Consider the following 55,647-nt stretch of genomic DNA (forward strand, 5'->3'; position numbering starts at 1 on the left):
TGGAGGGAGCCTCTAAACAGCCCAGTTTGGGCAAATTCATGGTGGAGGGAGCCTCTAACCAGCCCAGTTTGGACCAATTAATGGTGGAGGGAGCCTCTAACCAGCCCAGTTTGGACCAATTAATGGTGGAGGGAGCCTCTAACCAGCCCAGTTTGGACCAATTAATGGTGGAGGGAGCCTCTAACCACCCCAGTTTGGACCAATTCATGGTGGAGGGAGCCTCTAACCAGCCCAGTTTGGGCAAATTCATGGTGGAGGGAGCCTCTAACCAGCCCAGTTTGGACCAATTAATGGTGGAGGGAGCCTCTAACCAGCCCAGTTTGGACCAATTAATGGTGGAGGGAGCCTCTAACCACCCCAGTTTGGACCAATTCATGGTGGAGGGAGCCTCTAAACAGCCAAGTTTGGACCAATTCATGGTGGAGGGAGCCTCTAAAAACCCCAGTTTGGACCAATTCATGGTGGAGGGAGCCTCTAACCAGCCCAGTTTGGGCAAATTCATGGTGGAGGGAGCCTCTAAACAGCCCAGTTTGGGCAAATTCATGGTGGAGGGAGCCTCTAAAAAACCCAGTTTGGACCAATTCATGGTGGAGGGAGCCTCTAAACAGCCAAGTTTGGACCAATTCATGGTGGAGGGAGCCTCTAAACAGCCAAGTTTGGACCAATTCATGGTGAAGGGAGCCTCTAAAAACCCGTTTGGACCAATTCATGGTGGAGGGAGCCTCTAACCAGCCCAGTTTGGACCAATTAATGGTGGAGGGAGCCTCTAACCACCCCAGTTTGGACCAATTCATGGTGGAGGGAGCCTCTAACCAGCCCAGTTTGGACCAATTCATGGTGGAGGGAGCCTCTAAAAAACCCAGTTTGGACCAATTCATGGTGGAGGGAGCCTCTAAACAGCCCAGTTTGGGCAAATTCATGGTGGAGGGAGCCTCTAAACAGCCCAGTTTGGGCAAATTCATGGTGGAGGGAGCCTCTAACCAGCCCAGTTTGGACCAATTAATGGTGGAGGGAGCCTCTAACCAGCCCAGTTTGGACCAATTAATGGTGGAGGGAGCCTCTAACCACCCCAGTTTGGACCAATTCATGGTGGAGGGAGCCTCTAAACAGCCAAGTTTGGACCAATTCATGGTGGAGGGAGCCTCTAAAAACCCCAGTTTGGACCAATTCATGGTGGAGGGAGCCTCTAACCAGCCCAGTTTGGGCAAATTCATGGTGGAGGGAGCCTCTAACCAGCCCAGTTTGGGCAAATTCATGGTGGAGGGAGCCTCTAAACAGCCCAGTTTGGGCAAATTCATGGTGGAGGGAGCCTCTAACCAGCCCAGTTTGGACCAATTAATGGTGGAGGGAGCCTCTAACCAGCCCAGTTTGGACCAATTAATGGTGGAGGGAGCCTTTAACCAGCCCAGTTTGGACCAATTAATGGTGGAGGGAGCCTCTAACCACCCCAGTTTGGACCAATTCATGGTGGAGGGAGCCTCTAACCAGCCCAGTTTGGGCAAATTCATGGTGGAGGGAGCCTCTAACCAGCCCAGTTTGGACCAATTAATGGTGGAGGGAGCCTCTAACCAGCCCAGTTTGGACCAATTAATGGTGGAGGGAGCCTCTAACCACCCCAGTTTGGACCAATTCATGGTGGAGGGAGCCTCTAAACAGCCAAGTTTGGACCAATTCATGGTGGAGGGAGCCTCTAAAAACCCCAGTTTGGACCAATTCATGGTGGAGGGAGCCTCTAACCAGCCCAGTTTGGGCAAATTCATGGTGGAGGGAGCCTCTAAACAGCCCAGTTTGGGCAAATTCATGGTGGAGGGAGCCTCTAACCAGCCCAGTTTGGACCAATTAATGGTGGAGGGAGCCTCTAACCAGCCCAGTTTGGACCAATTAATGGTGGAGGGAGCCTCTAACCACCCCAGTTTGGACCAATTCATGGTGGAGGGAGCCTCTAACCACCCCAGTTTGGACCAATTCATGGTGGAGGGAGCCTCTAAAAAACCCAGTTTGGACCAATTCATGGTGGAGGGAGCCTCTAAACAGCCCAGTTTGGGCAAATTCATGGTGGAGGGAGCCTCTAAACAGCCAAGTTTGGACCAATTCATGGTGAAGGGAGCCTCTAAAAACCCGTTTGGACCAATTCATGGTGGAGGGAGCCTCTAACCAGCCCAGTTTGGGCAAATTCATGGTGGAGGGAGCCTCTAAACAGCCCAGTTTGGGCAAATTCATGGTGGAGGGAGCCTCTAACCAGCCCAGTTTGGACCAATTAATGGTGGAGGGAGCCTCTAACCAGCCCAGTTTGGACCAATTAATGGTGGAGGGAGCCTCTAACCAGCCCAGTTTGGACCAATTAATGGTGGAGGGAGCCTCTAACCACCCCAGTTTGGACCAATTCATGGTGGAGGGAGCCTCTAACCAGCCCAGTTTGGGCAAATTCATGGTGGAGGGAGCCTCTAACCAGCCCAGTTTGGACCAATTAATGGTGGAGGGAGCCTCTAACCAGCCCAGTTTGGACCAATTAATGGTGGAGGGAGCCTCTAACCACCCCAGTTTGGACCAATTCATGGTGGAGGGAGCCTCTAAACAGCCAAGTTTGGACCAATTCATGGTGGAGGGAGCCTCTAAAAACCCCAGTTTGGACCAATTCATGGTGGAGGGAGCCTCTAACCAGCCCAGTTTGGGCAAATTCATGGTGGAGGGAGCCTCTAAACAGCCCAGTTTGGGCAAATTCATGGTGGAGGGAGCCTCTAACCAGCCCAGTTTGCACCAATTAATGGTGGAGGGAGCCTCTAACCAGCCCAGTTTGGACCAATTAATGGTGGAGGGAGCCTCTAACCACCCCAGTTTGGACCAATTCATGGTGGAGGGAGCCTCTAACCAGCCCAGTTTGGACCAATTCATGGTGGAGGGAGCCTCTAAAAAACCCAGTTTGGACCAATTCATGGTGGAGGGAGCCTCTAAACAGCCCAGTTTGGGCAAATTCATGGTGGAGGGAGCCTCTAAACAGCCCAGTTTGGGCAAATTCATGGTGGAGGGAGCCTCTAACCAGCCCAGTTTGGACCAATTAATGGTGAAGGGAGCCTCTAACCAGCCCAGTTTGGACCAATTAATGGTGGAGGGAGCCTCTAACCACCCCAGTTTGGACCAATTCATGGTGGAGGGAGCCTCTAAACAGCCAAGTTTGGACCAATTCATGGTGGAGGGAGCCTCTAAAAACCCCAGTTTGGACCAATTCATGGTGGAGGGAGCCTCTAACCAGCCCAGTTTGGGCAAATTCATGGTGGAGGGAGCCTCTAACCAGCCCAGTTTGGGCAAATTCATGGTGGAGGGAGCCTCTAAACAGCCCAGTTTGGGCAAATTCATGGTGGAGGGAGCCTCTAACCAGCCCAGTTTGGACCAATTAATGGTGGAGGGAGCCTCTAACCAGCCCAGTTTGGACCAATTAATGGTGGAGGGAGCCTCTAACCAGCCCAGTTTGGACCAATTCATGGTGGAGGGAGCCTCTAACCACCCCAGTTTGGACCAATTCATGGTGGAGGGAGCCTCTAACCAGCCCAGTTTGGGCAAATTCATGGTGGAGGGAGCCTCTAACCAGCCCAGTTTGGACCAATTAATGGTGGAGGGAGCCTCTAACCAGCCCAGTTTGGACCAATTAATGGTGGAGGGAGCCTCTAACCACCCCAGTTTGGACCAATTCATGGTGGAGGGAGCCTCTAAACAGCCAAGTTTGGACCAATTCATGGTGGAGGGAGCCTCTAAAAACCCCAGTTTGGACCAATTCATGGTGGAGGGAGCCTCTAACCAGCCCAGTTTGGGCAAATTCATGGTGGAGGGAGCCTCTAAACAGCCCAGTTTGGGCAAATTCATGGTGGAGGGAGCCTCTAACCAGCCCAGTTTGGACCAATTAATGGTGGAGGGAGCCTCTAACCAGCCCAGTTTGGACCAATTAATGGTGGAGGGAGCCTCTAACCACCCCAGTTTGGACCAATTCATGGTGGAGGGAGCCTCTAACCAGCCCAGTTTGGACCAATTCATGGTGGAGGGAGCCTCTAAAAAACCCAGTTTGGACCAATTCATGGTGGAGGGAGCCTCTAAACAGCCCAGTTTGGGCAAATTCATGGTGGAGGGAGCCTCTAAACAGCCCAGTTTGGGCAAATTCATGGTGGAGGGAGCCTCTAACCAGCCCAGTTTGGACCAATTAATGGTGGAGGGAGCCTCTAACCAGCCCAGTTTGGACCAATTAATGGTGGAGGGAGCCTCTAACCACCCCAGTTTGGACCAATTCATGGTGGAGGGAGCCTCTAAACAGCCAAGTTTGGACCAATTCATGGTGGAGGGAGCCTCTAAAAACCCCAGTTTGGACCAATTCATGGTGGAGGGAGCCTCTAACCAGCCCAGTTTGGGCAAATTCATGGTGGAGGGAGCCTCTAAACAGCCCAGTTTGGGCAAATTCATGGTGGAGGGAGCCTCTAAAAAACCCAGTTTGGACCAATTCATGGTGGAGGGAGCCTCTAAACAGCCAAGTTTGGACCAATTCATGGTGGAGGGAGCCTCTAAACAGCCAAGTTTGGACCAATTCATGGTGAAGGGAGCCTCTAAAAACCCGTTTGGACCAATTCATGGTGGAGGGAGCCTCTAACCAGCCCAGTTTGGGCAAATTCATGGTGGAGGGAGCCTCTAAACAGCCCAGTTTGGGCAAATTCATGGTGGAGGGAGCCTCTAACCAGCCCAGTTTGGACCAATTAATGGTGGAGGGAGCCTCTAACCAGCCCAGTTTGGACCAATTAATGGTGGAGGGAGCCTCTAACCAGCCCAGTTTGGACCAATTAATGGTGGAGGGAGCCTCTAACCACCCCAGTTTGGACCAATTCATGGTGGAGGGAGCCTCTAACCAGCCCAGTTTGGGCAAATTCATGGTGGAGGGAGCCTCTAACCAGCCCAGTTTGGACCAATTAATGGTGGAGGGAGCCTCTAACCAGCCCAGTTTGGACCAATTAATGGTGGAGGGAGCCTCTAACCACCCCAGTTTGGACCAATTCATGGTGGAGGGAGCCTCTAAACAGCCAAGTTTGGACCAATTCATGGTGGAGGGAGCCTCTAAAAACCCCAGTTTGGACCAATTCATGGTGGAGGGAGCCTCTAACCAGCCCAGTTTGGGCAAATTCATGGTGGAGGGAGCCTCTAAACAGCCCAGTTTGGGCAAATTCATGGTGGAGGGAGCCTCTAAAAAACCCAGTTTGGACCAATTCATGGTGGAGGGAGCCTCTAAACAGCCAAGTTTGGACCAATTCATGGTGGAGGGAGCCTCTAAACAGCCAAGTTTGGACCAATTCATGGTGAAGGGAGCCTCTAAAAACCCGTTTGGACCAATTCATGGTGGAGGGAGCCTCTAACCAGCCCAGTTTGGACCAATTAATGGTGGAGGGAGCCTCTAACCACCCCAGTTTGGACCAATTCATGGTGGAGGGAGCCTCTAACCAGCCCAGTTTGGACCAATTCATGGTGGAGGGAGCCTCTAAAAAACCCAGTTTGGACCAATTCATGGTGGAGGGAGCCTCTAAACAGCCCAGTTTGGGCAAATTCATGGTGGAGGGAGCCTCTAAACAGCCCAGTTTGGGCAAATTCATGGTGGAGGGAGCCTCTAACCAGCCCAGTTTGGACCAATTAATGGTGGAGGGAGCCTCTAACCAGCCCAGTTTGGACCAATTAATGGTGGAGGGAGCCTCTAACCACCCCAGTTTGGACCAATTCATGGTGGAGGGAGCCTCTAAACAGCCAAGTTTGGACCAATTCATGGTGGAGGGAGCCTCTAAAAACCCCAGTTTGGACCAATTCATGGTGGAGGGAGCCTCTAACCAGCCCAGTTTGGGCAAATTCATGGTGGAGGGAGCCTCTAACCAGCCCAGTTTGGGCAAATTCATGGTGGAGGGAGCCTCTAAACAGCCCAGTTTGGGCAAATTCATGGTGGAGGGAGCCTCTAACCAGCCCAGTTTGGACCAATTAATGGTGGAGGGAGCCTCTAACCAGCCCAGTTTGGACCAATTAATGGTGGAGGGAGCCTTTAACCAGCCCAGTTTGGACCAATTAATGGTGGAGGGAGCCTCTAACCACCCCAGTTTGGACCAATTCATGGTGGAGGGAGCCTCTAACCAGCCCAGTTTGGGCAAATTCATGGTGGAGGGAGCCTCTAACCAGCCCAGTTTGGACCAATTAATGGTGGAGGGAGCCTCTAACCAGCCCAGTTTGGACCAATTAATGGTGGAGGGAGCCTCTAACCACCCCAGTTTGGACCAATTCATGGTGGAGGGAGCCTCTAAACAGCCAAGTTTGGACCAATTCATGGTGGAGGGAGCCTCTAAAAACCCCAGTTTGGACCAATTCATGGTGGAGGGAGCCTCTAACCAGCCCAGTTTGGGCAAATTCATGGTGGAGGGAGCCTCTAAACAGCCCAGTTTGGGCAAATTCATGGTGGATGGAGCCTCTAACCAGCCCAGTTTGGACCAATTAATGGTGGAGGGAGCCTCTAACCAGCCCAGTTTGGACCAATTAATGGTGGAGGGAGCCTCTAACCACCCCAGTTTGGACCAATTCATGGTGGAGGGAGCCTCTAACCACCCCAGTTTGGACCAATTCATGGTGGAGGGAGCCTCTAAAAAACCCAGTTTGGACCAATTCATGGTGGAGGGAGCCTCTAAACAGCCCAGTTTGGGCAAATTCATGGTGGAGGGAGCCTCTAAACAGCCCAGTTTGGGCAAATTCATGGTGGAGGGAGCCTCTAACCAGCCCAGTTTGGACCAATTAATGGTGGAGGGAGCCTCTAACCAGCCCAGTTTGGACCAATTAATGGTGGAGGGAGCCTCTAACCACCCCAGTTTGGACCAATTCATGGTGGAGGGAGCCTCTAAACAGCCAAGTTTGGACCAATTCATGGTGGAGGGAGCCTCTAAAAACCCCAGTTTGGACCAATTCATGGTGGAGGGAGCCTCTAACCAGCCCAGTTTGGGCAAATTCATGGTGGAGGGAGCCTCTAAACAGCCCAGTTTGGGCAAATTCATGGTGGAGGGAGCCTCTAACCAGCCCAGTTTGGACCAATTAATGGTGGAGGGAGCCTCTAAAAAACCCAGTTTGGACCAATTCATGGTGGAGGGAGCCTCTAACCAGCCCAGTTTGGGCAAATTCATGGTGGAGGGAGCCTCTAAACAGCCCAGTTTGGGCAAATTCATGGTGGAGGGAGCCTCTAACCAGCCCAGTTTGGACCAATTAATGGTGGAGGGAGCCTCTAAAAACCCAGTTTGGACCAATTCATGGTGGAGGGAGCCTCTAAACAGCCCAGTTTGGGCAAATTCATGGTGGAGGGAGCCTCTAAACAGCCCAGTTTGGACCAATTCATGGTGGAGGGAGCCTCTAAACAGCCCAGTTTGGGCAAATTCATGGTGGAAGGAGCCTCTAACCAGCAGAGTTGTGGGAAAGCAGGGTGGAGGGAGCCTCTAACCAGCAGAGTTGGTGGAAATCAGGGTGGAGGGAGCCTCTAACCAGCAGAGTTGGGGGAAATCATGTTGGAGGGAGCCTAGTATTAGCAGAATTGTGCAACGCTTATGGTGGATGAGTATGAGGATGCGGAGGAATTGGAGAGGTTGAGTACAGACATGGAGTTTCATGTTGGGGTGCTTTACACAGGTGGGCACAAAAATGACGGCTCTACCCAGTGGTGGTTCATTTTTATCAAAGTGAGCCGGTCGGCACTCTCAGCTGACAGACGGGTGCGCTTGTCAGTGATGATGCCACCGGCTGCACTGAACACCCTCTCAGATAGGACGCTGGCGGCAGGACAGGACAGCACCTCCAAGGCATATAGGGCAAGTTCAAGCCACAGGTCCAACTTCGACACCCAATACGTGTAGGGCGCAGAGGGGTCGGAGAGGACAGGGCTGTGGTCGGAAAGGTATTCCCGCAACATGCGCCTATACTTCTCACGCCTGGTGACACTAGGACCCTCCGTGGCGGCACTTTGGCGAGGGGGTGCCATCAAGGTGTCCCAGACCTTAGACAGTGTGCCCCTCGTTTGTGTGGACCGGTGAGAACTTGGTTGCCTACTGGAGGAACTGCCCTCCCTGCCGCCAACGTCACATGCTGGAAACATCTCCATCATATTCTGCACCAATTGCCTGTGGCAAGCATTGATGCGATTGGCCCTCCCCTCTACCGGAATAAAAGACGAGATGTTGTTTTTATACCGGGGGTCAAGGATAGCAAAGATCCAGTACTGGTTGTCCTCCATGATTTTGACAATACGCTTGTCGGTTGTAAAGCACCCCAACATGAACTCAGCCATGTCTGCCACAGTGTTAGTTGGCATGACTCCTCTGGCCCCACCGGAAAGTTCAATCTCCATTTCCTCCTCATCCTCCATGTCTACCCATCCGCGCTGCAACAATGGGACGATTCGAAGTTGCCCGGAAGCCTCCTGTATCACCATCACATCATCGGACAACTCTTCTTCCTCCTCCTCCTCCTCCTCCTCCTCCATTAAACGCAGTGAAGCGGACAGATGTGTGGACCTACTCTCCAGCTGTGACGGATCGGATGCTATCCCTAACTCCTCTGTGTGATCTGAGTTATCCCTGATGTCAATCAGGGATTCTCTCAGAACACACAAGAGCGGGATTGTAAGGCTCACCATCGCATCCTCAGAGCTCACCCTCCTTGTGGACTCCTCAAAGACCCGTAGGATGTCACAAAGGTCTCTCATCCATGGCCACTCATGGATGTGAAACTGAGGCAGCTGACTTTGTGGCACCCTAGGGTTTTGTAGCTGGTATTCCATCAAAGGTCTCTGCTGCTCAACCACTCTATTCAACATCTGAAACGTTGAGTTCCAGCGTGTGGGGACGTCGCACAAAAGCCGGTGTTGTGGCACATGCAGGCGTTGCTGGAGAGATTTTAAGCTAGCAGCGGCTACTGTCGACTTGCGAAAGTGGGCGCACATGCGCCGCACTTTCACCAGTAGCTCTGGAACATTGGGGTAGCTCTTTAGGAAACGTTGCACCACTAGGTTGAAGACGTGGGCCAGGCATGGAACATGTTGGAGTCCGGCAAGCTCCAGAGCTGCTACCAGGTTCCGGCCGTTATCACAAACGACCATGCCTGGGCCCAGGTGCAGCGGCTCAAACCATATTGCCGTCTCATCGAGGAGGGCATCCCTCACCTCGGAGGCAGTGTGCTGTCTGTCCCCCAAGCTGATCAGCTTCAGCACAGCCTGCTGACGTCTACCAACGCCAGTGCTGCAACGTTTCCAACTCGTAGCTGGGGTCAATCTAACAGCGGAGGAGGAGGCGGTGGCGGAGGAGGAGGCGGTGGCGGAGGAGGAGGCGGTAGAGGAGGAGGGGGGTGTTCTTCTCGTGTCCCTGCCAGGAATGTTAGGCGGGGAGACGAGGTACACCGGGCCAGTTTGGGAAGCAGTCCCAGCCTCAACTACATTCACCCAGTGTGCCGTCAGTGAAATGTAGCGTCCCTGTCCGCATGCACTTGTCCACGCGTCGGTGGTCAAGTGGACCTTTGTGCAAAGCGCGGAACTAAGGGCCCGCCTGATGTTGAGTGACACGTGCTGGTGCAAGGCGGGGACGGCACACCGGGAGAAGTAGTGACGGCTAGGGACGGCATAGCGAGGTGCCGCAGTTGCCATCAGGTCCAGGAAGGCGGGAGTTTCAACAAGCCGGAACGCCAACATCTCCTGGGCCAGCAGTTTAGCGATGTTGGCGTTCAAGGCTTGCGCGTGTGGGTGGTTAGCAGTGTATTTCTGCCGCCGCTCCAATGTCTGAGAGATGGTGGGTTGTTGTAAAGAAACGCCTGATGGTGCCTTTGATGGTGCAGGAGAAGGAGATAAGACAGGACCAGGGGAGGATGAGGTAGAAGTCAACAAAGTGGCGGAGGCAGATGAAGTGGTGTCCTGGCTCGTCCTCTGGAGTGCATCGCCAGCACAGTCAGCAGTGGCAGTGGCAGAGGCAGAGGCAGTGGCAGAGGCAGTGGCAGTGGCGTGAACGGCAGGCGGCCTTTGTCCTGCCGTTGCTGCCTGCCACTGATTCCAGTGCTTGGATTCCAAATGACGGCGCATTGAAGTGGTGGACAGGTTGCTCTTCTCAGAGCCCCTAATCAATTTCGAGAGGCAAATTGTGCAGACAACACTATATCTGTCCTCGGCGCATTCCTTGAAAAAACTCCACACCTTCGAGAAACGTGCCCTCGAGGTGGGAGTTTTTCGGGGCTGGGTACGAACTGGAACATCTTGGGAGATTCCGGGTGTGGCCTGGCTTCGCCTAAGCTGCTGACCTCTGCCTCTGCCTCTAGCTACCCTTTTTGGTGCTGCACCTGCCTCAACATCCACACTACTTTCCCCGCTTGACATCCCCCCTGTCCAGGTCGGGTCAGTGTCCTCATCATCCACCACTTCCTCTTCCAACTCCTGTCTCATCTCCTCCTCCCGCACAATGCGCCGGTCAACTGGATGCCCTGACGGCAACTGCGTCACATCATCGTCGATGAGGGTGGGTTGCTGGTCATCCACCACCAAATCGAACGGAGATGGAGGAGACTCTAGTGTTTGAGCATCTGGACACAGATGCTCCTCTGTTAGGTTCGTGGAATCGTGACATGGAGAGGCAGGTTGAGGGACAATGAAAGGAGCGGAGAACAGCTCTGGGGAGCAGGGACAGTTTGGGTTATTGTTCTGTAAAGCTTCGGAATTTTGGGAGGAAGGAAGACAAGACTGTTGGGTAATAGGAGGAGAGGAGGCAGAGTCTGACTGGCTGCTGGACAATGTGCTGTAAGCGTTCTCTGACAGCCATTGCAAGACCTGTTCCTGGTTCTCGGGCCTACTAAGGTTTGTACCCTGCAGTTTAGTTAATGTGGCAAGCAACCCTGGCACTGTGGAGTGGCGCAATGCTTGCTGCCCCACAGGAGTAGGCACGGGACGCCCTGTGGCTTCACTGCTACCTTGCTCCCCAGAACCATTCCCCCGACCTCGCCCACGGCCTCGTCCACGTCCCTTTCCGGGAGCCTTGCGCATTTTGAATTCCTAGTTAGAAATTGGCACTGTATACCAGTAGTAAAAATTGTGGGTGCACGTAACCCCAATATATTCTTTGAATTCCCAGTCAGACACTGGCACTATATGGCAGTAGCAAGAAATGAGGGTATTTGTATTCCCAATATACTCTTTGAATTCCCAGTCAGACAATGGCACTGTATACCAGTAGTAAAAATTGTGGGTGCACGTAACCCCAATATATTCTTTGAATTACCAGTCAGAAACTGGCACTATATGGCAGTAGCAAGAAATGAGGGTATTTATAACCCCAATATATTCTTTGAATTCCCAGTCAGACAATGGCACTGTATACCAGTAGTAAAAATTGTGGGTGCACGTAACCCCAATATATTCTTTGAATTACCAGTCAGAAACTGGCACTATATGGCAGTAGCAAGAAATGAGGGTATTTGTATTCCCAATATACTCTTTGAATTCCCAGTCAGACAATGGCACTGTATACCAGTAGTAAAAATTGTGGGTGCACGTAACCCCAATATATTCTTTGAATTACCAGTCAGAAACTGGCACTATATGGCAGTAGCAAGAAATGAGGGTATTTATAACCCCAATATATTCTTTGAATTCCCAGTCAGACAATGGCACTGTATACCAGTAGTAAAAATTGTGGGTGCACGTAACCCCAATATATTCTTTGAATTACCAGTCAGAAACTGGCACTATATGGCAGTAGCAAGAAATGAGGGTATTTGTATTCCCAATATACTCTTTGAATTCCCAGTCAGACAATGGCACTGTATACCAGTAGTAAAAATTGTGGGTGCACGTAACCCCAATATATTCTTTGAATTACCAGTCAGAAACTGGCACTATATGGCAGTAGCAAGAAATGAGGGTATTTGTATTCCCAATATACTCTTTGAATTCCCAGTCAGACAATGGCACTGTATACCAGTAGTAAAAATTGTGGGTGCACGTAACCCCAATATATTCTTTGAATTACCAGTCAGAAACTGGCACTATATGGCAGTAGCAAGAAATGAGGGTATTTGTATTCCCAATATACTCTTTGAATTCCCAGTCAGACAATGGCACTGTATACCAGTAGTAAAAATTGTGGGTGCACGTAACCCCAATATATTCTTTGAATTACCAGTCAGAAACTGGCACTATATGGCAGTAGCAAGAAATGAGGGTATTTGTATTCCCAATATACTCTTTGAATTCCCAGTCAGACAATGGCACTGTATACCAGTAGTAAAAATTGTGGGTGCACGTAACCCCAATATATTCTTTGAATTACCAGTCAGAAACTGGCACTATATGGCAGTAGCAAGAAATGAGGGTATTTATAACCCCAATATATTCTTTGAATTCCCAGTCAGACAATGGCACTGTATACCAGTAGTAAAAATTGTGGGTGCACGTAACCCCAATATATTCTTTGAATTCCCAGTCAGAAACTGTCACTATATGGCAGTAGCAAGAAATGAGGGTATTTGTATTCCCAATATACTCTTTGAATTCCCAGTCAGACAATGGCACTGTATACCAGTAGTAAAAATTGTGGGTGCACGTAACCCCAATATATTCTTTGAATTACCAGTCAGAAACTGGCACTATATGGCAGTAGCAAGAAATGAGGGTATTTGTATTCCCAATATACTCTTTGAATTCCCAGTCAGACAATGGCACTGTATACCAGTAGTAAAAATTGTGGGTGCACGTAACCCCAATATATTCTTTGAATTCCCAGTCAGACACTGGCACTATATGGCAGTAGCAAGAAATGAGGGTATTTGTATTCCCAATATATTCTTTGAATTCCCAGTCAGACAATGGCACTGTATACCAGTAGTAAAAATTGTGGGTGCACGTAACCCCAATATATTCTTTGAATTACCAGTCAGAAACTGGCACTATATGGCAGTAGCAAGAAATGAGGGTATTTGTATTCCCAATATACTCTTTGAATTCCCAGTCAGACAATGGCACTGTATACCAGTAGTAAAAATTGTGGGTGCACGTAACCCCAATATATTCTTTGAATTCCCAGTCAGACACTGGCACTATATGGCAGTAGCAAGAAATGAGGGTATTTGTATTCCCAATATATTCTTTGAATTCCCAGTCAGACAATGGCACTGTATACCAGTAGTAAAAATTGTGGGTGCACGTAACCCCAATATATTCTTTGAATTACCAGTCAGACACTGGCACTATATGGCAGTAGCAAGAAATGAGGGTATTTGTATTCCCAATATATTCTTTGAATTCCCAGTCAGACAATGGCACTGTATACCAGTAGTAAAAATTGTGGGTGCACGTAACCCCAATATATTCTTTGAATTCCCAGTCAGACACTGGCACTATATGGCAGTAGCAAGAAATGAGGGTATTTGTATTCCCAATATATTCTTTGAATTCCCAGTCAGACAATGGCACTGTATACCAGTAGTAAAAATTGTGGGTGCACGTAACCCCAATATATTCTTTGAATTACCAGTCAGAAACTGGCACTATATGGCAGTAGCAAGAAATGAGGGTATTTATAACCCCAATATATTCTTTGAATTCCCAGTCAGACAATGGCACTGTATACCAGTAGTAAAAATTGTGGGTGCACGTAACCCCAATATATTCTTTGAATTACCAGTCAGAAACTGGCACTATATGGCAGTAGCAAGAAATGAGGGTATTTATAACCCCAATATATTCTTTGAATTCCCAGTCAGACAATGGCACTGTATACCAGTAGTAAAAATTGTGGGTGCACGTAACCCCAATATATTCTTTGAATTACCAGTCAGACACTGGCACTATATGGCAGTAGCAAGAAATGAGGGTATTTGTATTCCCAATATATTCTTTGAATTCCCAGTCAGACAATGGCACTGTATACCAGTAGTAAAAATTGTGGGTGCACGTAACCCCAATATATTCTTTGAATTCCCAGTCAGACACTGGCACTATATGGCAGTAGCAAGAAATGAGGGTATTTGTATTCCCAATATATTCTTTGAATTCCCAGTCAGACAATGGCACTGTATACCAGTAGTAAAAATTGTGGGTGCACGTAACCCCAATATATTCTTTGAATTCCCAGTCAGACACTGGCACTATATGGCAGTAGCAAGAAATGAGGGTATTTGTATTCCCAATATATTCTTTGAATTCCCAGTCAGACAATGGCACTGTATACCAGTAGTAAAAATTGTGGGTGCACGTAACCCCAATATATTCTTTGAATTACCAGTCAGAAACTGGCACTATATGGCAGTAGCAAGAAATGAGGGTATTTGTATTCCCAATATATTCTTTGAATTCCCAGTCAGACAATGGCACTGTATACCAGTAGTAAAAATTGTGGGTGTATATAGCCCCAATTCTATTGCTAGGGGACTTGCAGGGTATTTCTGGGGTGAAGGTGGGGGGGCACACCGTTGGAACGGGTATCGGGGTATATATCGGGTATACGGGAATACACTGACAGTGTATTCCATTCAGGATCCTGGGAAAGCTGGGTTGCGGCGATTGAGCCCGTCAGTGCCACGTTACACTGACAAGCTTCTCCCTGGAATTTAGCTCTTACAAGAGCTGTTGGTTGTCTTCTCCTTCCTATCCTAGCCTGTCCCTGCCTACCCAGAATCTAAGCCCTAGCTAGCTGGACGGAAACCTCCGTCCTCGGTGAATTGCAAGCTCAGAATGACGCGAACCTGGGCGGCGCTGTTCTTTTAAATTAGAGGTCACATGTTTTCGGCAGCCAATGGGTTTTGCCTACTTTTTTCAACGTCACCGGTGTCGTAGTTCCTGTCCCACCTACCCTGCGCTGTTATTGGAGCAAAAAAGGCGCCAGGGAAGGTGGGAGGGGAATCGAGTAATGGCGCACTTTACCACGCGGTGTTCGATTCGATTCGAACATGCCGAACAGCCTAATATCCGATCGAACATGAGTTCGATAGAACACTGTTCGCTCATCTCTAATACTAACGTTTTCCTTTGTAAACATCCCTTGTACTTTTCCTTTCGCTTAAATAAATACTTGATAAACTCCAGTGAGATTTCTTGTTCTTATTATTTTGAAATCATTGTTATTATATCATTAGATTTCCTTAAGCACGACCCCTTTTCTAGCATCTCCTGCCTCCTCCCAGCTAAGCTGTCCCAGCCCATTTAAGACACCTTCAAATGTTGTGCACAGAATGTGAGTAATTTTGTGCAAATGAACCCAGTATGCATAAATAAATAATACAGGTGAATATACAAAAACCTTTTATAATATATCTTATTAAACCTATTTCCTTCTCCATTTGTTTCACTGCTTTCCTAATCTACACTGACACTCTTTTCTCTATTAGCACCCATATCAATAACCAGTCTCTCGCAAAAACATCTATGGAGAAGGGAGGGGGAAGGAGGAGGATGCCAGTTAGTTAATTGATTTATGGCGCTAATGCTCATGATTGGTACCCACAATGATAGCGGGCATTAACCCTTCTGACGCCTCGATCAAAGCTGACAAAGGCACCATTCTACTGGCGGCGCTGAGCGCCTCCATTTTCCCGAGGATCACCGGCACCTTGAGGAAGCTCCAGGGGCTGCGTCCCATTTCTATGGCAGTTAGGAGCCTTGTGAAGGATCACAGGCCTGTCATTCAATACGTTGTATTGCAGGCTATAGAGATGATCGAACAGTGAAATATTCAATATTCGGTTCAAATAGCCCCTCAATGTTCGACTATTCGAACGAATATCGAATCCCATTATAGTCTATGGGGAAAAAATGTTTGTGTCAGGAGAAACTACTATTCGCCTAAGGAGGGTCACCAAGTCCACTATGACACCTCAGCAAATGACAACAACACCTCTGGAATGCAACTGGGACAGCAGGGGAAGCATGTCTGGGACCATCTAACATGCCCAAGTCACAGTTTTACCCCACTATCACAGCCTATCAACTAGACAACTAGAAAAATGTGGAAAGTGGAAAAATACCTGGAAACCTTCTTTCCTCCCCAATTGCATGGCCAGAAACCCAAATTTTAAGCTAAAGAAACATTACCAAGCACCCCTTAAAATCACGTTGCCCATGACAACCACAGATGGAATAGGCAATGGGAAATCCAACAGTACCCACCCTTAAGTGTCATTGTGGATGTGTGTGTGTGTGTGTGTGTGTGTGTGTGTGTGTGTGTGTGTGTGTGGTTCATCACAAGGCTGACAGACCCAACTACAAATACTGCAACACAAGCAACCAGCAGTCAGTCTAAGATTGTCTCTTCTTCAAGTAAGACACAAGATTCTTTGGAACCAGAACAGGAAACCTCAGTGATTGCCATTGCAGCAGTGCCTAGACCATCTTTCAGAGCAGTTCATTCAGAGATTGAATTGGAGAATAATAAGAACATTTACTGTGATTGAGTCTTCATGCACATTAGTGGGCATGGACAACCTAACGTACAAGATCCTCATGCTGAGCTGGCCTCATTACTCAATAAGATCAAACAGGATAATCAGGGCTGGAATCAGCCATCAGATCTTACCGAAAGGAATCACCCTAGGTTTGTAAAGAAGCCCTCTAAACGTTGCACCTTTAATTGAGTTGAGCATTGCACCAGCAGAATGTTAGGCCCTTTGAGTGAGTTGAGCCTTTAACCAGCAGAGATTTAGTTTTTGGCCCTTTGGGTTAGTTGAGCCTTGCACCAGCAGTTTTTTTGGCCCTTGGGGTGAGTTGAGCCTTGTACCAGCAGTATTTGTGGCCCTTGGGGTGAGTTGAGCCTTGCACCATTAGTGTTTTTGGCTCTTGGGGTGAGTTGAGTCTTGCACCAGCAGTGTTTTTGGCCCTTGGGGTAAGTTGAGCCTTGTACAAGCAGTGTTTTTGGCCCTTGGCGTGAGTTGAGCTTTGTACCAGCAGAGTATTAGTCCCTTAAATTGAGTTGAGCCTTGTAGCAGCAGTTTAAGGCCCTTAAATTGAGTTGAGCCTTGCAGCAGAAGAGTTTTAAGCCCTTAAATTGAGTTGAGCCTTGTAGCAACAATTTTAGGCCCTTAAATTGCGTTGAGACTTGTAGCAGCAGTTTTAGGCCCTTAAATTGAGTTGAGCCTTGTAGAAGCAGTTTTAGGCCCTTAAATTGAGTTGAGCTTTGTAGCAGCAGAGTTTTAGGCCCTTTGAGTGAATTGAGCCTTGTAGCAGCAGAGTTTTAGGCCCTTAAATTGAGTTGATCCTTGTAGCAGCAGTTTTAGGCCGTGATCTCACTGATCTTTTCAGACCCCTGAGTATAATAATCAGAGCCCCAGGGGAGGTGAGGGAACATAATAAACAGTGTTACTTACCTCTCCGGGATCCGGTGTTAATCCTAGCAGGCTTTGGGCCTATATGGTAATGCCCAGAAGTCACGTGGTCTGGGATATTACCATATAGGCTCAAAGCCTGCTAAGATTAAACAGGACCTTTCATGGGTTTAGGCACAGGCAGTTCTATATAATGCCGGAAAGCCAACAGTGCGCTGAATTCATCTCTGCCCCGGGTGAAGAGCTATTGGTACTGGTACCATAGCTCTTCACAGTCAGAAAGGCGTTCCTGACAGTCTGTCAGGAATGTCCTTCTTCTTAGCAGGACCTATTGGCGATAGGCACTGCTAGGAAGAAGGACGTTCCTGACAGACTGTCAGGAACGCCTTTCTGACTGTGAAGAGCTATGGTACCAGTACCAATAGCGCTTCACCCGGGGCACAGATCGTGAAAGCCAACAGTATATAAGGAGTAGATAAAACTGCCTTTGCCCAAACCCATGGAAGGTCCTCTTTAACATCGGATCCTGGAGAGGTGAGTAACAGTGTTTTTTATGTTCCCTCATCTCCCTCAGACCCCTGAGTATAATAATAGAGCTTGAAGTGTCCACTGTGGCCCCTGTAACCTCTATTATGCCCCACAGCGGCCCCCCTGCAACCTCTATTATGCCCCACAGTCTATTGTGCCACTGTGGGGCATAATATAGGCTGCAGGGGCCACTGTGGGATCTATATATACATATATATATAGGGGTCGGGTGTATGGAGAAGTGAAGAGTCAAAGATGTCTTTGTTTCAAACTATACAGAGTCAAGACACAGCTGAAAGAAGCGGTCATGGCGGTCCAAAGAGAAGAGACAGGAAATGTGGGGAGACTTCTCCTGTGAGTATTACTGTATTGTATTTATTGTAATGTCTTTCCCCCCCCTGCTGTCTGAGGCGGACGATCAAAAGATGAACACCCCCCTCCCCCCCGGACTCAATCGAGGGGGAGGGGTGTCTTTCGGTCGTCCGCCTCAGGCAGCAGAGAGGCTAGGTTCACCACTGGCTAATATATGTGGCCTGCAATAAAACTGCCAGATTTTTGCAATGCATTGCATTAGAGATCAGACCCACTAAACTAAAAAATAAACCTGATCCCACAAAAAAAGACTCATGCAAACTCCCCCGAATGGAATACAAACACTGATGTGAACGAGGCCTAAGCATAATTAACATTGTATAGAATACAAATAATAATCTAAGTGAAGACACAGGCAGTTCTTCACAAGGTGCAGCCAGTATCACACCCTAGCTCTGCACTGAAATATATCAGGAGAAACAAAAAGAGCATTCAGTAAGATGATGACTATCTGATCCTGTGATTGCTACATGATTCTTATTTAATTGTAAACATCTTGAACAAACCTCTAAAAGGAGAAGGATCTGGACACACCAGATATTCCACAGATACTTGGCTACAGATTTTTTGCTTTGTCCAGTCAAATATAAACAATAAAGGACAAGATTATATTGAATTGCGCAACATTTACTGAACCTTGAGAAAGATTACGAGAAACTAAGATTTGGGAAGATACACCCAGATTTTGTCCTAAGCAGGCGCAAATAAAAACTGATTTTCCCGAGCAGTTGAAGGTCAGATGGTGAGTACCGTCGATATGTGGACTTGGGTGGCCGCTGTGCTCTGCCTGGTAACCTGGTTTAGTGGTGCTGAAGACTGTCCAGGTGAGTCATCTCTAACCAGTAGATACTAGCGAGACCTAAGGTATTCATCTTAGATGTTGTTCTCAAGCTGTCTTTTGTAAAAATCATTATTGTTCCTGGTAGTAGCATCTGATTCAACCATTGTATAGTGAGAGCAGGAGAAATATGACGGTGGATGTTGTTCCATTAAAATTACTAGTAGATTTTTCATGAAATGATAAATTGTGCAAATGGTTTTGTTTTATATCCTTAGAATTAAATAACAGAACATTTAGTTAGCACATAAGTATAGGGTTATATTTAGTTTATATGAGCTAGTAGAACATCTCATAGAGATTGTTAGGAGTATTTAGGTTCTTTAATTTCTATTTTTCTTACCTGGGGAGTTTTTGGCTGCGCAGTGTCTGGGGTGGCATCCTGGCGCTGCGGGGTTGTCCTGTCGTGAGTATTGGTGCACACCTTCTGACTTGCACGCGCGCACTGCTGGTAGGCAGCTTTATCTCCTGGTTGATTAGTCTGTCCTCCCATTTGCACCTGGGAGGAGTGGTCTCTACTCTGTATTTAAACCCATGCCTCCCATGGTTCTGTGCTGAGTGTCGCTTTTACAGAGCTAGGCCTTAGCAGGAGGAGTAGGTGGTGTTCTGGGATAGAGGAAGTTCCGTGGTTGATTTTTGGGAGGTTTGGGTGAACGAGTTGGTTTGTGTGTTTTCCCTTCTGTGTTCACCAATCCTCCCTCTGTGTATAATTGACTGTGTGAGTGAATTGCCTTATCCTTTGATTTCTACTCAGTTTCCCTGTGTTTGTTTCCTAGTGTATGGTTCCTTCCCATATTGGTTTGGGGGAATCCTTTCCCACATTTTTCCTGTGTGCTGCTTGTGTTGTTAGTCAGCGCACACCCTTGTCAGTCCCTGTCAGTAGCAGCTTCACTTGTTCGTTAGGGGTGACCCCCTTTAGTCTCCAGTCCCTAGAGGTCTTATAGGGCATTCCTTCTCCCACTTCCCTCTAGGCCTACGGAATCAGTGAGAGAGAAGCTGTCGGGGTCAGGCTTAGCCTGAGTACAGCCGACCCACACCCGTGAGGCAGGGACCGGGATAGCTAGTGGGAGTAGTGCAGGGCGAGATTCCCTACTGCTATCCCTTAGCCCCGTTGCAGCTACCTGGACTGACATAACAGAGATCTCATAGACTATCGGCAGAGCATCCAAGTCTCCAGATGAGGCTACTGACAGCCATAGCCACAGCTAAGTCATCGGGCACCATTTAGCTGTATAAATCTGTATACATGGACCAGATTTAGCAGATGAATTTTAGTCATTTAATTCTCTCCACTATGCCAATATCGCTTACATGAACAGTATGACGGTACTGTTTATGGAGGACATACGATTGAAACTGGTTCTCCGTGGGCACCCTGTTGGCACTGTTTATTTAGGGCGTTTTCCAGACTGTTATGGGAACACCAAGAAGTTTTACTTAGTTGACATTATTTTTCATAGCGGGCAGTCTACTGGCATCACTATGGGGTCACTCTCGGTGCTATTAATCAAAGCAAGCAGGATGTCTATGATATGCCTATGTTATGGGGCATGGGTGGGGTGCACATAGAAAATGCATTTCTAAATTCTACCTACAGGTCTTGTTTAAGGAAATAAGCAAGAATGGGATATGGTTTTTTTTTTAATCTTCTCTATATACTGCAGAGTCATATGTAAACCAGCTTCAGTTATAGGAACAGGTACAATATACTTGTTTCAGATTACAATCTGAGACTGTACGTCATACTCCTATGGAGGAACTATGTATGATGCAGATGGATTACCAAAACATAAGCCCAGCCGACCAAGCTAGTAATTTGATATGATTTAGTATATTTAGTGTTTCTCTTTCCTTTTTTATACTGTAGAATTTTGCAACTGGTAGTATTTAAAAATATCCTACAAACCCAGCAGTCAGATGGTCCTATCTCCATCCTGTGTATAGGGGATTGATGTCAGAGGGAAAACCCATTAACATACACCAGTTGCAAAACTTTACTCACATGAAGTTCCATGAACATAGATAAGTAAATATAAGAGATTTTCCTTTATAACCTTGTCTCCTATTTCAGCAGCTATAGTGTCATTGATGTTACGACAAATATACTTTATATCTTCATCCTTCATTATCTTGCTTTCAGAAGTCAAATATGTGGCCCTTGGAGCTGATAAATTGACAATCCTCCGAGGATGTCCTGGTCTGCCTGGACCTCCTGGGCTACAAGGTGATCCTGGTCGGCCAGCAGAGAAAGGTGAATATTTATTTGTCTCGTTATGTACTGTATAATTTGCTCTTAGGTTATTTACTTTATACTCTAATGGGTTGGAACTTGCGGAGTTGGGATTATATGTGGAGTTATTACTGGGATGATAAAAATACCGAAAATTAACAATTGCTGTTTTTGTTTCAGGGTCTAAAGGAGACAACGGGAATATCGGACATGTAGGACTGCCAGGTTTGAATTAAAAACATTATTTTCTGTAGGAAATGAAACGTCTGCATGCAAAAATAAAACATTAAAGAAAAAGTGTAACAAGGTGGTGTTCAACTGTCCATACCCCTACCGATCTGGAGAACAATTCAATGGGAATAATAGCGAACTGCTGTACTTTGGCTACATCCACTTATGACATAACTCCTTGCTCTCCCCACCGGTGAGGTCTGAGTGGTCAGGCTCTAACTATAAGTTAACTTATTAAGAGTGGGAAAAACATCATCACTTTAAATGAGGTGTATCCTGTATCGCGTGAAGGTTATACAACCTAAAAGTGTCACTATGTAATTATTTTTACTGTTTTATTATTCATTTCCATAGGTCTGCCTGGATTAGCAGGAGCAAAAGGTGAGAGGTTCAATAGAGACCGACATCTGCACATGGAGTCAGTGGTTTAAGAAATATATATATATATATATATATATATATATATATATATATATATATATCATATGACATTATTTCCAATATTCATACTAGAGCTTGGGGGAGGTCTATCAATATTGGTTTAGAATAGAGTTGCAAATAGTAACCAGCCGAATGACACTGAAGGAGCATGGAAAAAATTAGCAGTAGAGTCAGACTACTTTTTATAATGTAATAAGTAATTCTGCCATTTTTCACTAAAAACAACAGAAATTATTTTAAAAAATCCATTTTCGTCAAATTTTTGGAATCTTTTGTAGAACTCCCAACCATTGCTATCCTTCATGTTCATTTTTTGATCTGCTTTTTCGCTCTAGGAGCTAAAGGGGAACCCGGCCTCTCAAGTACAGCGAATGGTGAGCACTTGGATAATATAAAGTTATATTGACATTTATTGTTTTGTGAAATGATAGAGCCATACTGTATGTTTTGGTATGATCAACACATTTGATCCTTTTAGGACCCACCCATTTTGAGATTTTAGGACAGAACTTTCATCATTGTATGTAAAAAAAACCCATAACAATTCAAACTTTTTTGACAACATAGCTGTTGGGCTTGGGTTTGTTTTATGTGGGATGAGTTGCATTTTGAAGGACACCATTCTGGGATGCAGATATGTTATTGATTAACTTTTTTGGGGGGGAGGGGGGTATTGGAAAAAAAACTGCAGTTCTGTCGTTTTATTATCCATTTGAAATTACATCATGTACAGCACAGCATAAGTAATGTCGGATTGCACAAATATGGTAATACCTAATTTGTATATTGTGTTTTGCTACTTTTACACAATAACAGCACACTTCATGATCTTTTGCATTTTCAAGATAACTTGAAAGACATATCTTTTTGGTTTTTCCTTTGATGTAGTCATTTGAGGGCTTGTTTTTTGTGAGACAAGTTGAATTTTGTAATAGAAACACTTAGAGGTACATAGAAATTGCTGATTGAATTCTTTTACATTTTGAGGTAGGTAGTAGAGATGAGCGAACAGTGTTCTATCGAACTCATGTTCGATCGGATATTAGGCTGTTCGGCATGTTCGAATCGAATCGAACACCGCGTGGTAAAGTGCGCCATTACTCGATTCCCCTCCCACCTTCCCTGGCGCCTTTTTTGCTCCAATAACAGCGCAGGGTAGGTGGGACAGGAACTACGACACCGGTGACGTTGAAAAAAGTAGGCAAAACCCATTGGCTGCCGAAAACATGTGACCTCTAATTTAAAAGAACAGCGCCGCCCAGGTTCGCGTCATTCTGAGCTTGCAATTCACCGAGGACGGAGGTTTCCGTCCAGCTAGCTAGGGCTTAGATTCTGGGTAGGCAGGGACAGGCTAGGATAGGAAGGAGAAGACAACCAACAGCTCTTGTAAGAGCTAAATTCCAGGGAGAAGCTTGTCAGTGTAACGTGGCACTGACGGGCTCAATCGCCGCAACCCAGCTTTCCCAGGATCCTGAATGGAATACACTGTCAGTGTATTCCCGTATACCCGATATATACCCCGATACCCGTTCCAACGGTGTGCCCCCCCACCTTCACCCCAGAAATACCCTGCAAGTCCCCTAGCAATAGAATTGGGGCTATATACACCCACAATTTTTACTACTGGTATACAGTGCCATTGTCTGACTGGGAATTCAAAGAATATATTGGGAATACAAATACCCTCATTTCTTGCTACTGCCATATAGTGCCAGTTTCTGACTGGTAATTCAAAGAATATATTGGGGTTACGTGCACCCACAATTTTTACTACTGGTATACAGTGCCATTGTCTGACTGGGAATTCAAAGAATATATTGGGAATACAAATACCCTCATTTCTTGCTACTGCCATATAGTGCCAGTGTCTGACTGGGAATTCAAAGAATATATTGGGGTTACGTGCACCCACAATTTTTACTACTGGTATACAGTGCCATTGTCTGACTGGGAATTCAAAGAATATATTGGGAATACAAATACCCTCATTTCTTGCTACTGCCATATAGTGCCAGTGTCTGACTGGGAATTCAAAGAATATATTGGGGTTACGTGCACCCACAATTTTTACTACTGGTATACAGTGCCATTGTCTGACTGGGAATTCAAAGAATATATTGGGAATACAAATACCCTCATTTCTTGCTACTGCCATATAGTGCCAGTGTCTGACTGGTAATTCAAAGAATATATTGGGGTTACGTGCACCCACAATTTTTACTACTGGTATACAGTGCCATTGTCTGACTGGGAATTCAAAGAATATATTGGGGTTATAAATACCCTCATTTCTTGCTACTGCCATATAGTGCCAGTTTCTGACTGGTAATTCAAAGAATATATTGGGGTTACGTGCACCCACAATTTTTACTACTGGTATACAGTGCCATTGTCTGACTGGGAATTCAAAGAATATATTGGGGTTATAAATACCCTCATTTCTTGCTACTGCCATATAGTGCCAGTTTCTGACTGGTAATTCAAAGAATATATTGGGGTTACGTGCACCCACAATTTTTACTACTGGTATACAGTGCCATTGTCTGACTGGGAATTCAAAGAATATATTGGGAATACAAATACCCTCATTTCTTGCTACTGCCATATAGTGCCAGTGTCTGACTGGGAATTCAAAGAATATATTGGGGTTACGTGCACCCACAATTTTTACTACTGGTATACAGTGCCATTGTCTGACTGGGAATTCAAAGAATATATTGGGAATACAAATACCCTCATTTCTTGCTACTGCCATATAGTGCCAGTGTCTGACTGGTAATTCAAAGAATATATTGGGGTTACGTGCACCCACAATTTTTACTACTGGTATACAGTGCCATTGTCTGACTGGGAATTCAAAGAATATATTGGGAATACAAATACCCTCATTTCTTGCTACTGCCATATAGTGCCAGTGTCTGACTGGGAATTCAAAGAATATATTGGGGTTACGTGCACCCACAATTTTTACTACTGGTATACAGTGCCATTGTCTGACTGGGAATTCAAAGAGTATATTGGGAATACAAATACCCTCATTTCTTGCTACTGCCATATAGTGCCAGTTTCTGACTGGTAATTCAAAGAATATATTGGGGTTACGTGCACCCACAATTTTTACTACTGGTATACAGTGCCATTGTCTGACTGGGAATTCAAAGAGTATATTGGGAATACAAATACCCTCATTTCTTGCTACTGCCATATAGTGCCAGTTTCTGACTGGGAATTCAAAGAATATATTGGGGTTACGTGCACCCACAATTTTTACTACTGGTATACAGTGCCATTGTCTGACTGGGAATTCAAAGAATATATTGGGGTTATAAATACCCTCATTTCTTGCTACTGCCATATAGTGCCAGTTTCTGACTGGTAATTCAAAGAATATATTGGGGTTACGTGCACCCACAATTTTTACTACTGGTATACAGTGCCATTGTCTGACTGGGAATTCAAAGAATATATTGGGAATACAAATACCCTCATTTCTTGCTACTGCCATATAGTGCCAGTGTCTGACTGGGAATTCAAAGAATATATTGGGGTTACGTGCACCCACAATTTTTACTACTGGTATACAGTGCCATTGTCTGACTGGGAATTCAAAGAATATATTGGGAATACAAATACCCTCATTTCTTGCTACTGCCATATAGTGCCAGTGTCTGACTGGTAATTCAAAGAATATATTGGGGTTACGTGCACCCACAATTTTTACTACTGGTATACAGTGCCATTGTCTGACTGGGAATTCAAAGAATATATTGGGAATACAAATACCCTCATTTCTTGCTACTGCCATATAGTGCCAGTGTCTGACTGGGAATTCAAAGAATATATTGGGGTTACGTGCACCCACAATTTTTACTACTGGTATACAGTGCCATTGTCTGACTGGGAATTCAAAGAGTATATTGGGAATACAAATACCCTCATTTCTTGCTACTGCCATATAGTGCCAGTTTCTGACTGGTAATTCAAAGAATATATTGGGGTTACGTGCACCCACAATTTTTACTACTGGTATACAGTGCCATTGTCTGACTGGGAATTCAAAGAGTATATTGGGAATACAAATACCCTCATTTCTTGCTACTGCCATATAGTGCCAGTTTCTGACTGGGAATTCAAAGAATATATTGGGGTTACGTGCACCCACAATTTTTACTACTGGTATACAGTGCCATTGTCTGACTGGGAATTCAAAGAATATATTGGGGTTATAAATACCCTCATTTCTTGCTACTGCCATATAGTGCCAGTTTCTGACTGGTAATTCAAAGAATATATTGGGGTTACGTGCACCCACAATTTTTACTACTGGTATACAGTGCCATTGTCTGACTGGGAATTCAAAGAGTATATTGGGAATACAAATACCCTCATTTCTTGCTACTGCCATATAGTGCCAGTTTCTGACTGGTAATTCAAAGAATATATTGGGGTTACGTGCACCCACAATTTTTACTACTGGTATACAGTGCCATTGTCTGACTGGGAATTCAAAGAGTATATTGGGAATACAAATACCCTCATTTCTTGCTACTGCCATATAGTGCCAGTTTCTGACTGGTAATTCAAAGAATATATTGGGGTTACGTGCACCCACAATTTTTACTACTGGTATACAGTGCCATTGTCTGACTGGGAATTCAAAGAGTATATTGGGAATACAAATACCCTCATTTCTTGCTACTGCCATATAGTGCCAGTTTCTGACTGGTAATTCAAAGAATATATTGGGGTTACGTGCACCCACAATTTTTACTACTGGTATACAGTGCCATTGTCTGACTGGGAATTCAAAGAGTATATTGGGAATACAAATACCCTCATTTCTTGCTACTGCCATATAGTGCCAGTTTCTGACTGGTAATTCAAAGAATATATTGGGGTTACGTGCACCCACAATTTTTACTACTGGTATACAGTGCCATTGTCTGACTGGGAATTCAAAGAATATATTGGGGTTATAAATACCCTCATTTCTTGCTACTGCCATATAGTGCCAGTTTCTGACTGGTAATTCAAAGAATATATTGGGGTTACGTGCACCCACAATTTTTACTACTGGTATACAGTGCCATTGTCTGACTGGGAATTCAAAGAGTATATTGGGAATACAAATACCCTCATTTCTTGCTACTGCCATATAGTGCCAGTTTCTGACTGGTAATTCAAAGAATATATTGGGGTTACGTGCACCCACAATTTTTACTACTGGTATACAGTGCCATTGTCTGACTGGGAATTCAAAGAATATATTGGGGTTATAAATACCCTCATTTCTTGCTACTGCCATATAGTGCCAGTTTCTGACTGGTAATTCAAAGAATATATTGGGGTTACGTGCACCCACAATTTTTACTACTGGTATACAGTGCCATTGTCTGACTGGGAATTCAAAGAGTATATTGGGAATACAAATACCCTCATTTCTTGCTACTGCCATATAGTGCCAGTGTCTGACTGGGAATTCAAAGAATATATTGGGGTTACGTGCACCCACAATTTTTACTACTGGTATACAGTGCCAATTTCTAACTAGGAATTCAAAATGCGCAAGGCTCCCGGAAAGGGACGTGGACGAGGCCGTGGGCGAGGTCGGGGGAATGGTTCTGGGGAGCAAGGTAGCAGTGAAGCCACAGGGCGTCCCGTGCCTACTCCTGTGGGGCAGCAAGCATTGCGCCACTCCACAGTGCCAGGGTTGCTTGCCACATTAACTAAACTGCAGGGTACAAACCTTAGTAGGCCCGAGAACCAGGAACAGGTCTTGCAATGGCTGTCAGAGAACGCTTACAGCACATTGTCCAGCAGCCAGTCAGACTCTGCCTCCTCTCCTCCTATTACCCAACAGTCTTGTCTTCCTTCCTCCCAAAATTCCGAAGCTTTACAGAACAATAACCCAAACTGTCCCTGCTCCCCAGAGCTGTTCTCCGCTCCTTTCATTGTCCCTCAACCTGCCTCTCCATGTCACGATTCCACGAACCTAACAGAGGAGCATCTGTGTCCAGATGCTCAAACACTAGAGTCTCCTCCATCTCCGTTCGATTTGGTGGTGGATGACCAGCAACCCACCCTCATCGACGATGATGTGACGCAGTTGCCGTCAGGGCATCCAGTTGACCGGCGCATTGTGCGGGAGGAGGAGATGAGACAGGAGTTGGAAGAGGAAGTGGTGGATGATGAGGACACTGACCCGACCTGGACAGGGGGGATGTCAAGCGGGGAAAGTAGTGTGGATGTTGAGGCAGGTGCAGCACCAAAAAGGGTAGCTAGAGGCAGAGGCAGAGGTCAGCAGCTTAGGCGAAGCCAGGCCACACCCGGAATCTCCCAAGATGTTCCAGTTCGTACCCAGCCCCGAAAAACTCCCACCTCGAGGGCACGTTTCTCGAAGGTGTGGAGTTTTTTCAAGGAATGCGCCGAGGACAGATATAGTGTTGTCTGCACAATTTGCCTCTCGAAATTGATTAGGGGCTCTGAGAAGAGCAACCTGTCCACCACTTCAATGCGCCGTCATTTGGAATCCAAGCACTGGAATCAGTGGCAGGCAGCAACGGCAGGACAAAGGCCGCCTGCCGTTCACGCCACTGCCACTGCCTCTGCCACTGCCTCTGCCTCTGCCACTGCCACTGCTGACTGTGCTGGCGATGCACTCCAGAGGACGAGCCAGGACACCACTTCATCTGCCTCCGCCACTTTGTTGACTTCTACCTCATCCTCCCCTGGTCCTGTCTTATCTCCTTCTCCTGCACCATCAAAGGCACCATCAGGCGTTTCTTTACAACAACCCACCATCTCTCAGACATTGGAGCGGCGGCAGAAATACACTGCTAACCACCCACACGCGCAAGCCTTGAACGCCAACATCGCTAAACTGCTGGCCCAGGAGATGTTGGCGTTCCGGCTTGTTGAAACTCCCGCCTTCCTGGACCTGATGGCAACTGCGGCACCTCGCTATGCCGTCCCTAGCCGTCACTACTTCTCCCGGTGTGCCGTCCCCGCCTTGCACCAGCACGTGTCACTCAACATCAGGCGGGCCCTTAGTTCCGCGCTTTGCACAAAGGTCCACTTGACCACCGACGCGTGGACAAGTGCATGCGGACAGGGACGCTACATTTCACTGACGGCACACTGGGTGAATGTAGTTGAGGCTGGGACTGCTTCCCAAACTGGCCCGGTGTACCTCGTCTCCCCGCCTAACATTCCTGGCAGGGACACGAGAAGAACACCCCCCTCCTCCTCCTCCTCTACCGCCTCCTCCTCCGCCACCGCCTCCTCCTCCGCCACCGCCTCCTCCTCCGCTGTTAGATTGACCCCAGCTACGAGTTGGAAACGTTGCAGCACTGGCGTTGGTAGACGTCAGCAGGCTGTGCTGAAGCTGATCAGCTTGGGGGACAGACAGCACACTGCCTCCGAGGTGAGGGATGCCCTCCTCGATGAGACGGCAATATGGTTTGAGCCGCTGCACCTGGGCCCAGGCATGGTCGTTTGTGATAACGGCCGGAACCTGGTAGCAGCTCTGGAGCTTGCCGGACTCCAACATGTTCCATGCCTGGCCCACGTCTTCAACCTAGTGGTGCAACGTTTCCTAAAGAGCTACCCCAATGTTCCAGAGCTACTGGTGAAAGTGCGGCGCATGTGCGCCCACTTTCGCAAGTCGACAGTAGCCGCTGCTAGCTTAAAATCTCTCCAGCAACGCCTGCATGTGCCACAACACCGGCTTTTGTGCGACGTCCCCACACGCTGGAACTCAACGTTTCAGATGTTGAATAGAGTGGTTGAGCAGCAGAGACCTTTGATGGAATACCAGCTACAAAACCCTAGGGTGCCACAAAGTCAGCTGCCTCAGTTTCACATCCATGAGTGGCCATGGATGAGAGACCTTTGTGACATCCTACGGGTCTTTGAGGAGTCCACAAGGAGGGTGAGCTCTGAGGATGCGATGGTGAGCCTTACAATCCCGCTCTTGTGTGTTCTGAGAGAATCCCTGATTGACATCAGGGATAACTCAGATCACACAGAGGAGTTAGGGATAGCATCCGATCCGTCACAGCTGGAGAGTAGGTCCACACATCTGTCCGCTTCACTGCGTTTAATGGAGGAGGAGGAGGAGGAGGAGGAGGAAGAAGAGTTGTCCGATGATGTGATGGTGATACAGGAGGCTTCCGGGCAACTTCGAATCGTCCCATTGTTGCAGCGCGGATGGGTAGACATGGAGGATGAGGAGGAAATGGAGATTGAACTTTCCGGTGGGGCCAGAGGAGTCATGCCAACTAACACTGTGGCAGACATGGCTGAGTTCATGTTGGGGTGCTTTACAACCGACAAGCGTATTGTCAAAATCATGGAGGACAACCAGTACTGGATCTTTGCTATCCTTGACCCCCGGTATAAAAACAACATCTCGTCTTTTATTCCGGTAGAGGGGAGGGCCAATCGCATCAATGCTTGCCACAGGCAATTGGTGCAGAATATGATGGAGATGTTTCCAGCATGTGACGTTGGCGGCAGGGAGGGCAGTTCCTCCAGTAGGCAACCAAGTTCTCACCGGTCCACACAAACGAGGGGCACACTGTCTAAGGTCTGGGACACCTTGATGGCACCCCCTCGCCAAAGTGCCGCCACGGAGGGTCCTAGTGTCACCAGGCGTGAGAAGTATAGGCGCATGTTGCGGGAATACCTTTCCGACCACAGCCCTGTCCTCTCCGACCCCTCTGCGCCCTACACGTATTGGGTGTCGAAGTTGGACCTGTGGCTTGAACTTGCCCTATATGCCTTGGAGGTGCTGTCCTGTCCTGCCGCCAGCGTCCTATCTGAGAGGGTGTTCAGTGCAGCCGGTGGCATCATCACTGACAAGCGCACCCGTCTGTCAGCTGAGAGTGCCGACCGGCTCACTTTGATAAAAATGAACCACCACTGGGTAGAGCCGTCATTTTTGTGCCCACCTGTGTAAAGCACCCCAACATGAAACTCCATGTCTGTACTCAACCTCTCCAATTCCTCCGCATCCTCATACTCATCCACCATAAGCGTTGCACAATTCTGCTAATACTAGGCTCCCTCCAACATGATTTCCCCCAACTCTGCTGGTTAGAGGCTCCCTCCACCCTGATTTCCACCAACTCTGCTGGTTAGAGGCTCCCTCCACCCTGCTTTCCCACAACTCTGCTGGTTAGAGGCTCCTTCCACCATGAATTTGCCCAAACTGGGCTGTTTAGAGGCTCCCTCCACCATGAATTGGTCCAAACTGGGCTGTTTAGAGGCTCCCTCCACCATGAATTTGCCCAAACTGGGCTGTTTAGAGGCTCCCTCCACCATGAATTGGTCCAAACTGGGTTTTTTAGAGGCTCCCTCCACCATTAATTGGTCCAAACTGGGCTGGTTAGAGGCTCCCTCCACCATGAATTTGCCCAAACTGGGCTGTTTAGAGGCTCCCTCCACCATGAATTTGCCCAAACTGGGCTGGTTAGAGGCTCCCTCCACCATGAATTGGTCCAAACTGGGTTTTTTAGAGGCTCCCTCCACCATTAATTGGTCCAAACTGGGCTGGTTAGAGGCTCCCTCCACCATGAATTTGCCCAAACTGGGCTGTTTAGAGGCTCCCTCCACCATGAATTTGCCCAAACTGGGCTGGTTAGAGGCTCCCTCCACCATGAATTGGTCCAAACTGGGGTTTTTAGAGGCTCCCTCCACCATGAATTGGTCCAAACTTGGCTGTTTAGAGGCTCCCTCCACCATGAATTGGTCCAAACTGGGGTGGTTAGAGGCTCCCTCCACCATTAATTGGTCCAAACTGGGCTGGTTAGAGGCTCCCTCCACCATTAATTGGTCCAAACTGGGCTGGTTAGAGGCTCCCTCCACCATGAATTTGCCCAAACTGGGCTGTTTAGAGGCTCCCTCCACCATGAATTTGCCCAAACTGGGCTGTTTAGAGGCTCCCTCCACCATGAATTGGTCCAAACTGGGTTTTTTAGAGGCTCCCTCCACCATGAATTGGTCCAAACTGGGGTGGTTAGAGGCTCCCTCCACCATGAATTGGTCCAAACTGGGGTGGTTAGAGGCTCCCTCCACCATTAATTGGTCCAAACTGGGCTGGTTAGAGGCTCCCTCCACCATGAATTTGCCCAAACTGGGCTGGTTAGAGGCTCCCTCCACCATGAATTGGTCCAAACTGGGGTTTTTAGAGGCTCCCTCCACCATGAATTGGTCCAAACTTGGCTGTTTAGAGGCTCCCTCCACCATGAATTGGTCCAAACTGGGGTGGTTAGAGGCTCCCTCCACCATTAATTGGTCCAAACTGGGCTGGTTAGAGGCTCCCTCCACCATTAATTGGTCCAAACTGGGCTGGTTAGAGGCTCCCTCCACCATGAATTTGCCCAAACTGGGCTGTTTAGAGGCTCCCTCCACCATGAATTTGCCCAAACTGGGCTGTTTAGAGGCTCCCTCCACCATGAATTGGTCCAAACTGGGTTTTTTAGAGGCTCCCTCCACCATGAATTGGTCCAAACTGGGCTGGTTAGAGGCTCCCTCCACCATGAATTGGTCCAAACTGGGGTGGTTAGAGGCTCCCTCCACCATTAATTGGTCCAAACTGGGCTGGTTAGAGGCTCCCTCCACCATTAATTGGTCCAAACTGGGCTGGTTAGAGGCTCCCTCCACCATGAATTTGCCCAAACTGGGCTGTTTAGAGGCTCCCTCCACCATGAATTGGTCCAAACTGGGTTTTTTAGAGGCTCCCTCCACCATGAATTTGCCCAAACTGGGCTGTTTAGAGGCTCCCTCCACCATGAATTTGCCCAAACTGGGCTGGTTAGAGGCTCCCTCCACCATGAATTGGTCCAAACTGGGGTTTTTAGAGGCTCCCTCCACCATGAATTGGTCCAAACTTGGCTGTTTAGAGGCTCCCTCCACCATGAATTGGTCCAAACTGGGGTGGTTAGAGGCTCCCTCCACCATTAATTGGTCCAAACTGGGCTGGTTAGAGGCTCCCTCCACCATGAATTTGCCCAAACCGGGCTGTTTAGAGGCTCCCTCCACCATGAATTTGCCCAAACTGGGCTGGTTAGAGGCTCCCTCCACCATGAATTGGTCCAAACGGGTTTTTAGAGGCTCCCTTCACCATGAATTGGTCCAAACTTGGCTGTTTAGAGGCTCCCTCCACCATGAATTGGTCCAAACTTGGCTGTTTAGAGGCTCCCTCCACCATGAATTGGTCCAAACTGGGGTTTTTAGAGGCTCCCTCCACCATGAATTTGCCCAAACTGGGCTGTTTAGAGGCTCCCTCCACCATGAATTTGCCCAAACTGGGCTGGTTAGAGGCTCCCTCCACCATGAATTGGTCCAAACTGGGGTTTTTAGAGGCTCCCTCCACCATGAATTGGTCCAAACTTGGCTGTTTAGAGGCTCCCTCCACCATGAATTGGTCCAAACTGGGGTGGTTAGAGGCTCCCTCCACCATTAATTGGTCCAAACTGGGCTGGTTAGAGGCTCCCTCCACCATTAATTGGTCCAAACTGGGCTGGTTAGAGGCTCCCTCCACCATGAATTTGCCCAAACTGGGCTGTTTAGAGGCTCCCTCCACCATGAATTTGTCCAAACTGGGCTGTTTAGAGGCTCCCTCCACCATGAATTGGTCCAAACTGGGTTTTTTAGAGGCTCCCTCCACCATGAATTGGTCCAAACTGGGCTGGTTAGAGGCTCCCTCCACCATGAATTGGTCCAAACTGGGGTGGTTAGAGGCTCCCTCCACCATTAATTGGTCCAAACTGGGCTGGTTAGAGGCTCCCTCCACCATTAATTGGTCCAAACTGGGCTGGTTAGAGGCTCCCTCCACCATTAATTGGTCCAAACTGGGCTGGTTAGAGGCTCCCTCCACCATGAATTTGCCCAAACTGGGCTGTTTAGAGGCTCCCTCCACCATGAATTTGCCCAAACTGGGCTGGTTAGAGGCTCCCTCCACCATGAATTGGTCCAAACTGGGGTTTTTAGAGGCTCCCTCCACCATGAATTGGTCCAAACTTGGCTGTTTAGAGGCTCCCTCCACCATTAATTGGTCCAAACTGGGCTGGTTAGAGGCTCCCTCCACCATGAATTGGTCCAAACTGGGTTTTTTAGAGGCTCCCTCCACCATGAATTTGCCCAAACTGGGCTGTTTAGAGGCTCCCTCCACCATGAATTGGTCCAAACTGGGGTGGTTAGAGGCTCCCTCCACCATTAATTGGTCCAAACTGGGCTGGTTAGAGGCTCCCTCCACCATTAATTGGTCCAAACTGGGCTGGTTAGAGGCTCCCTCCACCATGAATTTGCCCAAACTGGGCTGGTTAGAGGCTCCCTCCACCATGAATTGGTCCAAACTGGGTTTTTTAGAGGCTCCCTCCACCATGAATTTGCCCAAACTGGGCTGGTTAGAGGCTCCCTCCACCATGAATTGGTCCAAACTGGGGTTTTTAGAGGCTCCCTCCACCATGAATTTGCCCAAACTCTGCTGGTTAGAGGCTCAATCCACCCTGATTTTCAAAACAAATGTTGGTGCCAACCTCAACTTACTACAAGGGCCAAATTCACTGCTGGTGACAAGCTCTCCTCACTGCAAGTGCCAAATACACATGTTTCAAGGTGTTTTCCTACTGTCAGAGAGGTGGTATTGAGTGTGTAAAGTGTGTAGTTGTTAGGCTGTGATGTTGGGGTAATAGAGGGTCTTTGGTGTGTTAGATGCCCCCAGACATGCTTCCCCTGCTGTCCCAGTGTCATTCCAGAGGTGTTGGCATCATTTCCTGGGGTGTCATAGTGGACTTGGTGACCCTCCAGACACGGATTTGGGTTTCCCCCTTAACGAGTATCTGTTCCCCATAGACTATAATGGGGTTCGAAACCCGTTCGAACACACGAACATTGAGCGGCTGTTCGAATCGAATTTCGAACCTCGAACATTTTAGTGTTCGCTCATCTCTAGTAGGTAGCAAGGTGAAAAAAGTTATTGTAATTGTCTTCTATCATTTTACTCCACCATGTGACATTAATAACACAATGACTGTATTTATGGCCATTACAATTATAACCTGTTGACTGCTTGTCAACACCTTTTCAAGCCTAGGTACCAGTTTACCTCTGAGAGTGCGCTCCTGTTTCTTTTATGGTCAGTGTGTTCACCTGTAAACTTCCTTTTGCCAATCCCTGTCTTCCTATGTGTTTTAACATCTGCTTCAACCTTTTACTCCCTGCACTCAGATTCATGTGTGGGAGTTAAAGGGTGAATATTAAGGAGTCTGCTTGGACAACGCCCTTAGAAGTGGCCCAAAATCAAATGGCAGTGGATTCATAACCTGCTGTCCATTACACTCTCTATATATGTGTGTGTGTGTATATATATATATATATATATATATATATATATATATAATTTTTTTACCATGACCACTTTTCCATAAACTTTTCGATAAAATTTCCGTTATATATTGTCACATTAAGCAACTTTCCAATATGTTTGCAACCACGAACCAGCTGTCTGCAGATGGATCTCTTTCTTTTGGAAGAGATGTTTTGGTTTGGCTTTAATCCCAGACAATGGAGCATATTTATCATTAGAAGTCCAACACTTTTCTTTGCCCAAATTTATTGTGTGTCAGGAAGCAGAGAGCAGCATTGGAATAGAGTAGTGGAGTATTGGTGGAGGTGAGTAGCCATGTTAATTATTATACCTGTACTGTGTATAATATTCCCTGGAAAGCCCCTATAATATAATATTCACTGTACCTCTATTGATACACACCAGATCAGATACTGAAGCTTCTTTGACTTGCCAACAAATCGATTTCTTTCAGCTGCTCGAAATTGCAAAGAACTGCAGGACCGAGGAGCTTACCTTAGTGGATGGTATGAAATCTATCCAGATGGAGAGACTCCTCTTCAAGTCTTGTGTGACATGGATACAGATGGAGGAGGATGGATTGTAAGTTATTCAACAACGCTTAATTTTTATTTTTAAAGTGACCCGCCAGGATGAAGTGTTTAATTTACCTCCAAATTACATGACTACTAAAATGGTCTAGTATGAGCTGTGCCCAACCTCCAACCCCCCATTCTACCTTTGCCATTTTAAATACACTGACACTCGGGTTGGAAGTGAAGGCCACAGCGGCCAATTTTATTAACACCATTAACACATATCTTTTACTAAATTCGAAATAACAATAACATCATGGAAAAACAATAACATTATCCTCCCCCACGCTAATTCCACCCCGACATAAGGAGGGGTCTCTGAAAGGCAACAATTTCCCACTACCATAAGAACTTCAGGATATTCCGGCTATTACCCCTGGCCGTGCACACCTAGCCCAAGGGCACCCACACCGGAGTGTAAACCCGTCCTGGGTACCCTGCCTCAGGACTTAGCAACCATTAAATTCCCAACTATCATTGCTACTGAAAGTGGGTGGAGCTAACCCCCCTTTTTGGTCCTCCACCCTCGTTTTGCCTACAAAGACCCCTCCTAACCCAGCCGCTGCGACAAAGCCAAAATTAAGGGAGGGCGGGCGGGACAACTTCTCACCACGATTCTCCTAGGGATAATGAGACCCTCACTAGCTAGTATATTTACTAAATATTCCCCTACCTGACCCTCCCCTTGCCCTTAATTTCACCCTTTAACCTTAACTTGCCCTAACTGCTCTTCATCCCATTTATAGTCATGTGCTACACTCCACTACCCTTTCAGGTACGTTACGTTCTGCTGTCTTGACTACTAAAATGGTCTAGTATGAGCTGTGCCCAACCTCCAACCCCCCATTCTACCTTTGCCCCATTAAATACACTGACACTCGGGTTGGAAGTGAAGGCCACAGCGGCCAATTTTATTAACACCATTAACACATATCTTTTACTAAATTCGAAATAACAATAACATCATGGAAAAACAATAACATTATCCTCCCCCACGCTAATTCCACCCCGACATAAGGAGGGGTCTCTGAAAGGCAACAATTTACCACTACCATAAGAACTTCAGGATATTCCGGCTATTACCCCTGGCCGTGCACACCTAGCCCAAGGGCACCCACACCGGAGTGTAAACCCGTCCTGGGTACCCTGCCTCAGGACTTAGCAACCATTAAATTCCCAACTATCATTGCTACTGAAAGTGGGTGGAGCTAACCCCCCTTTTTGGTCCTCCACCCTCGTTTTGCCTACAAAGACCCCTCCTAACCCAGCCACGACGAGCGGGAGTGACACCTTACGCCCGTTCGTCTCCCCACACCCGCACAGCACGCTCAACTCCTTCCCGAATCCCCAACAGCCAGATGTCCATCCCTATGGCGTTCAGATGAACCCCATCAGGCCTGAACAGATCGGGCGACGCGGTCTCCAGCTCCCGATGACGAACGACCACGCCACCGTTCCGGGCTACGAAACGACCCACCGTACGGTTAAGCTTGATTCGGGCCCTGTTAATGCCCCCAACCGAACGAGCGTGACGCCACGACAAACGAGCCACAATGTCCGACCACACTACAAGAAGACCGGGAAAAGTCGCCCACAACCTCAAGAGATCCAACTTAATGTCCCGAGTCACCTCCCTGGCCGCCCTCAGACAAAAGTCATTGCCCCCAGCGTGAACAACTAGTACATCGGGGGCCCTATCCATATCGACAAAATATTGCAGCTCACCCAACAGCCGGAACCACAGCAATCCCCGAACCCCGATCCACTTGATCTGCACCTCTGACCGCTCAAAGCCCAACTGCCGACCCGACGAACGAGCATCAGCACGAACTCCACCCCAGTATACATAACAATGGCCAACGATCCAGACCAAACACGGGGATGAACCTGAAAAACAACAACAAAACACATTCAAGGAACCCCACCGGACAACCAACACCCCACAACACCCCACAGCTCACAGCAGATGCGGCCGCACATACAAACGGAACCGATCTGACTCCCATCTACCAATCCGACGAATGACCTCAGCAGGCAAACCCCATCTCGTCGCCTCAGTGGCGGCCCCTATCCGGAAGGAATGGGAACTGAATTCCTTCGGCGAAAGTCCCAAAACCGTCAGCCCTTTTCGTAAGACCTGCACAAATTGAAACTTAGACAAACAAGACCGATCGCCATGAACCAACAAGGAAGAACCACCCTCCGGCCGCAAGCGCAAAAAGGCCTCAAAGCATCCAACCGGGCAAACCACCGACCCCTGCAATCGATGCAAGCGGACCACCAGTCCCCTACCCTCCGGGTCAGTCTTAGACCGCCGTATGCGGCAGACCAACTCGTCCCCCGAGAGACGGCAATCCTCCAACAGCAGCCCGCCCGGGCGAGTACGACTACTAGACACTAACTCAGAGATACGGAAAGCACCAAAAAACGCCAAAGAAAAGGCCAGGCTAAACAATGCCACCTCACAATCGGACACACACACCCGACCCAAACTCCCCACCAAATCCCTAACCACCGTGAAAGACAACGGGCGCCGTCGGTCTCTGACCGAGGACCCCCGCCGAAAACCCTTAGCCGCCTGACGGACCAAGAAAGACTTTGCAATCGCAAAAACCCTTCAACTTGAACCAAAAAGCCAAAGCAGACAGCCGCCGAGACAAACCCGACGGAGAAACCCCAGAACCGAAAGCCAAACCAATAAACACCAACACAGATGCCTCAAAATCTTCCGGAACCACCCCCCCGTGCAATTCACCCAAAAACTCCTCCCAATCAGACCAAACCTTAGCGTACCCCGACCATGTCGACTCCCCCAAAGACCGCCTCACCATGGACATCGCCATACTCAAACCAGAGATCACAGCTCTTCCGGGCAAGGGAGACCCTCCTCGTCCGCTTCCGGCGCCACCTCCCGAAATCTGTCCCACTGGAAACGAGAAAGGGAATCGGCTATAACATTAGAAGCCCCTGGCAAGTGCACAGCTACAAAGTGCGCATTAAGTTCTAGCCCCCTCAACACCAAAGCACGCAACAACCGAACTACCGGAGGGGAGTGAGCCGACTGCGAATTAATGGCCTGAACCACCCCCAAATTGTCACAAAGGAAGCGGACCCGGCGGTCACGCAACCGGTCACCCCAAACAAAGGACGCCACCACAATCGGGAAAAGCTCTAGTAAAGCCAAATTTCGCACCCACCCATTGGATTGCCACGCCACAGGCCATTCCCCCGCGCACCACTGTCCCTGGAAATAAGCCCCGAACCCATGCGCCCCGGATTCGTCCGTAAACAGTTCCAAATCCAGATTAGAAACCAACGCCCCCTGCAACAAAGACCGACCATTATATCTGGACAGAAAACCCTCCCACACCAACAGATCGTCCCGCAACTCCACCCCCACACGGACAAAGTGAAACGGTCGCCGAACACCCGCCGTAGCAGCAGCCAGCAAAACACCCTCCCCATGGGCATAATGCGACAAGCAAAGTTCAGATGACCCAACAAGCATTGCAACTCACGTAGCCGAAGTTTTCTCTGTCGCACCGCCCTCCCCACCAAATCCCGCAACTCTACCAACTTGTCTTCTGGCAATCTGCACTCCAACCTGTCAGAATCGATAACAATGCCCAAGAACTTAACCACCGTAGCCGGGCCCTCCGTCTTATCCGGCGCCAACGGAACACCAAAACTGCTGCAGGTATCCTCCATGGCCCGCAACAACAAGGAACACACCCACGTACCAGGGGAGCCGATAAACAAAAAATCATCAAGGTAGTTCAGCACCGAGTCCACCTGTGCTCGGCGCCGCACCACCCATTCCAGAAAGGTGCTGAACTCCTCAAAATAAGCACAGGAGATCGAGCACCCATTGGCAAACATTTGTCCACGAAATAGCCCCCCTGCCACTTGCACCCAAGAAGGCGAAAGCTGTCAGGGTGCACCGGCAGAAGACGGAAGGCCGCCTCAATGTCGGTTTTTGCGAGCAGCGCCCCCCTCCCATAACGACGCACCCAAGCCAAAGCCGTATCGAAAGACGCATAGGATACTGCACACAACGTGGGGTCTATCCCATCGTTGACCGAACCCCCTTCAGGGTGCGACAGGTGGTGAATGAGGCGGAATTTGTTAGGCTCCTTCTTAGGAACAACCCCCAGCGGGGAGACCCGCAGACCCACCAAAGGCGGTGCCGCAAACGGCCCCGCCATGCGGCCCAATTCCACCTCCTTCGCCAACTTGACCGACACCACATCAGGGTGAGCCAATGCAGAGACCAGATTTTTTGGCTCCCCCCCGCCCCCCAAATTAGAACACGGAATACGAAAACCTCCCGAAAAACCTTCAAACAAACGTGAGGCCACCGCCCTATTTGGATACAGCCTTAAAAACTCCAACATCCTTTCCACCCTCACCGGCGTCGCCCTTCTTGTTGTCAGAATCACCTCCTTTGCCCTTCCCTTTTTTAAAACAGCGAGAGAGGGGGTGAGCCCCCCCACAACCGGAGCACTCGTGCTTAAAGCGACAATCGCCGCCGAACTTACACTGCCCCTCATTGTACTGCCAACAGCACCCTTTGCCCGCTCCGGCCGACCGCCCCGACGTGGACCCAGAGCCGCCGGCCCCGTCCCTAAAGGACTGCCCCCCACTAACCCGAGTGGCCGCCATCAACTTCATCCAGGAACTAATGTCCTTATGATCCCAGCGCAAGGAAGGACGCACTGCCTTCCGCTGGCAGAAATGCTCATCATATCGAAGCCACGCATTCCCCCCGTAGACCCGATACGCCTCACCGATAGAATCGAGGTAGCAAAATAAGGCCGAGCAATTATCCGGCGCTTTTTCCCATACCACACTGGCTAGTATACAGAAGGCCTGAAGCCAGTTTGAGAAAGTACGAGGAATGAGCCTATAACGGCGCCGTTCCTCCTCCTCCTTTTTACACTCATCAGGCTTCACACGATCCAAATTAAACTTTTCAAGGGGCAGGAGGGAGAAGATGTCCACATACTCCCCTTTCCAAATCCTGTCCCGCACTTCTTGTTTCAAGTGGGCCCCTAAGGGCCCCTCAAAACAAACATACACCTCCGCCTTGGCGGAGTCCGCCAGGCGGACATCTTCTTTCAACCGTGCCGCCTCCGCCCCAGAAGAAGCGACTTCCCCGCTACCAATAACATCCTCAACCGCCTCCGCTGCTACCCCCTGGCCCACCTCAGCAGACCCCCCACTACCGCCGGCGTCAGCAGGCCCAGCCGACCCCGTACAACCACCAGCATGAGCCCCACAACAGCAAGCCCTCCCAGAAGCCCCAGGGGCCGCACCCGCACGCGCCGCTCCCCAAACCCCACGCCAGAACCTAAAAACTGCTGAAAACCCTGGAAAAAACCCTGCATAGTAGCAAAAAATTGGGCTGGATCTCCCCCCCCAACCCCCCTCCCCCCGGAGACGCAGAAGGGGTGAAGGTCCACTCACCAGCTCGAGCGGGGGTAGAGACCCCGGCAGCCGTCCCTCCCGATGACAGGCCACCTCCAGGCAGCGGTGCAGAAGAGGAGGATCCAGGGTGAAAGGCCGGCGATGAACCGCCCGCAGCAGTGACTGCAGCTCCTGATGACCCAGCTGGGCTGCTCCCGCAGCCAGCCCGCTCGCCGGGCGTTCCACACGCACTAGGCCGCGTTGGAGGGGACGGGGCGGCCGCTTCAGTCTCCTCCCCCTCGCCGGATCCATCATCGTCGTCATCGGAGGGGGCGGGGCTAAATCCGGAAGCGCCCGCCCCGCCGCCAGCCAGCACAGGGGAAACACAAGATGGCCACCGGCCAAGGACTTCCGGCAAGGCCGCGGCTCCACGATCCAGGCTTGAGGCCCGGCCCCCGGACTGGGAAGCCGGGCAAGGGGAAGCAGATTCGGCAAGAGGCTCCGGAGCGCAGCCGGACCTCCGTTCTCGACGGGCACGCCCCCTGCTAGGCACATCAGCAGGGGCAGCAGCCGCAGCAGCAGACACAGGTTCCCGACGCCGGGGGGAGGGGGACACGCGCCGGGATCCCCCCGGTGCCGCACGCCCAGGCCGCAAAAATGGATTCCTCCCCACACTGCCCACAGCCGACAGAGGACGCCGACTGGGGGACAGAGCCGGAGGGTCCCTAACGGGGCTCCGCCTGCGACACCTGGGCTGCGGGGACAGCTCAGGACTGAGCCGTTCAGGAGGTCTGGCACGCCGTCTGGGCGGCCGAAGATCCCCTCCAGAGGCAGGAGAAGCATCCACCGGAGGGGCCCCCAAGAAACGCTCCCGAAGCCAGCCAGGGCCCTGGTGGAGAGCAGCCTGACAGATCTCCTGGAGCAGCGCATCCAATTCAGCCATGGTAAGTGACAACTTCTCACCACGATTCTCCTAGGGATAATGAGACCCTCACTAGCTAGTATATTTACTAAATATTCCCCTACCTGACCCTCCCCTTGCCCTTAATTTCACCCTTTAACCTTAACTTGCCCTAACTGCTCTTCATCCCATTTATAGTCATGTGCTACACTCCACTACCCTTTCAGGTACGTTACGTTCTGCTGTCTTGACCCTTGTCTATGTCAATCATAAGATTCATGGGACTCTTCTTTCAGTCTGGTTACATGTTTAGATCCTGAGCAGTAAACGCATGTCCTATATCCAACCATTCACGACCCGAAAGCAAGCCGAATTCACTAATGATAATGTCATGACTGTCGACATGCCCATGTCACTGCTGAGGCCCAAGCACAGGCCTCAGCGGTGACTCCAGGAGCATGACATCGCAGCAGAGCTCCAGATTTCACCAAGGAGGCAGAGAGAGTGCCAGATGCCATGAGGAGGCCTAAAAAAGGTAACGGTGAGTATAATTTTTTTTTATTTTTTCATCTCTCCTGGACCTCCACCTATTATATTCTGGAGTCTGAAGAGACCCAAGGTATAATAATTTCACTTCTGATTCTGCCCAAACAAGTTCAGAAGGAAACTGATCTGAGGACTACTTCATCCAAACCCACGACGAAACGAATCTTCAGAGGTTTGCACATCTCTAGTTTAGACGGGGTGGGGAGGAAAAGCTGAAACGTTGAGAAAGAGGGTTTTTTTTTTCTCTGATAGGACATATCACAAAGTTTTTTGTATTTGTGTACTATTGATTTATGACTGTATGTTGATAGGCTAGTGAACATCTAAGGAGAAATTCACAGGGCGAATCCAAATCATGTCATAGTGACATCTCAGAAGACCTTATAAAATGTTGCCATTAATTTAGGTTCTCTCTATTTCCTAAATAAAAAAGCTCTAGTAACTATTTATGGCCACGTCGATGATATCAGTCTTACCTATTCCATTGAAGGTCTCCATTTAAGATCTTCAGAGTTTTCTCCATTCCTTTGAACTCTTCAGGTGTTCCAGAGACGGTGTGATGGCAGTGTGGATTTTTTCAGAGGATGGAACGACTATAAGCGAGGGTTTGGTAGCCAACTAAGTTCTGAGTTCTGGCTGGGAAATGAGAATATTCATCGCCTCACGTCTTCAGGTAAATTTCCATCACCTTTAAATCTCCAATCTTCTGCCAATACTGTGACGTGATACTCTGCCACCTTGTGACATGCTACTTAGTATTGGACTGCAAGTCTCTGCACACCCTGCTCTTAAAAAGATACAAACAGAGTATGTATGAACTTGTAGGATTTCTTCATGCAACCAATGACATTCTACATGTTTATATTTTCAGGAACCCATGAGTTTCGAGTCGATCTGACGGATTATGAAAATAAAAGCAGTTTTGCCACTTACGCTTCATTTTCCCTATCAGGAGAAGGTGACTTTTATAAGCTGCACATTGGAAAGTTCACTGGAGGCAATGCAGGTAATGTCTGTTCTATTATTGGACCCAATATCCGGGGCAAGCTAGGAACCACAGATTGTGGATCACTGTTCTAGAAAATGTAACAGGTCCTCAGTCAATAAATGCCAACCTGCTGCTTTATTCTCATTTGACATCTTTGCAGCACCTATGGTGGGATACCTTCTCTGTGCTCCTGATGTCTTATTGCCACATGTAGGAGAGCTGAAGAGTGGGTAGGCTGCTCTATCCAGGTTTCAGGACTGGGTTGAGGCATCTATTCACCCCTTTTCCGTGATATTTTTAACAAATAGGTTAGCAGAACCAGAGAGAACCAGCTATATCACAACCCTGCTTAGATTCTGATGATGGTTCCTTTTTTTTTTACACACAGGTGACTCCCTCTCTTATCACAATGATCGCCCCTTCACCACCAAAGACAAGGACAATGATGTCCACCCAGATAATTGTGCGGTGATGTTTAAAGGAGCCTGGTGGTATGGAGGATGCCATAATTCCAATCTGAATGGACAGTATCTAAGAGGAAACCACAAAAGCTATGCAGATGGGGTTAACTGGGAGTCTGGAAGAGGAGACAAACATTCCTATAAAATAACTGAAATGAAAATAAGAAAGAGTAATACGCAATAGGCCATTGCAGCTATGGATGGTTTATTTTCTATAGGGCCTTTTCTTTCCACTGACAATTCACGTCATGTTATCATATATATACCACATTTCTATATGTAACCTTACATACAGTAATACAGTAATTGCTTTCTACCACATTGTCTTCTGTCATCTGTGACCATCATCATATTGATCACTGAATTCCTTAACCTAAGTGTCTTCAGCCTGTGGTAGGTGTACTCTAAGCGGTGCGCTGCAGAGTCTCAGGCATGGCGGGCACTGGGGGGAAGGGTAGACTGGGCAAAGGGGCCCCCAGAGTCCAGAGCATCAGGCTCCTGAATACAGAGAGCTCCCCAGCAGCACTCGGCAAACCCAATCTATGGCCGGAGCCTCAAGTTCCTGAGGGGCCCACTAGGTTGGCAGGAGCTGACTGCCTCTCACGTTGCTTCTTTCCACTTACCAAGTGTCCGCGTAGGCTGACAGCTCCCTCCTCCTCGAGTCTTGCACTGCAGGGGATGATCCATTAAATTCGGCTTCAGTAGACTAGTAAAATCAGTCCCTGACTCGGTACAAGGTATGTGCTGTGTCATATGTGTATGTACACATGTGCTATGTGTGTGTGCATGTGTTCATGTTCTGTTTTGTGTTTGTATGTGTAGTGTTAACAAATACAGATTCTCTATGGTATCCAAAGCTTGAACCAGAATTTCATATATATTTGCTTTGCTATGCTGTCAGTATTTACTGCAGTTTTTCATGATATTTATCAGGATGATCACCATTATATTTCAGTGGCTTCAGACTTTCCACTGGTTAGACTCATTCATTTGGGCCTAGTCGGAGATGGAAAGGCACAGAGGAGTGCTGAAGTTCTGCATTCACCGCCATCAGCCGGGGGGTTGAGTGGGGCACGGCAGTAAGACCTCCACCATTCTGAAATGAATTCCCTTTCCCATGGGTAGAACATTAAAGTGCTGGATCACCTATTGAATAGTTCGTTTTACTGTGTCTGCATTTATAATTTTTGACACTAGATGGCAATGTCCTCAACAAAATCCCCATAATTTGAAAAAATCCTATTAATGCCGTAATAAAATATCATTTTACAGAGTCGTATAAATCTAATAATACTGGATTAATACTGAATATTTTTTCATGGAGTGAATTATGTAATCCCTATTTTAGTCGACGATGAAAAGTGATTTTTTTATATCTTCTATAAGATGGCTCATTCCTTAAAGGGTGTTTGCCCACAAATGCTTACCCCATTTCCACAGACTAGGGCAGGGGCCCCACGTAGCATAAACGCTGTCGCAAAAAATACAGCTTTCTGGTTAGTCCCATCCATACATTGCAGAAAAATATCCGCAGTGGAAATGCCGTGATTTCAAAAACACAAGCGTTTTTGTATATTGTAGCATGTAAATTACACTTATGGATATGCGATATACATTTCTCTATAGGTGTAACAAGGACAGAAGGTCCACAGAGTTTGGCTGTGGCTCGCTATAAGGGCCCCTTCACACGGAGTTTACGCTCCGTGTATTCTGTACATTTTACACGTGTAAAAATACACGTGTAGCATGCAGTTAGCCATTGAGTTCAATGGCATGTTCGTATAATGCGCGTCTTTTTGCGCGCGCGCAGACGCGCGTTATACGAAAAAGCCATTGAACTCAATGGCTAACTACATTTTACACGTGTATATTTACACGTGTAAAATGTACAGAATACACGGAGCGTAGACAGAATACACGGAGCGTAATCTCCGTGTGAAGGGGCCCTTGGGGGCCTTATTGTTGAAGATAAATTGCAGATCAGTGAGTATCTACGCAATGGAGTGTTTCAGATCCCACTGAATTCTATGGGATTTATTTTTTAGGCATGTCTGTGACCTGTGCAAAGGTCATTGAACAGAAGTGGGAGTAGATAAGCTGTGACATCACCTATTGTGAATGCTGGATTCTGTGTCTTACCTACATATACGTCAGTGGACTGATAAAGTGAGGCAAAGAAATCTACAAAAAAAAAAAAAATAGAAAGTCTCAGCATATTATTTGGCTTAGTGGCCAGAGTCAAAACTGTAGGGTTTTTACATTTTTCCTAAATAAAAAAAATATGGGGAAAAAAAACATACACAATACATATCATAAAACTGAATTTAAAGACAAAAATAACATTGGTTGTTTTCAGGGGATTGCGACACATTGCCTGCCCTTATGAATCCAAGTAAAGACTTCTCCTTTCCAGTATACAGCCGACACCACACCCGAACTCAAGGCACTGAAAAACAATCTGACCAGGACCAACAAATGGAAGATTTTAACAATCTACTGAAAGGATAAGGACTATGACATAGCAGATATTCCACACATACTTGGCTGCAGATTCCTGCTTTGTCCGGTCCAATAAGGACAGCATAGAGATTATATTGAATTATGCAACATTTACTGAGCATAAAGACGCATTGTCAAGGGAATCCGAAGTAGGAGAAGATACAGATGTTTTTCTAAGTAGAAAAAAAAAAGTAATTTTAGTCCGGCAGCTGAAGGTCAGAAGGTGAGCACCGGCGACATGTGGACTTGGGTGGCCGCTGTGCTCTGCCTGGTATCTTGTATTAGTAGCGCTGAAGACTCCTGTCCAGGTGAGTAATCGCTACATAATAAACACATCTAATAAATTGATTGAAGACTTTTTGGAGTCTTTTGCAAAAAAAATAAAATAAAATAAAGTGCTCCATGCCGCCATTGTCATGTAAAAAGGTTCTCAGAGGCTAGTTTGGGGTGGATCTCTTTGTCAGAGCCTTAGTAAGCTGCTATGATGGACTCAGAGATATTTTGCCCAGTTGACAGACTGAGAGGGGCTGCATCATTGGGCTGAGAGAAGCAGAATGTTCTGACTTAGCTGTTATAGGGTCTTAGGGTTATATGAAGAGCACACATATACACAGAGATTCGACCTGGAATGGCACGGACAGACCACCCGTAGAGAGAATGACTTGGTTCACCGACAAGGATGAGCAGCTCCAACAGTTTCCTTGTCCACCATCCAGACACAGGAAGCACCAACGTTACATACCCCAGACTTTGCCCAAAACCATTTTCAGGCACTCAGATTGCAATATGCCATTGACAGCTAGACACCATTACCTTTAGAGGCAGTGATGTCTTGAATGAGACTGCTATAGACTGGAACTGAAATCTACTTTAGTGACAATTCTAGGTTCTGTTTGGTATCCATTCACAATTGGGTTCAACTATGGAGATCTTGTGGTGACCAATTCAATCCTGCCTTTGATGTGGAGCAACCCTTGTAGTGATACAAGGGACACTAACAGCTCAGTGATATGTGCATGTGTCACCTTGGCCCGGCTTCCAACTGGCAATTTCTAGCAAAATAATTCGACTCCACATACAGCAAGGTTTTCCCAGGAATATCTGCACCAGATTGCAGCATTTCATTGGCTTGTCCAGTCACCAGATTTCTACCCAGTCAAGCAATTATGATCCATTTGGATTGTCAACCTACGACTATGCAGGACATACATACCCAGATGCAAAATCTAGGAGATGTGGCCCAACAGAATACTAGAACCCTCTTTCAATTATACCGTTTTCCCCAATAAACTTTCATAAGCTTTTGTTAGTAGTAACTCTATATTTTGTGGCTAATTTAATGTCCGTCATCCTTATCCTTCATTATTTCATTAACAGAAGTAAAGTATGTGACGATTGGAGAATCTGATAAATTGACAATCCTTCGAGGATGTCCTGGTCTGCCTGGACCTCCGGGAAAAAATGGTGATAGCGGCGAGAAGGGTGAATATTTATTTTGACTGTTTAGGGATAGATATATAGATAGATAGACAGATAGATAATGTGATAGATGATAGATAGATAGATAGATAGATAGATAGATAGATAGATAGATAGATCTAATAATTGCTATTTTTGTTTCAGGATCTAAAGGAGACCCTGGGAAGGTTGGACCTGCAGGGCAGCCAGGTTTGCAAACAAATAAGATGGTTTTCTGTAGCAAAAAAGTTTTGTAGAGTTCGAGAAAAACAAAATTTAATTTATTTATGCAAATAAGGCAATTGGTGCACTGGAGTTGGGCCTTCAGCTTCCCGGAGCACTGCTCTTGCCACTGCACCACCCTGTGCAGTGAGAGTTGATCCTCCCACTGCTATGACATCACCCATCCTACTTGAGTAGCAATAGCAGTGCTCTCAGGACTGAAGGCCCGCCCCTAGTGCACAACTGCCTCATTTGCAAAAAACTACGTAGTTGTTAAATCTGCAGAAGTGATACTTATTCAATACTGTTATACTCTGTGTAACATGGTGGTGGCAGCTGAATACTCTTAGGGGAGGGTAGACTCCCTTTGCATAGGCTACATCCTTTATCCCTTCAGGCTTATACCTTTTAAAATTGAGAATATTTCCCAGTTTTGACAGTTTTATTATTTTATTACTATAGGATCTGAAGGTTCTTCTGGATTAACAGGACAAAAAGGTGAGAGGATCAATCTAGACTGACTTGTGAAAATCTGAACATGGAGTCCGTGGACAGAGAGATATCACTAGTAGAGATGAGCAAACACTGTTCGGATCAGCCGTTCCGAACATCCCGCTCCCATAGAAATGAATGGAAGCACCTGGCACGGCGACCGGCCGCCGGCAAAGTGTACGTGCCAGGTGCTTCCATTCATTTCTATGGGAGCGTGCTGTTCGGAACGGCTGATCCAAACACTGTTCGCTCATCTCTAATCACTAGTACTAAAAGAGCTATATACATATGACATTACCTTCAGATGGAAAAAAAAATCATACAAGATATTGGGAAAGATCTTTAAAAATTTGTCCAAAAGAACAGTAGAGTTTTCAGATAGAAACCAAGCCAAGTTACTGCTTTCTCTATAATAGGGAATCTGAAAATTGAGAGCTGGAATGGGACTTTTTAGAATAAGTAATTGTTCCACTTTTCACCTTATTTTCCCACTTTTTTTCATTTAATAAAAACAAAATTTAGTAAAAAAAAAATTGATTTAATTTGTCAGCAATTTTCGCAAGTTTTTGTGAAAGGAATGTGCAAAGAAGTCCTCCTTGGTGGAAAAAAAAGGAAACCTTGCTCTAGCACCACCATGTTAAAAGTAACTCCCTATAGATCAATGCCTGATTTTGCTGAAATCTGGTGCCATAACTGGGGAATAAAGCCAAGCAAGAATATCTCATGGAAAAAGAAGAGAGAAATCTGTTTCAAGGTTATTGCCCATCATCTCTGCAAAGCAGGGTACTGGCTGGCTGGGTGAGAGGTCATTGACGTGGATTAGAAGGTGAACTATGTCTACTTTAGGTACATGCCCTGCTAAGAGATCTGGGAAAGGGTGATGCAAATATGTCTTCTTTGGTGATAAAAGAGGAACTTTTTAAAATCTGTTTTAGAAGAACCATCTATCATTAGCCATCATATCTCTGCTACAGTCATTTTTTTACTTTTTATCTAGGAGAAAAGGGGGAACCTGGTTTCTCAGGCCCGGCATATGGTAAGTTATGTAAACTTTACACTTGCATAATGTAAAGTTGTATTTATTACTGTATTTTGTAAAATGACATATGGTTTGTTCTGGACAATAAGTTTAATTATTTTAGGATCTAGAGTCTAGATTCATAGATATAAGACCCAGATCATAGCTCTAGCTGCTATACAGCTTGAGATAGAGCCAACAGTGGCAAGGACATAACTCACATGCCGGGGGCGGATCGGGAAGTGACCTATATTATAGGTTGGTTAAGTTGGCAGAAGATAGGGCCAACCTCAGTAAGTACTGTACTCTGTCATGAAGACCCAAAACTTCACTGGTACACACTCAATCATGTAGCTTCATTGACAATCCAACAAACCGATTTTTTCCAGCTGCTCGAAATTGCAAAGAACTGCTGGACCAAGGAGCTTACCTTAGTGGATGGTATGAAATCTATCCAGATGGAGAGACTCCTCTTAAAGTCCTGTGTGACATGGATACAGATGGAGGAGGATGGATTGTAAGTTATTCAACAACTTTTATTATTTTTTTATAGTGACCCTCCTAAGCTAAAGTGTCCAATTTACCTCCAGGTCTTGGGCGTCTTCTTGCAGTATATTCCTGCAGTCTAGAAATCACTTTTTGCACAACATGTTCTATGTCCAACCTGACTACAGGCACATTCACTAATGATTGCATGGTTAAGCACAAAGTCATCAGAACTATCAGGGCAAATAATTACCACCTTAATATTTTTCTGTTCATGAATCTTCCAATTTTGGTAGAGCTGGTCAATCTTCTAATGTGTATAGTAGTGTCCTGATCTTTGCCCAATGACAATGTTGGATTTTCATATGGCCAGTTATTTGAGTTCTCATCTGATGCTAGGTTCACACTAGTGTTTGGATCTCTAACATTTGTTTCGCATGGGGATCCAAAAGACAGAGACACTGTCTGCTTAAAAAGCAGGTATTCCCATGACGCTTGTTCACTAACCTGCAGGCTGTTGTGCTCTCTTCACTTCCTGCTTTTCTCGGCACATAGGTGGGCGGGGTTTCACTTGCACAGGATTGGTTGCAAATGAATTACCACAGTGTGAAGCTGATGTAGCAGAGCTGGATTTGAGTCAGTTTGCATTACATTCCGAGGTAACGGACTCCCTATCTCAGCCCTTATCAGCCAAATTCAATTAAACCGACTGATAAGAGCTCTGAGAAGCTCCGCTACTTAAAAGACACAAACAGCTCAGAGCTGCTCCCAGCCCCTCCCTCCCCCCTGAGAGCAGGCAGCTACATCATGTGACAAATGAGCAGATAATCCCAAGGGCCATAGAAACGCAGTGTAAACAATGAAGTGAATAAATTAAGATAGCGGCCAAACAAAGCAGTTTTGATAAAGCAATGTATTTAGGAAAAGTCTTAAATCCACATAAACTAGCAGTATAGATAGGATCCTTGTGATGGGACAACCCCTTTAACTCCCTAAATGTTGAAAAAAATTGAAAGGTAGTTTAAAAAATTTGTTCCGCTTTCTGCAATGTTCATAGCTGCACCTGGCATCCGCTGGCTGCAAATAAGTCTAGAAAAACAATAGAATCATAAAAAAAACCGGACACTTAAAAGAATCCATCATTGGGTATCCATCAAAAAAACTGTGCCCATTTTTGGTGGATCCGTTTTTCTTTCTTTGCTTTTTTTCTCCTTTCATCTTTATTCTGATCATGCGCAGAGAAGAATGAAGAGAAAAAAAAGAGTGCAAAACAGACACAAAGGGATAATTTATCCGTTGTTAATCCTTTTGTGTCTGCCTTCCATACACCTCAGTGTTGACAAAAACGGATTCTTTGCTATCTGTCGTGTATCCTTATTTTTAGGATGGAGCAAACATGCTGTAAGTCCAACTTTTGTGCCCTTATTGGCTAACTAGAGATTTTCATTCTGACTACTATTAAATATTGAACTTGGTGGTGGTGGTGTAACTAGTGGCTGCCTCTGCTGCTATGGCGGTAGTTACGCCACTGCATGTACCCACAACTCAATTCCTTCTTGTTAAAAACAAACTAAATTTGCACCCCCAGTATGTTTCACTGCTAACATTTAAGAGTTTTCCCCATCCCTTTAATATCTGCAGGTTTTCCAGAGACGGTATGATGGCAGTGTGGATTTTTTCAGAGGATGGAGTGACTACAAGCGAGGGTTTGGTAGCCAACTAAGTGAGTTCTGGCTGGGAAATGATAATATTCATCGCCTTACGTCTTCAGGTAACTTTCCATCATCTTGAGATCTCCAGTTTTTTGTCACTACTATGGAAATCTCTGCACAGCCTACTCTTAAAAGATACCTGACATAAGGGGCATAGCTAGTGATCATGGGGCTCCATAGACAAATTTTAAATGCCCCTCTAGGGTACTAGAGGGGATGGAAAGCTAAAGGGTTGGGAGCAGGGGCGAACCTGCCCCTTTCGCCGCCCGAGGCGAACTACAGAAAGCCACCCCCCCCCTTGCAGGGAGGAGGGGGCGGGGCTGAGGGGGCATGGCGAAGTGAAGGGGGCATGGCTTAGCGCAGTTCGCCGGCAGAGAGCAGGCACGGAGATGACCTGCTCTCTGCCTGAGCGTGAGAGGAGGCTGCTGGAGCAGCGCTGCTCCAGTGGCCTCCCCAAACCACCGCTCGGTGCTAAGCCAGTCCAGGACAGCTTGTCCTGGACTGGCTTAGGTAACCAAAAATGCCGCCCTCCCTGAGGCCCTGGCATAGCGCCGCCTGAAGTGCTTCAGGTCGCCTCATGGGAGGTGCGGCGCTGGTTGGGAGAATGGCCAAGAGGAGGCATTATCTAATAGGATATCTATGGAGAGGCAGGGATTGGCGGTAAGTGTGCAGGAATAAGCCCCAAAATGAACGCCAGGCCAAACCCCAAAAAACAATTCAGACCTCAGACTAGTCCTTAAATTAATTCAGCACCAAAAATTTAATTGGACCCCAAGCCAGACCTTAAAGTTATTTCAGACCCCCAGTTAGATTGCAAAATTATTTCACACTCAAACCTAGGACCAGAGCGCTTTCTACAGACCAGAGAGCCCCCGGAGACCCCTTTATACAGCAGAACGGGTTGTGCCCTAGGTCTTTTTCCAAAATGGCTACAGCTGGGGCCCTGCTCACAAGGCAGCAAAGGTGATCGCAACCCGGCCCTTACTTTCATCCTGTGTGGTCGCCCCATGGATGCTAGGAACAATCCTACTGCCCAGATTGTGGGCCCCATAACAGCTGCTATGGCTTCTACAGTGGTAGTTATGACCCAGCCCAACCGAGTACATAGGAACTTGTAGGATTTCTTCATTCCAGCATTGACTTTGTACATGTTTATCCTTTCAGGAACCCAGGTGTTTCGAGTGGATCTGACTGATGTTGATAACAAACACAGTTTTGCCACTTACGCTTCATTTTCGCTATCAGGAGAAAGCGACAATTATAAGCTGCACATTGGCGCCTTCACCGGAGGCAGTGCAGGTAATGTCTGTGCTGTTAATGGAAATATCTATGTAATGTTCTATTATTGGACCCAATATACAACAGCTTCTAGAGCAGCCGTGATCTCAGGGCATGCCTGACACTATACAGTAGTTTGGGATGAGTGTTCTCGATAATACAACAGGTGCCCGGCCGGTAAGGCTAGATTCACATATGTGTCGGAGTCTCTGTAGACAACTCTGCAATGGATTCCATCTAAAATCGGAGAGAAAAATCTGGTATGGAGGAGTCTATGGGGTCTGCAGGTGTCCATGGGTAAACGCTTTTTTTTAGCGGATAAGCTCTAAGTCTTTCGGGCCACCGTACAGACCCGAAAGATGGAGAGCTGAACACTGGTGTGAGCCTAGTAAAAGTGCCATCTTGCTGGTTCACCTGCCATTACCAGACGGATTATTTATTTCATTTATTGTATATGGTTAAGAGAAGTTTGGGGCAGGGACTTCTTCCCCCACTACATTCACATGGCCAATTAGGATGTACTTGCACATGCCATTTTTTGGGGGCATTTTCTACCACAATTTGTGAAACTGGCCAACCCAATGCATTACACGGAGGGCCTTTATTTCACTAGTCATCCTGTAATACATTGAAACTTTAGGACCAAATAAAAAGCAACGTCTAGAATTCTTGTTAACAATAAATGATTGCAAAAGTTGCAGTTTAGAATTTAGGAGGTTCAACATTCAGGACTCTAAGAAAGCTGGATAAAACCCATAATAGTCATCCATTAACCAAATAGATATGACTTAAAAAGGAGATTTGCAAGAGACTTTGTTACAGTAAATGAAATAAATAATCGTGCTGTATGTTTTATTATCACACACAGGAGACTCCCTCTCTTATCACAAAGATCGCCCCTTCACAACCAAAGACAAGGACAATGATGTCCACCCAGATAATTGTGCGGTGATGTTTAAAGGGGCCTGGTGGTATGGAGAATGTCACGATTCCAATCTGAATGGACAGTATCTGAGCGGAAACTACAACATCAATGCAGATGGGGTTATCTGGGAAACTGGACGAGGAAACCATCACTCCTACAAAATGGCTGAAATGAAGTTCAGACCAGTGTAATACGTATGGAAGTTTTATGTTATTGTTAGAGGGTTGTTGGAATGAGAAAAATTTGCCTAAAAACAGAAAAATGAAGAAGAATACAAAATACAAAAAAAACCAAAAAAAAAAAACTACAGTATATTCGCCTCTGTTAGTCCCTCAATACTGGTTCTTACTTACATCCTAGAATGACATCTGTACACACATGACTACTGCAGCCAAATGCTGTTCTCAGCAATGTTGGCAAGTGACCAGCGAGGACAGTGATTGACTGCCCCACGTTGTCAACGCAAGTAAGCAGAAGTCAACAGGGACCACCTGAGTCAGGGAATGGAAGTGGATTAAACCCTTCTGTATGTGCCGTACTAGTATGGCGTATTTATGTCATAAGTACAGGAGCTGGGCCTTCGTCATGAATTACAGGTCTTGGCTGTATTACAAAGTCAGTACCTAGAACTCACCACTAGAGTCATAAAATACTCTGAGTCTGGCAGCTTAAAGGGGTTGTCCAGGCACAAATGGATAACCCTTATAAAGTTTAAATAAGCTGGGGGAAGTGAAAAAAGAAAGCATACTCACCTGTCCCCATTACTCCCTTGTCCTCCTGCACCTATGGCCCGTGCACTACAAATATATAGTTACATTCCCTGCGTAGTGAACAGAATAGTGGCTCAGTGGTTAGCACTGCAGCCTTGCAGTGCAGGAGTCCTGGTGTTCAAATCCTACCAAGGGCATAAAACAATCTGCAAGGAGTTTGTATGTTCTTTCCGTGTTTGCATGGATTTCCATCCCATATTCCAAAGACATACTGATAGAGAAAAATGTACATTGTGAGCTCTATGTGGGCTCACAATCTACATAAAAAAAAAGAATCTAAAAATATTAAATTCATCTGGGGTCAGTGAGTAAGAATTGGGGCCCCAATGGGAGTCCAACATTAGACTGTTGCCTGGCAGGTCTGTGTGAGCACTAGAAAAGATGGCTGAACAGAGGGTCATAGGGAGCGGGAGGAGCCACATGTGGGGCTTATTGAAAAACAGGAGACTAAGTAGTCACAGTAGGTCGGATCTATGGGGCCATGGATACTTTTTGTCCTGGGGGACAAAGATTCAAGGACTGAACACCGTCAGCTTTTCTGTGCATCCTGAGGAGTAGGCCACAGCTAAAAGCTAG

At 47.2% G+C, this 55,647-nt stretch overlaps 2 protein-coding genes across 2 annotated transcripts; both read left to right on the forward strand.

Moving 5' to 3' along the window:
* The first annotated feature begins 18,747 nt into the window (after positions 1-18,747).
* On the forward strand, positions 18,748-44,516 carry LOC142218925 (ficolin-1-like). The gene is made up of 9 exons (XM_075287923.1): positions 18,748-19,046; positions 21,201-21,311; positions 21,471-21,515; positions 21,876-21,902; positions 22,298-22,336; positions 35,789-35,916; positions 43,303-43,435; positions 43,634-43,768; positions 44,139-44,516. Exons 1-9 carry the CDS (start codon positions 18,962-18,964, stop codon positions 44,393-44,395), a joined length of 960 nt encoding a protein of 319 aa, XP_075144024.1. The 5' UTR covers positions 18,748-18,961; the 3' UTR covers positions 44,396-44,516.
* A 2,432-nt stretch (positions 44,517-46,948) lies between these two features.
* On the forward strand, positions 46,949-54,592 carry LOC142218926 (ficolin-1-B-like). Its single transcript, XM_075287924.1, has 9 exons — positions 46,949-47,018; positions 48,088-48,192; positions 48,334-48,378; positions 48,853-48,888; positions 49,880-49,918; positions 50,290-50,417; positions 52,028-52,157; positions 53,263-53,397; positions 54,245-54,592. Exons 1-9 carry the CDS (start codon positions 46,949-46,951, stop codon positions 54,490-54,492), a joined length of 936 nt encoding a protein of 311 aa, XP_075144025.1. The 3' UTR covers positions 54,493-54,592.
* The last annotated feature ends 1,055 nt before the right edge of the window (positions 54,593-55,647 follow it).

The sequence above is a fragment of the Leptodactylus fuscus genome, chromosome 9, assembly GCF_031893055.1.
Source record: "Leptodactylus fuscus isolate aLepFus1 chromosome 9, aLepFus1.hap2, whole genome shotgun sequence".
Taxonomy (NCBI): domain Eukaryota; kingdom Metazoa; phylum Chordata; class Amphibia; order Anura; family Leptodactylidae; genus Leptodactylus; species Leptodactylus fuscus.

What these genes read in the sequence shown, in the direction of transcription:
- LOC142218925 (XM_075287923.1), top strand. Translation starts at nt 18,962, where the DNA reads ATGGTGAGTACCGTCGATATGTGGACTTGGGTGGCCGCTGTGCTCTGC. An exon ending in TGGTGCTGAAGACTGTCCAG is followed by an intron (nt 19,047 to 21,200) that starts GTGAGTCATCTC and finishes TCTTGCTTTCAG; the next exon opens with AAGTCAAATATGTGGCCCTT. An exon ending in CCTCTCAAGTACAGCGAATG is followed by an intron (nt 22,337 to 35,788) that starts GTGAGCACTTGG and finishes GATTTCTTTCAG; the next exon opens with CTGCTCGAAATTGCAAAGAA.
- LOC142218926 (XM_075287924.1), top strand. Translation starts at nt 46,949, where the DNA reads ATGTGGACTTGGGTGGCCGCTGTGCTCTGCCTGGTATCTTGTATTAGT. An exon ending in TGGATTAACAGGACAAAAAG is followed by an intron (nt 48,889 to 49,879) that starts GTGAGAGGATCA and finishes CTTTTTATCTAG; the next exon opens with GAGAAAAGGGGGAACCTGGT. An exon ending in CTTCACCGGAGGCAGTGCAG is followed by an intron (nt 53,398 to 54,244) that starts GTAATGTCTGTG and finishes TATCACACACAG; the next exon opens with GAGACTCCCTCTCTTATCAC.